The sequence below is a fragment of the Hemiscyllium ocellatum genome, chromosome 35 (assembly GCF_020745735.1).
Source record: "Hemiscyllium ocellatum isolate sHemOce1 chromosome 35, sHemOce1.pat.X.cur, whole genome shotgun sequence".
Classification (NCBI taxonomy): Eukaryota; Metazoa; Chordata; class Chondrichthyes; order Orectolobiformes; family Hemiscylliidae; genus Hemiscyllium; species Hemiscyllium ocellatum.
This window is the reverse complement of record NC_083435.1, coordinates 4294332-4358764: the sequence shown is the minus strand read 5'-3', so window position 1 is coordinate 4358764 and position 64433 is coordinate 4294332. Positions and strand designations below refer to the sequence as shown.

Genomic DNA, 64433 nt, shown 5'->3' with positions numbered 1-64433 from the left:
GGGAAAGGACAGTGTCTGACCCACTGTCCCAGTCAGTCCCAGAGGGAGGGGGGAGAGGACAGTATCTGACCCACTGTCCCAGCCAGTCCCAGAGGGAGGGGGGAAAGAACAGAGTCTGACCCACTGTCTCCCCCAGTCCCAGAGGGAGGGGGGAAAGGACAGTGTCTGACCCACTGTCCCAGAGTGGGGGTGGGGGGGAAAGGACAGTGTCTGACCCACTGCCCTGGCCAATTCCAGTGGGAGGGAGTTGGGTGAAGGACAGTGTGTGATCAGTAACAATAACCACCCATTCCCTTTGGACAGTTGCAGATGAGCTGGTCCCTCTGTTTGTGAAATGATGGCACAGTCGGTTCAGTGCTGGCTGGGCCCACTGAGGTAGACATGGACCAGGCTGTGTCTGACCAAGCTCACTGACCTTGCACTGTCACTGAGGAGTTTATTCCATCCCGAAATGGCCAGTGAGTGACGATGGCTACCCGACCCTCCACAAAATTCATCTGTTTTCGTAACTGGAGCCTTGTATTTGTGAGCTCATTCCTGTCAACCTGCCTGTACTCTTTCCGGTACGTTCTCACCTTCCTGTAAAGTGATGCCCAGAATTGTACCACAGCAACTGGAAATTCGGTCGGTAATATCAGCTGGAAAACCAGCTTACCTCGGTTCACCTTCCCACTGCCTCCTGCAGTGATGCCTTGACCACATCACTAGCGGATCTGAACCATAACTCCCACTCAGGGAACATCCATCTCCCTGATGGCAAGTCCAAAATTATCAGTGATTGTTGGAAAAAAAACACATGATAGAGGGTTTGTGTGCTGCTGTGGTCACCCAGTTATGGGAAGGACACCGTCATGCTGGAGGAGGGCATTTACCAGGATACTGCCGGGTTTGGAGGGTTTGAATTATTAAGAAAGGTGAGATAGGCTGGAGCTTTATTCACTGGAGCGTAGAAATTTACAAAATCACGAGGCGTGTAGCTCAGGTTCATGGCAGGATGGGGGAATCTCAAGACTAGGGGGCTCCTTTTTAAGGTGAGAGGAGAGAGATTTAAAAAGAGACGTAAGAGGCAATTTTTTACCCAGAGGGTGGTTTGCGTGAGGAATCACCTTCCTGAGGAAGTGGTGGACGGGGGGACAGTTAAAATGTTTAAAAGACATTTGGATAAGGACATGGATGGGAGAGGTTTGGAGGGATATGGGCCAGCAGCAGGCAGGTGGGACTAATTTAGTTTGGGATTATGGCTGGCATAGATTAGTTGGGCCGAAGGATCTATTTCCGTGCTGTATGACACCATGGCTCTGTCACTCACACCCTTTAATGAAACCTGCAGCTATAGGAAGAGATTGGATAGGCTGGGGCTGTTTCCCTTTGGAACAGAGGAGGGTGAAGGCGATGACTTAATTGAGGTATGCACGAAAATGAGGGCCGCGCACTGTTGATGGGCTGAATGGCGTCTTTCTGGGCTATAACTTCTGTATTCCTATCGTTTCTCTGCCGGGAAATCAGACAAGAAACTAAGTGCCTGCTTACTATCTCTGCTGGCCATGGAAAGGCCTACAGTGCTATTTCAAACTTCACCCACATACAACAGCCCAAAATTCATCATCTCGGTGTTGTGTGTGTTGGAGTTGGTTGCAAACTGACTGGCAAATTCCTCACAACCCATCAGTGACTGCTCTTCCAAAATAAAAGGACTCCATGAGCAATAAAGTGCTTGGAAACGGATGCAATTTGTTGTTCATTCATTCCCGGGATCCGGGCATCACTTCCTGGGCCCAGTATTTACTGCCCTGTCCCTAGTTGCCCCCTTGAGAAGGTGGGGGTGAGCCGCATTTCCTGCCCCTGTCCCTAGTTGCCCCCCCTTGAGAAGGTGGGGGTGAGCTGCCTTCTTGAACCGCTGCAGTCCATGTGCTGTGGGTAGACCCACAATGTCCCTTAGGGAGGGAATTCCAGGATTGGGACCCAGCCACACTGAAGGAACGGCCGATATATTTCCAAGTCGGGATGGGGAGGGGCTCGGAGGGGAACTTGCAGGGGGTGGGGTCCCCATGCATCTGCTGCCCCTTGTCCTTCTGGATGGAAGTGTCCATGAGTTTGGAAGGTGCTGCCTGAGGGTCTTTGGTGAGTTTCTGCAGGGTATCTTGTAGATGGTACACACTGCTGTTACTGAGGGTCAGGGGGTGGAGGGAGGGGATGTTTGGGGAGTTTCTGCAGGGTATCTTGTAGATGGTACACATTGCTGTTACTGAGTGTCGGGGGGTGGAGGGATGGGATGTTTGGGGAGTTTCTGCAGGGTATCTTGTAAATGGTACACACTGCTGTTACTGAGTGTCAGGGGGTGGAGGGAGGGGATGTTTGGTGAGTTTCTGCAGGGTATCTTGTAGATGGTACACACTGCTGTTACTGAGTGTTGGGGGGGTGGAGGGAGGGGATGTTTGGGGAGTTTCTGCAGGATATCTTGTAGATGGTACACACTGCTGTTACTGAGCGTCGGGGGGTGGAGGGAGGGGATGTTTGGGGAGTTTCTGCAGGGTATCTTGTACATGGTACACACTGCTGTTACTGAGTGTCGGGGGGTGGAGGGAGGGGATGTTTGGTGAGTTTCTGCAGGGTATCTTGTACATGGTACACACTGCTGTTACTGAGCGTTGGGGGGTGGAGGGAGGGGATGTTTGGGGAGTTTCTGCAGGGTATCTTGTAGATGGTACACACTGCTGTTACTGAGCGTCGGGGGGTGGAGGGAGGGGATGTTTGGTGAGTTTCTGCAGGGTATCTTGCAGATGGTACACACTGCTGTTACTGAGTGTCGGGGGGTGGAGGGAGGGGATGTTTGGGGAGTTTCTGCAGGGTATCTTGTAGATGGTACACACTGCTGTTACTGAGTGTCGGGGGGTGGAGGGAGGGATGTTTGTGGATGTGGTGTCAATCAAGTGAGGGCTGCTTTGTCCCTGGATGGTGTTGAGCTTCTTGAGTGTTGTTGGAGCTGCCCCCATCCAGGGGCAAGTGGGGAGTATTCCCTCACCTTCCTGACGTGTGCCTTGGTGACGGGCTTTATGGAGTCACAGCCATAGAGTCACGCAGCACAGAAACAAATCCTTTGGTCCAACTCATCCATGTCAAACAAATATCCTAAATTAAATCAAGTTCCATTTGCCAGCACTTAGCCCATATCCCTCTAAGTTGAGTGAGTGGTGTTGGAAAAGCACAGCAGGTCAGCCAGCATCTGAGGAGCAGGAGAATCCATGTTTCAGGCCAAAGCCCTTCGTCGGGAAGGAGATTTGTGAGCCAAGGTGGTGGAGACACAAATGGGAGGGGGTTGGAGCTGGTGTAGTGGGGGGGAAGGTAGCTGAGAGTGTGATAGGTGGATAAAGGTGGGGGTAAAGGTGATGGGTCGGGCAGGAGGTTGGAGCAAATAGGTGGGAAGGAAGGTGGACAGGTAGGACAGGTCACGTGGGAGGTACCCAGTTGGAAATTTGGAACTGGTGTAAGGTGGAGGGAGGGGAAATGAGGAAACTAGTGAAATCCACATTGATGCCCTGGGGTTGGAGGGACCCAAGGAGGAAGATGAAGCATTCTTCCTCCTGGCATGATTGGTTATAGAGTGGCGATGGAGGATGCCCAGGTTTTGCACTTCCTGCAGGTCCTGGGGCTCCTCTGTCACCACTCTCTCACCACCCCACCCTGGGAAAGGTGCCAGTCCGGGAGTGTGGGTTGGTGTGGGGTGTGGACCTGACAAGAGAATCGCAGAGAAATGGTCTTTCCGGAAAGCGGAGAGGAGTGGGGAGGGAAACATATCCCTGGTGGTGGGGTCTGGTTGCCAAAACACAACAAGACAGAACTCCCTTTGTCCTCACCTTCCACCCCACCAACCTCCATATACATCGCATCATCCTCTGCCATTTCCGCAAACTCCAGTCAGATCCCACCACCAGGGATATATTTCCTCTCCAGCCCTATCCACTTTCCATAAAGACCGTTCCCTCCGTGACTACCTGGTCAGGTCCACACCCCTCCCCAACAACCCATCCTCCCTACCTGGCCACCGCAGGAATTGCAAAACCTGTGCCCACACCTCCTCCCTCACCTCTATCCAAGGCCCTAATGGAGCCTTCCACATCCATCAAAGTTTGACCTGCACATCCACCAATGTCATTTATTGTATCCGCTGCTCCCGAGGCATTCTCCTCTACATTGGGGAGACTGGACGCCTCCTCACAGAGCGCTTCAGAGAACATCCCTGGGACACCCACACCAATCAACCCCACCACCCTGTGACCGAACACTTCAACTCCCCCCTCCCACTCCGCTGAGGACATGCAGGTCCTGGGCCTCCTACATCACCACTCCCTAACCACCCCATGCCAGCATGAAGAACACCTCATCGTCTGCCTTGGCACCCTCCAACCCCAGGGCATCAATGTGGATTTCACCAGTTTCCTCATTTCCCCTCCCCCCCGCCTTATCCCAGTCCCAACTCAGCACCTCCCTATGACCTGTCCTACCTGTCCATTACCCTTCCCACCTAACCACTCCACCCTCCTCTCCGACGTATCACCTTTACCCCACCTCCATCCACCTATTGCACTCTCAGCTGCCTTCCCCCAGCCCCATCCCCCTCCCATTTATCTCTCCAGCCCCAAGGCTCCCAGCCTCATTCCTGATGAAGGGCTTTCGCCCGAAACGTTGATTCTCCTGCTCCTCGGATGCTGCCTGACCTGTTGTGCTTTTCCAACACCACACACTTGACTCTAATCTCCAGCATCTGTTCTCGATATCCCTCCATATCCCTCTAACTCTCCCTAATCACATACCCATGCAGATGTCTTTTAAATATTGTTTGGGTAGTCAGGCGGTGAGTTGTGAGACACATTACAGCTGGAAATTTGCCTGTGTATAATATTACCAGTGTGGAACTAAAGTGAATGATTCAAAGCATATTTTTCCTTCAGCTTTCTATATTCAAATAAAATTGGAAATAAGAAAATCCTTTTAAAGCTCTGTTGACTTTAATTCTTTTCTCCCTGCAGTACTGTAGCGTGTTGAAGCTTCAGTTCCTGGAAACTCCTGACCCTTCTGGAGAATTGTTTAACTGTTCAGCAGACCACACTTTTACAATATTCGTTAAGATATAAAGACAAAAAAAAAAAGCAAACTAACATCCCTCTCCAACGCCATATCCTGTGGGTGGGGATAGTCCCATGGGGGAATTGTTGGGTGTGACAAAATGGGGACACACATAGAAAGCATTGGCAATAATTTATATAAATAGAGAAATAAATAATCGCAGCGATGAATAGACAGAAAGGATTATTGTATGACACGCTGGGGCGTCGCGCAGGGCAAAGTTGTGAGGTAACGTCAATGATCCATTGGCTCTCTCTCTCTCTGAAAGAGCAAAGTTACTTGGTTCAGCCCAATGGTTCAGTCCTTGATTAGAGCCTCCGTCTTTCACCCATTATCCTAACTGAATGTGCAGTGGAAACAGCAAACTCCTGGCCAGTTCCTCCTGGGATGCTGGAGTGTTGGAGCACCGTCCTCCGACTGGTGGCAGAGGTACCCTTGGGTGGTCCTGTCTGGAGGGGAGATTCATGGCTCCTCTTCGCTTCCTCAGTGTGGAAAAGAACAGGGTGGGGGGCTCCGTGACGTCCCTGTCCTCGGGGTCAGTTGGGCGTGGGCTCCTCGATCCTCCATCAGCCGTTTGACCAGAGAAGCTTTCTCCTGCTCTAAGGTAGTGACTCGTTCACGCTTCGATGACAGCTCCTGTAGGCCAGACACAGACATGAATGAACAGTGTGCTGTTTCACATTAGAACGGGAAGACAGTGGGGTGCTGTCAAGGGGCAGGGACTGCTGTCACGTGTTACAGTCAGAGAAAACACAGTGTCAGAAATCAGACGGGGTTTCAGCAATTGGACAACATTTGTTAACCAATCCTGACTGTGCTAAGATGGACCCTGGAAGACAGTTTGAGGTTATCACCTTCACAATTCTCATGTGTCCATGCATGGAACGCTACTCCCTGCAGCTCAACAGAATACGTTACACTTTTCTCAATGAGGAAAGGCCGATGGAGACAGCCAATCCCGCGGCAGTGCCCTGACCAATCAACGTGCCTGGTTTGAGCTAACAGTTCCTGCTGCATCGCCATGCCAACGTAGCCCAACCAATCAGCCCTCTCCCCTCATGTTGCAGGTGACACTGTTTCCTCTCTAATGCCCCCTTGTCCTGATTCAGTTCCTGGTGAGCTGGGGTCAGGGAGCTTCCTCCTTCTGCAATGTTTAAGATCGGTACTGCGAGCAATTCTTACAGCAAATGTGCAAGTGTCAGCCCAGCTTCAGCAGGTATTTGCCCAACCCCCTCCTGTAATGGTTTTGGGGATGGGGCAGGACAGTGGTCTGAGGGTGTGTGGGATCAGCCATGATCCTATTGAATGGTGGACCGTGCCCGAGGGGCCAAATGGCCTACTCCTGCTCCTAGTTCGTATGGTCTGACAGAGTCATAGAGCTATACAGCACAGAAACAGACCTTTCGGTCCAACTCGTCCATGCTGTCCTAAATTAATCTAGTCCCACCTGCCAGCACCCGGCCCATATCCCTCCAAATCCTTCCTATTCATATACCCATCCAAATGCCTCTTAAATGTTGTAATTGTACCAGCCTCCACCACTTCCTCTGGCAGCTCATTCCATACACGTACCACCCTCTGTGTGAAAAAGTTGCCCCTTAGGTCCCTTTCATATCTTTCCCCTCTCACCCTAAACCTATGCCCTCTAGTTCTGGACTCCCCCACCCCAGGGGGAAAAGACTTTGTCTATTTACCCTATCCATGCCCCTCATAATTTTGTAAACCTCTATAAGGTCACCCCTCAGCCTCCGACGCTCCAGGGAAAACAGCCCCAGCCTGTTCAGCCTCTACCTATAGCTCAAACCCTCCAACCCTAGCAACATCCTTGTAAATCTTTTCTGAACCTTTATACTAATAATAAAGAACAGTACAGCACAGGAACAGGCCCTTCGGCCCACCCAGATGACACCGATACGATGCGTTCCAAAATTAAAAACCTTTTGACTCTATGTAGTCCATAATTCCTCTAATCCCTGCCTAGTCATGTATCTGTCCAAATACCATTTAAACGTTGCTATTGTATCAGCCTCTCCCACCACCTTCTCTGGTAGCACATTCCAGTCACATACCACCCGCTGTGTAAAAAACCTCACCTCTCACATCTCCTTCAGACTTACCCCCTCTCACCTTAAACCTATGACCCCTACCCATTGTCATTTCTAAAAGACTCCAACTATCCATTCTATCATTCTATCCTGAGAAAAAGACCCCGACTATCCATTCTATCATTCTGTCCTCAGAAAAAGATCTCAATTATCCATTTTATCATTCTATCCTGGCAAAAAGACTCCGACTATCCATTCTATCATTTTATCCTGGGAAAAAGACCCCAACTATCCATTCTATAATTCTATCCTGGGAAAAAGACCCCAACTATCCATTCTATCATTCAATCCTGGGAAAAAAGACCCGACTATCCATTCTATCATTCTATCCTGGGAAAAAGACCCCGACTATCCATTCTATCATTCTATCCTGGGAAAAAGACTCCAACTATCCATTCTTACCCATGTCTCTCATAATTTTGGAAACGTCTATCAGACTGCCCCTCACCCTTCGACATTCAAGTGAAGACAAATCAAGTTTGCCCCATCTCTTCTCATAGCTAATCCCCTCCAAACCAGGCAACATTCTGGCAAACTGTTTCCATACATGTTCCAAAGCCTCCACATTCTTCTGGTCGTGTGGCAACCAGAACTGTACACAAAGTTCCCAAAGGTGGCCTGACTAAAGCCCTCCTAACAGCTGCAACATGACTTGCCAATCTTTATACTCCATGTCCTGACTGATGAAGACAAGCATGCCACACATCTTATGGACCACCTTATCTAATTGTGTTGCTACTTTCAGGGAACTGTGGACTGTAGGCTTAGATCCCTCTGTCTGTGTGAACCTCCCCTGTCCCTCTCTACACTCTTGCTCCTGAAATATGTATAAACCATCTTGAATTTACCTTAATCCTGTTTGCCAAAGACATTTCATGGACCCTTTTAGCATCCTAATTCCTTGTTCAAATTCTTTCCTGCTATCTTTGTCTTCATCAAGGGCTCTCTCTGTCTTCAGTTTCCTAAACCTGACATCTATCTTCTTTCCCTTTTTGACTAAGCTCTCAATTTTTCTTGTCATCCAAAGCTCCCAAATCTTACCATCCATATTCTTCATTTACACAGGAACATGCTAGTCCTGAACTCTAATCAACTGGCCTTTAAAATATTCCCACATGCCAGATATGGATTCATTCTCAAACAGCTGCCCCCAATCCATATTCCCCAGTTCCTGCCGAAAACCGTGATACTTAACCTTCCCCAATTTCATACTTTCACCCGAGGACTACTCTTATCCTCATCCATAAGCCACTTACAACTCACAGAATTATTTAAAATCTGATTGAAGATTTGCAGCTCGGGTATCCGTTGTTGTGGTTCTGCTCGCCGAGCTGGAAGTTTTTGCTGCAAACGTTTCGTTCCCTGGCTACGGAACATCATCAGTGCTGTTGGAGCCTCGTGTGAAGCGCTGCTTTGATGTTTCTTCCGGTATTTATATTGGTTTGTTCTTGCCGCTTCCGGGTGTCAGTTTCAGCTGCAGTGATTTGTATGTGGGGTCCAGGTCGATGTGTCTGTTGATGGATGTTCTTGCCGTTTCCGGGTGTCAGTTTCAGCTGTAGTGGTTTGTATATGGTGTCCAGGTCAATGTGTCTGTTGATGGAGTTTGGGGATGAATGCCATGCTTCTAGGAATTCTCTGGCTGTTCTCTGTCTGGCTTGTCCTATGATAGTGGTGTTTTCCCAGTCAAATTCATGTTGCTGGTTGTCTGAGTGTATGGCTACTAGAGATAGCTGGTCGTGTCGTTTTGTGGCTAGCTGATGTTCTTAAACTATGTCTTAAACTATGAAAGTAACCACCCCAACACACACAAACGAAGCTGCATCAGGACACTATTCAAAAGGGCCACAACACACTACAGTACACCAGAACTGCGAAAAGAGGAAGAGGAACATCTATACAAGGTATTCGCCAAAAACGGATACCCACGCAACTTTATCACCAGATGCCTAAGAGATAGACCGAGGAACGAGGACATGCCACAACCAAAAGGATTAGCCACTCTACCATACATCAGGAGCGTCTCAGAACTGACAGCCAGACTACTGCGACCCTTAGGACTCATAACAGCACACAAGCCAACATCCACGCTCAGACAACAACTCACTAGAACAAAGGACCCAATACCCAGCATGAGCCAAACTAACGTAGTCTACAAAATACCATGCAAGGACTGCACAAAACACTATATAGGACAAACAGGAAGACAGCTAACAATCCGCATCCATGAACATCAGCTAGCCACAAAACGACACGACCAGCTATCTCTAGTAGCCATACACTCAGACAACCAGCAACATGAATTTGACTGGGAAAACACCACTATCATAGGACAAGCCAGACAGAGAACAGCCAGAGAATTCCTAGAAGCATGGCATTCATCCCCAAACTCCATCAACAGACACATTGACCTGGACACCATATACAAACCACTATAGCTGAAACTGACACCCGGAAACGGCAAGAACATCCATCAACAGACACATCGACCTGGACACCACATACAAATCACTGCAGCTGAAACTGACACCCGGAAGCGGCAAGAACAAACCAATATAAATACCGGAAGAAACATCAAAGCAGCGCTTCACACGAGGCTCCAACAGCACTGATGATGTTCCGTAGCCAGGGAACGAAACGTTTGCAGCAAAAACTTCCAGCTCGGCAAGCAGAATCACAGAATTATGTTCGCTGCTCCCTAAGTGCTCCTCCACTTTGATAATTTGGCCTGGCTCATTCCCCCATACCAGGTGTAGTATTACCCCTTCCCTAGATGGACTATTTGCATATTGCTTCAAGAGCCCCTATTGGACACACACAGCAAACTCCACCCCCACCCATTCAAGCCCCTGGCACTGAGGGAGTCCCAGTCAATATCAGAGAAGTTAAAATCACCCAGAACACACGACATAGGAGCAGAGAATCAATGGCTGATAGCTTTCTCAACCCCATTCTCCCGCTTTCTCCCTGTAACCCTAGACTCCCTTAATACTCCGGAACCTATCTATCTCAGTCATAAATATACCCAATGCCCTAGCCCCCACAGCCTCCTGTGGCAGTGAATCCCATTGATTCCCCACTCTCTGACTGAAGAAGTTTCTCCTTATCTCTGTTCTAAAAGGCCTTCCCTTTACTCTAAGGCTGTGCCCTCGGGTCCTAGACTCTCCTACAATAGAAACACCTTCCCAACATCCACTCTGTCCAGGCCATTAAGTATTCTGTTAGTTTCAATTAGAATCCCCCTCATCCTCCTAAAGCCAGAGTCCTCAAACATTCCTCATACGTTAAGATTTTTATTCCTGGGATCATTCTCGTGTAACTCCTCTGAACGTACTCAAAGGGCAATATATCCTTCCTGAGATATGGGATCCAAAACTGCGTACAATACTCCAAATGTGGTGTGTAGAACCTCAGAAGTACACCCCTACTTTTATATTCAGAACAACACTGTTTTATCTTTTTCCACATACCCGCTCCTCCATTATCCTCCCTCAGTTATGGAGATCCAAACAGCACACCCAGTACTCCCAGGGTGGTCTCACTAAGGCCCTGTATAATTACAGCCCTGTACACGAACAGTCTCGCTGGGAAGGCAACGGCCCATTTCCCTTCTTCACCGCCTGCTGCTCCTGCAATGTTTAGCCTCAGTGACTGGTACAGGGACACCCAGGTGTCACTGCACATCCCCCCCTGCCCACCCACTCTTTCCCAGTGCCATTCAGATAATAACCCGCCATCTTGTTTTTGCTACCAACATGGATAACCCCACATTGATCCATATCTGTCAGGCATATCCATGAACACCAGCGGGTCTTACCTTGGTCAACAGGTAGTTCTGTTCTTTCAGCGAGCTGATTGGCTGTTGTTGGAATGATTCTGCTCCGAGGGGAGATCTGAAGCCATCGACCCGAGGGGCAGAGAATCGCACCTGCAAATGAGAAAGGGCGGAGGCTCTGAGCTCTCGACACTGGTGCAAGGGTCAGACCCCAGAAGGGTCACTGCGAAGGCTGGAGATGGAGACCTTTAGCGCGGGAGAGTCAGTCTGTCACACAGGGAGCTCCAGGTCAGCTCGGGCTGTCGGGTGTATGAACCCAGATCCCCAGACTGGGCCCGTTGAACATCTCCGAGTCAGATTTTTGACCAAGAAGGCTGTGAGGGATAAGGGTATCCGACAAAGCTGAATTAAAGCAGGGGTGAGCAGACATCCCAGTTTGACAGGGACGGTATAGGTGTCTCAGTAAGCATCCTGGGATCCCAGCAGGAAATTGATCAAAGGTCTGTTCTGAGGCTCCTCTCTTTGAACATCCTGCCAGGAGAGGACTTCAGGGCCAAGTCAGTTGGAATTCACCTGCCAGGCCTGTGAAAGGCAGTGGGGCGTGAGAAGGGCGTTGCAATCAACAGTATCCTTTGATGTTGCAGGATGCTGTGGCTCACTGGATTCATTCCAGAGATAAACTCCTGTTATATGAGGAGAGAAGGAGCAGCTTGGGAGAATGACAGGAGATCTCACTTCTTGAATTATTTGTTCATGGGATAGGGGTGTCACTGGCTGGGCCAGCATTTATTGCCCATCCCTAATTGCCCAGAGGGCAGTTACGAGTCAACCACATTGCAGTGGGTCTGGAGTCACATGTAGGCCAGACCAGCAGGCTTTCCTTCCCCAGAGAACACCAAGGAAACAGATGGGCTTTTCTGACCACCAGCAATGCCAATGAGGTTTATTAGATCCCTTCACTCCACCCTTCTATTGAATAATGTTTTTCATGCCATAGTGGGATTTGAACCCGGGTCCCTGGGTCTCTAGGTTAATAGCATAACGATAATTCCACTCGGCCATCACCTCCCCATGTCATGTGCAAAGGGGTTGACAAAGTCGAGGTACAGGAGATGTTTCCTCATGTGAGGCAATCTGGAATGAGAGGTCGGGGGTAACAGATTTAAAACCGGGACGAGAAGGAAGTACATCTCCCTGGGGGGTGGGGAAACTGTGCAATGCCTCCCCTCACAGAGTCCCACAGAACCGTCACAGCCTCAAAGTGGAAATAGACATGCGGACGGAAATTAATCATCCTCTTCCCCCAGTGTTGTTATTCCACACTGGCCCTTTCCACTGGAGGCTGTTCAGACCATGAGTCTGAACCCAACGCTTGCATCATTGCTGTTGGCTGAGAGCGATGACTTGGATCAAATTTTGCTCGCTGAGATGGAAGGTTCATTTTCAGACGTTTCGTCACCAAACTGGGTAACATCATCAGTGGGCCTCCAGATGAAGCACTGGTGATATGGCCCGCATTTCATTGATGTGTTTAGGTTTCTTTGGGTTGATGATGTCATTTCCTGTGGTGATGTCATTTCCTGTTCTTGGAACCCTACAGCGAGCAAACTTATGTCCAGAACCTCAACCTGAGCTGCAAATCTTTTCAAACCTCGCTAAGAGGTGACTCAGCCAGTCATTGAATGCAAGAGCCGACAAGTGGATAGGGAGGACCCTCAGGGATGGGGGTGTGGGGGTGGAGCTGGGGAATGGGTGAAAGACAGCAAGTGAATTCGCCGGTGGGACGTGGGCGTCAAAGGCTGGACCCGCCCATAGTTGCTCCTTAAGAAGAGAATGGTGAGCTACCTTCTTTAACAGCTGCAGTCCGTGGACAGAGAGAGGAAACCTTCCACTCCCCACTGTGATTTGGAAGGAGGAATTACCTGTGTGCCAGGAAGGTCTGGGCAGGATCTGGAGGGCACTAGCTCCTTGTGGGCCTGGCCATCGACAGATCCCAGCAGCAGGGATGGGGAGTGAGGAGGGAAGTGGGGAAGGGGGAATGATAGTTCCTAACCGCCTGCCTCTCTTCCACAGCGACTCTCACAGCCGGGTGTCCTTGGAGAGGGAGCACTCCATTTTTCATTTAGTTCCCTCCCTCCTTCCTCCCCTCCCCTCTCTTATATTTGCAATGTGGGGATCTTTGACGGCGAACACTGGCAAGGTGGTGACAGTTTTAAAAAAAATCCAGACGTGCAACAGAAACAAATAAAATGGGAAAAAAAAAATATTGGGTTTGTTTATTTTCTGGAGAGAGGGAAATCTGATCTTCTTACCCAGTCTGGCCTACATGTGACTCCAGACCTACAGCAATGGGGGTCGCCTCTTTCACACCCTCTGAGACATCTTTGCATTCCACCTGTTCACCTGGTAGTCAGGGCTGGGTAACAATTACTGGCCTTCCAGCCATCCCAGAAGAGAAAGAATAATTTAGATTGAAATGACTCGCTTTTAAAGATCGGGCCATCTGGCAGTAAAATATTCCGGCAAGGCTAGAGGTGGGTACCATGGGGTCTGGCTGGACATAATCTGGGAGCAGTCATCACACGACTTTCTACCTTCAAGGGCCTGCTCCCCCGAGCTCCTGCCAATGGTCGGCCAACACGTCAATCATCACAGAGACCCCCAACCGGACAGAGGGATACGGGCCAGGAGCAGGCAGGTGGGGACTTGTTCAGTTTGGAATTCAATGTGGTCAGGATGGACTGGTTGGGCTGAAGGGTCTGTTTCTGTGCTGTATGACAGTAAAACATTCTGCTGTCTAAACCCAGTAGCCCTAGGAGGGTCCACAATCCGGATGGTGTTGAATGGGAGAGCAGACGTGGTGCTGTGGGGGCGTGAGAGGAGGTAAATTTGTCAGGCTCTCGCTCCTGTTTCTAATTTTGGTTTTAAAAATAGGGGCAGATGGATTTTGGTTTCTAATCTGTGATTGTTAAGTTTATTTTCGCAATGAAAGGGTCAGAAGGTACATTTGGGAAAGTGACATAAAGGTGTCATTTCTGAAAGAACTTAAGAACCAGGAGAAGAAATAGGCCATTTGGCCCATCAAGGCTATTCCGCCATTCAACGAGATCATGGCTGATCTATTCATGGCCTCAGCTCCACTTATCCACCCTCTCACCATTATGCTTAAGTCCTTCACTGTTCCAAAATCCATCTAGCTTCGCCTTGTAAGAACATAAGAAATAGGAATATGTGACTCAGCGAGTGCCAAGCCATGATCAGCTGAGATGGTAACCGTGGTTACTGCCTGTAATCTCTTGTACCCTCAGTGAGGGTGAGACCTCTGAGGCGTGTTTCCATCCCTCCTACCAGCTGAGGTTGGCAGTGAATGTGGCAACATCCCCTCTTCCTCTCCCAGCTCCATGCCCCCTCCCCGCTCCCCCACCGAACCCACGCGCCATCCCGTCCCAATCTGAGGGAGGGTGGCCATTTCACACACCCTTGGCAGGGACTAACCTTTCCAGAGGAGCAAATCAGATCACTGAGGCAGGAGTTCACTTCCTCAATCTTGGCCAATAGGTGGCAGGCTCGGTCCTGGGCAGGCTCAGCGGGTTGGTCCTGGAACAGGAGGATAGCACAATGCAGCAAGCGGGGCAGGGCAGGCTCTGAGGAGACTGGTGGGCCGGAAGCCCTCAGAGACAGAACAATCCCACCCTCAACTCCCTGAAAGCTCAGGGCAATACCTTCACATCAGGGGGAGACCAATTCTGAATAAGCAAAGGTCTACTCGTGTGCACTTAGAGGATGGGGGCGTCTCTGGCTGGTCCTGGCGTTTATTGCCCGCATGCCTTGTTGCCCCTTGAGAAGGTGGGGGTGAGCTGCATTTCCTGCCCCTGACCCTAGTTGCCCCCCCTTGAGAAAGTGGGGATGAGCTGCATTTACTGCCCCTGTCCCTAGTTGTCCCCCCTTGAGAAGGTGGGGGTGAGCTGCATTTACTGCCCCTGTCCCTAGTTGCCCCCCCCTTGAGAAGGTGGGGGTGAGCTGCCTTCTTGAACCGCTGCAGTCCATGTGCTGTGGGTAGACCCACAATGTCCCTTAGGGAGGGAATTCCAGGATTGGGACCCAGCCACACTGAAGGAACGGCCGATATATTTTCAAGTCGGGGATGGGGAGGGGCTCGGAGGGGAACTTGCAGGGGGTGGGGTTCCCATGGATCTGCTGCCCCTTGTCCTTCTGGATGGAAGTGGCCGTGGGTTTGGAAGGGGCATTGTGTAATTGGATAAGTAGATGAATAGAATATTACCCAAATGGTAAGAGGTTGGGGGGTAAGGTGTTCGGAGGGAACTAGGTGGCTTTATCGATAAGTCACTGAGGATGAGCAGGTAGGTGCAGCAAGCTAATAGGAACATTGGTCTTTATAACAAGAGGGTATGTGTACAGGAGCAGTGAGGTCTTGCTTCCATTGGATTGGAGTTTGGTTTGAATACACCTGGAACACCCAGACCAGTTCGGACCTCCGTAGCTCAGTAAGGAACCTATTGCCGTGGAGGTTCTGGGACAGTGGGACTGTCCTGTGAAGGGCACTTAGACAAACAGGGCCTCTGGATCATTGAGGAACGGGAGATGATCTCACTGAAACTTACAAAATAGAAAGGGATGGGCAGGGACGATGCTGGCAAGATATGTCCCCCCTGCTCAGGGAGTCGAGAACCGGGGGAACCAATTAAAACGCGACCGGACTACCACCTAGGATCGCCAGGATGAGGATTTTATTTTCTTATGCCAGGGTTGGTGCATTTTTGGAATTCTGTACCCCCAGACACTCAGTCTTTTGAGTACAGTCAAAGCACAGGGCTAATCCATTGTCAGTGAGCAATGTCGATGTAAAGGGAACAAAGGCATTTGGTCAAAGGGGGCAGGTTGGATGGGCAGAATGGCCTACTTCTGTTCTAGCATTTCTATCTCTGTGAGGGGACCCAGTGGTGGAAGGGGGTGGGGGGGGAAGCTGGGAGGTAGACAGGGGAGCTACTGAGCACGAGGATCACAATGGGCTGGGAATTCCGAGCCGGAATTCCAGGCCTGGCTCCAACGTTGGGCTGGAATGCCGGGACACAGGCTAGATTTGCAAAAGCCAGCTAGGCTCAGTGCTGTGAGAGAGAGAGAGAGACAGAGAGTGACAAACAAACAGACAGAAAGAAGGAGAGACAGACAGAGAGAGAGAGAGAGAGAGAGAGAGAGAAAAAGAGAGAGGAGGCCGCTTGGCCCGGGTGGGACAGGAGTGGGGCATGGTTAGGGGTGCCCCTTCCCTCAGCTGCCCGGGCAGTCAGCCGTGCTAGGGGCTCACCTTCTTTCCGACAGCCCTCCTGATGTGCCCCTGCCTCTGGTGCAGGGTGCGGATCTGCTGACGGTACCAGTCCCGTGCCCACTCCACCACCTCCAGGCCGTGCAAGAGGGCATCCCGTTGGCATTCCAGCTCCTTCAGCTGCAAGGAGGCACAAAGGGGAGAGATAAGCACTCAGTGCCAACTCTTTCTCTATAAAGCTCCGTCCAGACGTCATCTGTGTGGGATTTAGAATTGGCAGGTTTGTTATCAAATCCCTCTGCTGCCTGACTCCTCCTTCTCTCTATGTACTTTTCCTGACCTTCAACCCCAAAGACTTTGTGGGCTCTCCCAGAGCAGCCCCCTGTGTGTCTCTGATTTTAATCACTCCTGCAGACCCTGCAACCCAAGCTCTGGAATCCCCACCCTAAACGTCCCCCCTTTTAGGATGCTCCACTGCAGCAGCTCAATTGGAAAAGGTGGGACCCACTTCTATACAAGTGAGGTCCGCGTACAGAGCGGTACTGGTGTGTGTGTGTGTGAGTATGTCTGTGTGTGTGTGTGTGTGTGTGTGTGTGTGTGTGTGTGTGTGTGTGTGTGTGTGTGTGTGTGTATGTCTGTGAGTTTGTGTGTGTGTCTGTGTGTGAGTGTGTGTGTCTGTGTGTATGTTTGTGTGTGTGTCTGTGTGTATGTTTGCGTTCGTGTTTGTGTGTGTGTTTGTGTTTGTGTGTGTGTCTGTTTGTGTTCGTGTGTGTGTCTGTGTGCGTGTTTGTGTGTGTGTGTGTATCTGTGTGTGTTTGTGTGTGTCTATGTGTCTGTCTGTGTGTGTCTGTGTTTGTGTGTGTCTGTGTGTCTGTATGGGTGTGTGTCTGTATGTGTGTGTGTCTGTGCGCGTGTGTGTATGTGTGTGTGTGTCTGTGCGTGTGTGTGTGTCTGTGCATGTGTGTATGTGTTTGTGTATCTGTGTGTGTGTGTGCATGTGTGTGTGTGTTTGTGTATCTGTGTGTGTGTCTGTGTGTGTGTCTGTGTGTTTCTGTGTGTGTCTGTGTGTGTGTCTGTGTGTCTGTGTGTCTGTGTGTGTCTGTGTGTGTGTGTCTGTGTGTGTGTGTCTGTATGTCTGTGTGTCTGTGTGTATCTGTGTGTGTTTGTGTGTGTCTATGTGTCTGTCTGTGTGTGTCTGTGTTTGTGTGTGTGTGTCTATGTGTGTGTGTGGCTGTGTGTGTGTGTGTGTGTGTGTGGCTGTGTGTGTCTGTGTGTGTGTATGTGTGTGTGTGTGTGTGTGTGTGTGTGTGTGTGTCTGTGTGTATGTGTCTGTGTGTGTGAGTGTCTGTGTGTGTGTCTGTCTGTGTGTGTGTGTGGCCGTGTGTGTGTCTGTGTGTGTGGGAGTGTGTGTGTGTGTCTGTCTGTGTGTGTGTGTCTGTGTGTGTGTGTGTGTGTGTCTATGTGTGTGTGTGGCTGTGTGTGTGTGTGTCTGTGTGTCTGTGTGTCTGTGTGGTTGTGTGTGTGTGTGTGTCTCCTGCAAAGACAGCTCTCAAAAGCAGAAGTGGGAGGTCGGGAGTTCTTCACTGCATTTCCAAAGGAAGTGACACCAACATACATTGCCCATCCCTACCTGCTCTGGAGTCAGTTGAGCTGCCTTCTTGAACCGCTGCAGTCCATGTGCTGCAGGTAGACCCACAACGTCCCTTAGGGAGGGAATCCCACAATACCTACAAGATACCCTGCAGAAACTCACCAAACATCCCCTCCCTGCAGCCCCCAACACTCAGTAACAGCAGTGTGTACCATCTACAAGATACCCTGCAGAAACTCCCCAAACATCCCCTCCCTCCACCCCTGACACTCATTAACAGCAGTGTGTACCATCTACAAGATACCCTGCAGAAACTCCCCAAACATCCCCTCCCTCCACCCCCCGACACTCAGTAACAGCAGTGTGTACCATCTACAAGATACCCTGCAGAAACTCACCAAACATCCCCTCCCTCCACCCCCCGACACTCAGTAACAGCAGTGTGTACCATCTGCAAGACACCCTGCAGAAACTCCCCAAACATCCCCTCCCTCCACCCCCCGACACTCAGTAACAGCAGTGTGTACCATCTACAAGACACCCTGCAGAAACTCCCCAAACATCCCCTCCCTCCACCCCCCGACACTCAGTAACAGCAGTGTGTACCATCTACAAGATACCCTGCAGAAACTCCCCAAACATCCCCTCCCTCCACCCCCCGACGCTCAGTAACAGCAGTGTGTACCAGCTACAAGATACCCTGCAGAAACTCCCCAAACATCCCCTCCCTCCACCCCCCGACACTCAGTAACAGCAGTGTGTACCAGCTACAAGATACCCTGCAGAAACTCCCCAAACATCCCCTCCCTCCACCCCCTGACACTCAGTAACAGCAGTGTGTACCATCTACAAGATACCCTGCAGAAACTCACCAAACATCCCCTCCCTCCACCCCCCGACCCTCAGTAACAGCAGTGTGTACCATCTACAAGATACCCTGCAGAAACTCACCAAACATCCCCTCCCTCCACCCCCCGACACTCAGTAACAGCAGTGTGTACCATCTGCAAGATACCCTGCAGAAACTCCCCAAACATCCCCTCCCTTCACCCCCTGACACTCAGTAACAGCAGTGTGTACCATCTACAAGATACCCTGCAGGAATTCACCAAACATCCCCTCCCTCCACCCCCCGACACTCAGTAACAGCAGTGTGTACCATCTACAAGATACCCTGCAGAAACTCACCAAACATCCCCTCCCTCCACCCCCCGACACTCAGTAACAGCAGTGTGTACCAGCTACAAGGTACCCTGCAGAAACTCACCAAAGACCCTCAGACAGCACCTTCCAAACCCACAGCCACTTCCATCCAGAAGGACAAGGGGCAGCAGATCCATGGGAACCCCACCCCCTGCAAGTTCTCCTCCGAGCCCCTCCCCATCCCGACTTGGAAATATATCGGCCATTCCTTCAGTGTGGCTGGGTCCCAATCCTGGAATTCCCTCCCTAAGGGACATTGTGGGTCTACCCACAGCACATGGACTGCAGCGGTTCAAGAAGGCAGCTCACCCCCACCTTCTCAAGGGGGGGGCAACTAGGGACAGGGGCAGGAAATGCAGCTCACCCCCACCTTCTCAAGGGGGGCAACTAGGGACAGGGGCAGTAAATGCAGCTCACCCCCACCTTCTCAAGAGGGCAACTAGGGACAGGGGCAGTAAATGCAGCTCACCCCCACCTTCTCAAGAGGGCAACTAGGGACAGGGGCAGTAAATGCAGCTCACCCCCACCTTCTCAAGAGGGCAACTAGGGACAGGGGCAGTAAATGCTGGGCCCAGCCAATGACTCCACATTCCATTATTAAATAAAGATTTCGATAGGATAGATAAGGAAATGGTATTTCCTTCTGATAAGAAACAAACTGAAGGTCACAACCCTAAAATTAGGTGAATCAAGAACAAACTTTCACACTAATCTGTAAGGAATTAATCTCAGAAAACCTTTCTGGTTGAGAGTGTAGGCTGGGTGATCTCCTGGAGTGGTCAGAGTGGGGATGGACCATGTTATAATCAGCCCTGTGTACAGGAGGGTATGGGGAGGAGGTAAACCTGCTGGGAGTTGAAAGACGGTGAATGTTAGCGTGAAGATAGCAAGTGAATTAACCCACTCGCTCCCCCCATTCACAGCGCTGGCTCGCTTGAAACAAATTTGAACGGATTTTCTGGAGAGGCCGGTAGCCACCTCACCGTTCATCACCATGACAACCGCAGTCCTTGACAATCACCATGAATTGCGAGGCCTCCCGTACCCTCATCAGGCCCGGCCTCGAGTTGGTGGCCAGTGCCTCATGCTCTATCGGCATCGTTTCCCAAGGCCAGCCCTTCTCCAGGCTGACACATTGTGTTGCGCTTCTCCCCCCCCCACAACCCACCAATACGTCGGCAACGTGAAATTCATGCACATGGTTCCAGCCCCACCTCACCCACCCCGCATCTCTCGGGAGCTGTGCGTCATAGCCATTGGGCAAAAGGCAAGTGGGTCTGTATGTAGGTTTGCTCGCTGAGCTGGAAGGTTCATTTTCAGACGTTTCGTCACCGTACTAGGTAATATCTTCAGTGGGCCACCAGGTGAAGCACTGCTGCTAATTCCTGCTTTCTATTCATACACACACACATATAAATATATTTTTAAATATAAATATATATATACACACACACACACACATACACACACGCACGCGCACACACACACACATATAAATAGAAAGCAGAAACAGCAGCAGTGGTTCACCTGGAGGCTCACTGATGATGTTACCTAGCTGGGTGACGAAACGTCTGGAAATTAACCTTCCAGCTCAGTGAGCAAACTTACATCCAGAACCTCAACCTGAGCTACAAATCTTCTCCAAACTCGCTAAGGCAAGTGAGTGGACTGATGGTGGCAGGTCAGCAGGGGACACGATGGCCTAGTGGTATTATCGCTGGAGACCCAGAGACCCAGGAATGTTCTGGGGACCTGGGTTCGAATCCCCGCCACATGAATTCAATTAAAAATAACCTCTGGAATTGAGATTCTAATGATGAGCATGGATCCAATGTCAATTATTGGAAAACCCCATGTGGTTTCCTTTAGAGAGGAAACTGCCCAACTATGCCTGGTCTGGCCTATAGGAGACTCCGAACCCACAGCGATGGGGGGGGACTGTCCTCTGGATAATTAGGGATGGACAATAAATGCTGGCCTGGCCAGAGGCACTCTCATCCTGTGACTGAATAAAACAATGCCCTGATCCCATTGATTGGTGGAACAGGCTGAGGGAGCTCAGCATCTCCTCGTGCTGATTGGATGGTTACTATCCCCAAACCCCCCCAAGCCGAGACCAGGCTTGGTCACACTCACCATGTTATCATGGTTGCCATTGGAAATGGGGGGCTGCCTGAGTCCGTTGTCTTCCTGGTCGCTACACCTCAAGGTTCCCAGGACCATGGAGGCACCAACGTTCTGGGAGCAGCCAATTCCCGGGCCCTTGTGATCTAAATTGGAAGAGGAAAGAGGAGAGTTAACAAGGAATAAAGGTGCTCCATCTTTATTGTTGATGAAGAGCATGGGGAAAGAGCTCCCAATGATGATCTCCCAATTTCCGAACTCTGGCATTTTGTTCATCCATGCCACGCTCCTCCCTTGTGTGTTGGGGGGAGGTGTGCCATCAGCTGCCTAGATGCTCACAACCCACCCCCAAGCCCCCACCCCTCCCTTTCTTCAGATGCCAATTCCGCTCCCCCACCCCGGGCGGGCATCACCCAGTCCCAGACCTCTCTGGATTGGCCCATGCTCATAGGCAAAGGGCTATAATGGTTTTGAGAGAGGTTTGGGGTTTTCCTCTGTGGGGTGTTTGATTTGGAGAGTCTCTCGGTATGGAAAATAAGGAACGTGAAAGCATGGGAAGGGTTAAAACATGAAGCCCACTGACAATCTGTGGTCTGGGGATGGGATAACCATCGTGGAATCCTTACACCAATTACCAGAGTAAGGTTAAGGCTCAAAGGTCACTACGGCCAGATGGGATAACACAGTAATACAGCAAGTTTCTTTGTTAAGTGTTATTATGACGGGATTGGGACAATAAATATTTGGGACATGACATTAAAATATCTAATGAATAGTTAGTAGAGTCAGCTTGAGAGGTTTAAAACATGTAAAACAGATTTAGGGAGATTTTTGTTTTCTTTCAGTCTGTGGAAACCCCTTCCTGGATAGGAGGCAGGAGCAGAGTCCCTGAAAGTGGGGCTGGGCAAATGCTGTGCCAAGGAAGGAGGGGAGAGTGATCAGATCAGCCACGCCGTTACTGAATCAAGGGGCCGAATGGCCTACTCCTGTTCTGAAATCATCTGCTTCCGCTGGCGGAATAGCCAGCTCATAATCACAGCACTGACGCATTCACCTCCTAGTGAGAAATCAGCACCAGAGCGCACACGGGGTTAAACTAAAAGAGACGTTTCATCCTAAAGGAAAGAAACCAAACAGGATTTTCCAGATTTCCACGTTTTTTGGAGCCAGGTCCCCAGGGAGCTGCCTACTGTGGCCCATGGGCCATCAACGGGGTCCACTCTCATCCAGCTCAAGATTCCTGTTCAATCAGCCCACCACCCTGGGTGGCACGGTGGCTCAGTGGTCAGCACTGCTGCCTCACAGCACCAGGGATCCCAGTTCGATTCCAGCCTCGGGTGACTGACTTTGTGGAGATTGCACGTTCTCCCTGTGTCTGCATGGGCTTCCTCCAGGTGCTCTGGTTTCCTCCCACAGTCCAAAGATGTGCAGGTCAGATGAATTGGCCATGGGAAACTGCCCATATTGTTAGGTGCATTAGTCAGAGGGGAATGGGTCTGGGTGGATTACTCTTCGGAGGGTCGGTGTGGACTTGTTGGGCTGAAGGGCCTGATCCATACTGTGGGGAATCTAATCTAATCACACCCCGGGCCTTCTGCGGTTACATGTGAGGTGGGGTGGGTGAATAAATTATCGCACCCAGAAAACCTGCCCACTTCCTTTCAAATCAAACCCACCTTTTCCAAGAATCCTCATGGTGCAAGTGATCTCTTGACAAAGAAGCCTCCATCCATCGGGAAAGCGACCCTGAATCACAGGTTTGGGACAGCACTGGAGGCCAATCTCCTGCCCTTCCCATCCCTATCCCTGCCCCCCATTTCCATCCTCTGTCCCTCAGGAATGCCTCAGTTGAACCTGCCCCCTCCCCCTCCATTCCCAGGCAGTACATTCCCCACCCTCACTACCCGCTGGGTGAGAAACTCTCTCCCTCACTTCACCCTCCCTCCATTTGTACATCCCTTTAAATCTAACCCCCCTCTTGTTCCTGTTCCTTTTCCGAGTGGGAACAGCTTCTCCCTCCCTCCTCTGTCCAGCCCCCCCCCCTCGGGATTATGAAAACCTCTCTCAGATCTCCCTCTCCCAGCCCCATTCTCTCCCAGAGAGAACACTCCCACCCTCTTCCATCTCTCCTCATCGCTGACCTTTCCCCATCCCTGGATCCGTCCTTGTAAATCGCTCCTTCCCTCTCTCTCCGACGTGTTCCCCATCTTTCCGATAATGTGGGGCCCACACCTGGACACAATCCTCCAGCTGGGGTCTAACAAGGGGCTGGGACAGGTTCAGCATCAGCCCCTTGCTCTTGTACTCTGTGCCCCTGTTAATAAACCCGAGGGCACTGTGTGCTTTATTCACTGCCCCCTCTCCCTGTCCCCCCACCTTCAATGATCTGTGCACATTTACCCCAGCTCCTGCCCCACCCTCTCCATAATTGCCCCCCCCGCACATTTTATATTGTCTCCCAATGTCCTTCCCACCGAAGTGCATCCCCTCCCACTTCCCTGCACTGACTGACCTCTCCGCCTGCACCAGCAAATCAATGGAGTGCTTTTATTCAACATTAATGGCCTGTTCAAACTCAATCTTCATTCATGCTCTAGCCTGATCCCATCCTCAATCTAAATCCACCGTTGTAGTCGGGGTCGGGGGAGGGGTTGAGGAGGGGATTTGGGAAATCTATTGGGGGGGGGGTTACGGGGGAAGGTATGGGGAGAGTTGGGCAATTTTAACAGAAACATGGCCTTCTGTTGAAAACGCCTGTGGGATCTGATGAGAGGCACTCTGCCCAACCTCCTGACTTTACTGTCCTCCAAATGGCTGATCACACTGGATAGGTCCACAGGCTATTTGGCCAGGGGAGGCCTCTCAGATGAGGCTGAGCAGGAGCTGTCTCATCTTCCCTGGGTCTGAAAGTCTGCAGCTATCAGCTGGGGGGCAGCAGGGGAGGGCAGAGGAGAGGAAATAAAATGGCAGCTCAAGTCTCAGGTGGGCACAGCTCCCAACCTCCGCAAAGCTGCCCTCACTCTGTGGGCATCGTCAGGCTTCAAAGATTTCGGCTCTGGGAGTGCAGGATAACAGCGACAGCTGTGGCTCAATGGGCAGCCCTCACCCTCTCCCAACGTCGTGGGTTCAAACCCCACTCTGGGAGCAGGGCACCCCTCTGGGTAAGAAATGTGACTCAGACCCACAGCCCAGGAAAGATACAGCAAACCAATCAGGGGGGCCAAGAGGGTAAACAGAGGGACAAACCATTTGTGCTGGTTTAAGAATAAAAGTCTGAAAGGGTTTGTGTTTCAAACAAAGAACTGCGGGTGCTGGAAGTCAGAAGTTGCTGGAAAAGCTCAGCAGGTCTGGCAGGATCTGGGGAGAGAGATCGAAGTCAAGTGGCCTTCATCAAACAATCTGCAGTCGATGCTGTGGCAACTCCTGCAGGACAATTCGGGACAGATTTATTTGCGAGGCCTCCCTTGGCCAAATAGCCTGTGGACAGATCCAACCCGGATAGCCATGAGCAAACGAGAAGCCCTGGTGTGGCCAGTGAAGCCCATATCCTGTAACACAGGCTAAATGACACTAGGCCACTTAAAGCCAGAGATGAATCAATTTCTGTCAAAAGAGGATGTGCAGCAAAAGCAGGAATACCGAGTTCAATGAAGGGGCAGAACTAGCAAAAGGGGCTGAGTGGCCTTCTCCTGACCCGTTTCACAGTCATTGGCACAGGCAAAATCGCCCAGCTGTGTAAAAGTGAAACGGACCTGTGGGCCGGGAAGTACGTGATCCTGGACAAGAGTGGATTATCGTTGTACTGGGCTCAAACCCGAAATTCCGGCTAAGCAGATATATAGAGGATTGCTCAGGATGATGTCTGTGAGCAATTCTCCGGGTTAGGGCCATCATCCTTCGATGGGGTCTTAGAGTCATAGAGATGTACACACAGAAACAGACCCTTCGGCCCAACCCATCCATGCCGAACAGATCTCCCAACCCAATCTAGTCCCACCTGCCAGCACCCGGCCCATATCCCTCCAAACCCTTCCTATCCATATACCCATCCAGATGCCTTTTAAATGTTATAATTGGACCAGCCTCCACCACTTCGTTTGACAGCTCAGTCCATACACGTACCACCCTCTGTGTGAAATAGTTGGCCCGTAGGTCTCTTTCATGTCTTTACCCTCTCACCCTAAACCTATGCCCTCTAGTTCTGGACTCCCTGACCTCAGGGAAAAGACTTTGTCTATTTACCCTATCCATGCCCCTCATAATTTTGTAAACCTCTATAAGGTCACCCCTCAGCCTCCGACGCTCCAGGGAAAACAGTCCTAGCCTATTCAACCTCTCCCTATCGCTCAAATCCTCCAACCCTGACAACATCCTCGTAAATCTTTTCTGAACCCTTTCAAGTTTCACAATATCTTTTCAATAGGAAGGAGACCAGAATTGCACGCAATATTCCAACAGTGGCCTAACCAATGTCCTGTACAGCTGCAGCATGACCTCCCAACTCCTGTACTCAATACTCTGACCAATGAAGGAAAGCATACCAAACACCTTCTTCACTATCCTATCTACCTGCAACTCCACTTTCAAGGAGCTATGAACCTGCACTCCAAGGTCTCTTTGTTCAGCAGTACTCCCTAGGACCTTACCATTAAGTGTATAAGTCCTGCTAAGATTTGCTTTCCCAAAATGCAGCACCTCACATTTATCTGAATTAAACTCCATCTGCCACTTCTCAGCCCATTGGCCCATCTGGTCCAGATCCTGTTGTAATCTGAGGTAGCCCTCTTCGCTGTCCACTACATCTCCAATTTTGGTGTCATCTGCAAACTTACTAACTGTACCTCTTATGCTCACATATAAATCATTTGCCAACCCAGGCTCTGTGAAGAGCCCCCATGTCACTGAGTCAGAAGCCAGTGGGTCTAATCGATGGATTCCACAGTGGATTAGCTGCTTCTGGTCACGACCCTGTTGTTGTGAGCTCTGCTGTATGAGATACAAAGAGGGAGTGCCTTTGAGATCATTGGCTGCAGGACAATTTGACCCCTCCTTTAGTATAAAAGGAGCTATAGAAATGAAATTCTGAAGAATGACCATCCTGAAATGATAACTCTGATGAAGATTCACAGGACCCGAAACGTTAACTCTGATTTCTCTCCACAGATGCTGAGAACGCGTTGAGTTTCTCCGGCAATTACTGTTTCTGATTCTGATTTCCAGCACCTGCGGTTCTTTGAGCGTTTCTTTGTTATAGAAGTGAAATTCTCTCAATTCAAGTATTACAGAGAACTTACCATGTAGAAGCAGGCCATTCAGCCCTGTTAGTCCAGGCTACCCCCAGCTTCTATTCCCTGCCCAACCGGTAGGAATACTATCCCATTGCTTTGTGCGAACACAGTCAATGAATTAACAGCTCTGAGCCATTCCCTACAACTGCTCCAAAATCCGTACATACCTCTTGATATGTTCGAATTAATGTGTTCAGGGATGTTTTGACATGCTCACAGAGCAGGTGGGACTTGAGCATGGGCAGTCTGGCTCACAGGTAAGGGCAATACCACCAAACCATTAGAAGGCCATCCATCAGTAATTTACTCCTGAAATAAACTGTGCAATTGCTGTCACTTTCTGATGTTGATCAGGGATTGACTAACTCTGTGGGTTGGTTTACTTAAAATGGCAAAGTATATTACAGGTTATGAGGCAAACTGCTTTTTTTGACTCCCTACAGTATGGAAACAGGCCCTACAGCTCAAAAGGCTCACACCGACCCTCCAAAGATTAACCCAGCCAGACCCATTGCCCTACCCGAGATTTACCCCTGACTAATGCAACTTGTACGATGGGTGATTTAGCACTGCAAATTCACAAAACCAACACATCTATGGATACACACTGTCAGGCAGGGATACAGCACTGTATACACACTGTCAGGCAGGGACATGCGCTGTATACACACTGTCAGACAGGGACACGGCACTATATACACACTGTCAGGCAGGGGCACAGCACTGTATACACACTGTCAGGCTGGGACACAGTGCTGTATACACGCTGTCAGGCAGGGACACGGCACTGTGTACACACTGTCAGGCAGGATCACAGCACTGTATACACACTGTCAGGCAGGGGCACAGCGCTGTATGCACACTGTCAGGCAGGGACACAGCACTGTATACACACTGTCGGACAGGGACACGGCGCTGTATACACACTGTCAGGCAGGGACACGGCGCTGTATACACACTGTCAGGCAGAGGCACAGTGCTGTATACACACTGTCAGGCAGGGCACAGCACTGTATACACACTGTCAGGCAGGGACACAGCACTGTATACACACTGTCAGGCAGGGACACGGCACTGTGTACACACTGTCAGGCAGGGACACAGCACTGTATACACACTGTCAGGCAGGGACGGCGCTGTATACACACTGTCAGGCAGGGACACACCATTGTATACACGCTGTCAGGCAGGGACACAGCACTGTATACACACTGCACACGATGTCATACACTGTCAGGCGGGGACACAGCACTGTATACACACTGTACACAGTATAACACACTGTCAGGCAGGGACAGCGCTGTATACACACTGTCAGGCAGGGACACACCATTGTATACACGCTGTCAGGCAGGGGCACAGCACTGTGTACACACTGTCAGGCAGGGACACTGCACTGTATACACACTGCACACAGTGTAACACACTGTCAGGCAGAGACGCGACACTGTATGCACACTGTCAGGCAGGGACACGGCACTGTATACACACTGTCAGGCAGAGACGCGGCACTGTATACACACTGTCAGGCAGGGGCACAGCATTGTATACACACTGTCAGGCAGGGACACAGCACTGTATACACACTGCATACAGAGTCACCCACTGTCAGGCTGGGACACAGCCCTGTATACACACCGCACACAGTGTCACAGACTGTCAGGCAGGGACACAGCACTGTATACACACACTGCACACGGTGTCACACACTGTCAGGCAGGGTCACAGCACTGTATACACACTGTCAGGCAGGGACACAGCACTGTATACACACTGTCAGGCTGGGACACGGCACTGTGTACACACTGTCAGGCTGGGACACGGCACTGTGTACACACTGTCAGGCAGGGACACAGCGCTGTATACACACTGTCAGGCAGGGACACAGCACTGTATACACACTGTCAGGCCGGGACACGGCACTGTGTACACACTGTCAGGCTGGGACACGGCACAGTGTACACACTGTCAGGCTGGGACACGGCACTGTGTACACACTGTCAGGCAGGGACACAGCGCTGTATACACACTGTCAGGCAGGGACACAGCACTGTCTACACACTGTCAGGCTGGGACACGGCACTGTCTACAAACTGTCAGGCTGGGACACGGCACTGTCTACAAACTGTCAGGCTGGGACACGGCACTGTATACACACTGTCAGGCGGGGACACGGCGCTGTATACACACTGTCAGGCAGGGACACAGCACTGTATACACACTGTCAGGCAGGGACACGGCGCTGTATACACACTGTCAGGCAGGGACACGGCGCTGTATACACACTGTCAGGCAGGGACACGGCGCTGTATACACGCTGTCAGGCAGGGACACGGCACTGTATACACACTGTCAGGCAGGGACACAGCACTGTATACACACTGCACACAGTGTCACACACTGTCAGGCAGGGACACGGTACTGTATACAAACTGTCAGGCTGGGACACAGCACTGTATACACACTGTCAGGCAGGGACACAGCACTGTATACACACTGTCAGGCAGGGACACGGCGCTGTATACAAACTGTCAGGCAGGGACACGACACTGTATACGCACTGTCAGGCAGGGACACGGCGCTGTATACACACTGCACACAGTGTCACACACTGTCAGGCAGGGACACAGCACTGTATACAAACTGTCAGGCAGGGACACGGCACTGTATACACACTGCACGGTGAGGGCACTGCTTATCACTGGCCTCCTTTCTTCCTGGTGGTGGAAATTAAATAAAGATTTGTACACCTTGTGTCTCTCACTGTGTCTCACACCTGCACACACACAACATGGGGACTGGGGAAAATTTCAGCACTACCGCAGTTAGGCAGGATTTTAAAAAAATAACGCACAAGGATCATGGAGATGAAATCTTGCAAAGATCAAATGTGACAAGGGGTTCTCCTATTTCATTACATTCTACCACAGAGCATCAGGGGAGAAGGTGATGGCCTAGTGGCATTATTGCTGGATGACTAACCCAGAAACTCAGCTGATGAGCTGGGGACTCCGGTTCAAATCCTACCATGGGCAGAGAGCAGAGTCTGAGTTCAGTAAAAAGAGCCAGGAGTGAAGTTGACCATCTACCGATTTCAGACCGGACTCCCTCACCCAGACGGTTGTGAATCTGTGGGATTCCCCTCCCAGTGAGGCTACTGCGCTGAAGGTTTTTAAGGCAAAGATAGATCTTTGGAACAGTAAAGGAATGAAGGGTATGGGTGAGCGAGTGCATAAGTGGAGCTGAGGCCATGGAAAGGTCAGCCATGATCTTATTGAAAGACTGAGCAAGCTCGATGGGTCACATGGCCTCAGCCTTTACCTTATGAATCCATTATCGATTGCCAGGAAAAACCCATCTGGTTCACTCATGTCCTTTAGGGAGAGAAATGGGTCATCCTTCCCTGGCCTGGCCTACACGTGAGCCCAGGCCCACTGCAAAGTGCTTCACTCTTAACTGTTGCAGTTAGTGCTGGGCTATAAATATTGGCCTGGCCAGTGTCACTAACACCCCGTGAGTAAATGGCAAAAATGAGTCCCTTCTGTCAGAGATTTGACTGAATCTTTCACTGTGGCTGAAGAGCTGAGAGGGCTGGTTGCTGTCGAGGGGGCTGTGTAGGTGTGGCAGCGAAGGAGTGGAGATTAGGTTTCACAGCTCCCTTCGAACAGCCCCAGTCCGCTCAGTCCACCCTGCCATCTGTCTCCCTGAGTTCAGCAACAGCCTTACCACCAGCTACAGACAGCCATTTCCCTTTTAGCCATCAGCTGTCTGGAGGCAGCTGCAGTGCACAGCCTCCCGAAGTGCTGGGACCTCACCAGGAAGTGTACCCGAAAAACATTCAAAGGTGCACAAGCCTTCGGTGGGACTTAAAGGTGTTGGGCGGAAATCTGTGTGTTCGCTCTGGCACACGGCCATGGCTGGGAAAGGTGCCAGTTTCAACAGAAACCCTTCCTTAAAAAAAACACTTCATTCCGACTTTGGGATGGGCAAGGACAGATAAAAGTCAGTTGACACACTGACTGCAGTTCTAACACCACGCTATCTGCAAAGTTAATGACAGGGTTCTCCGCTCTACCTGCTGACAAGGTGGAAGGGAGGAGGTAACACATTCTGGCAATGTCCTTCCATCCCCCACCTCCCTGCTTGACCCAGGACTGGGGGACACAGTGGGTCACACACTGTCCTTTCCCCCCTCCCTCTGGGACTGACTGGGACAGTGGGTCAGACACTGTCCTTTCCCCCCTCCCTCTGGGACTGACTGGGACAGTGGGTCAGACACTGTCCTTTCCCCCCTCCCTCTGGGACTGGCTGGGACAGTGGGTCAGACATTGCCCTTTCCCCCCCCTCCCTCTGGGACTGGGGGAGACAGTGGGTTACACTCTGTCCTTTCCCCCCTCCCTCTGGGACTGACTGGGACAGTGGGTCAGACACTGTCCTTTCCCCCCTCCCTCTGGGACAGTGGGATCAGACACTGTCCTTTCCCCCCTCCCTCTGGGACTGGCTGGGACAGTGGGTCAGATACTGTCCTTTCTCCCCTCCCTCTGGGACTGGGGGAGACAGTGGGTCAGACACTGTCCTTTCCCCCCTCCCTCTGGGACTGACTGGGAAAGTGGGTCAGACACTGTCCTTTCCCCCCTCCCTCTGGGACAGTGGGTCAGACACTGTCCTTTCCCCCCCCCCTCCCTCTAGGACTGGGGGAGACAGTGGGTCAGACACTGTCCTTTCTCCCCTCCCTCTGGGACTGGCTGGGACAGTGGGTCAGACACTGTCCTTTCCCCCCTCCCTCTGGGACAGTGGGTCAGACACTGTCCTTTAACCATTCCCCTGGGGGTACGTGGCGATCCACACTCTGAAACGATGTTGGGAAAGTGACCTTTTCTGTTGCTTGTGAAGATTTCAAAAAGCAAAGTTTGTTTGAGTGTTTTTCGATCCAGTTTCTTTTGGGTGTGGATCCACCCCAGTAAACAGACGTTACCTGGCACCGATTCAGTTTTTGGCTGATATTTTCATTCAGCGAGCCCACGGGCGCTGTGGGAGGGGAGACAGAGAGTACTTCTCTATTTGTGCATCAGCAGGAAGTATTGAGCTGGATTGTTAATGCAAAAGATGAACAGCATAGTCACAGAGATAAAAAGCACGGAAACAGACCCTACAGTCCAACTCGTCTATGATGGCCAGATATCGGAAATTAATCTGGCCCCATTTGCCAGCACTTGGCCCATGACCATTCCTATTGATGTACCCATCCTGATGCCTTTTAAATATGGCCAATGAGCAGTTGTTTGCTCATGTCTGACTAATGCAAGATCTCTCTGCATAAACCTGACCCTGTCCCGTACCTTGCAATGGCATTGGCTCACTCCAATTAACAACAGACCGAGCATCAATCACCGTCTGTGGGACAGATTTCCAAACTTCCAGAGGTGTGTAAGCGTAGCCCCGGGTGTCCAGGAATGTGCCGATGGGGTGGATTAACCATGGGAGATAAGAGGTAATGAGGTGGGATGCCCTTTGGAGGGTCAGTGCTGTATCGATGAGCTGAACAGCTTCAGTCTGCAGTGTAGGGGTTCTATGATTCCCAGAGGCACTCCCGCTGTGACTGGCTCCAATCTCTACACAGAGAGTAGTAAGGGTATGGAATGCTTTGCCTGCAACGGTAGTAGATTCGCCAAGTTTAAGTGCATTTAAGTTGTCATTGGACAGGCATATGGACGTAGATGGAATAGTGTAGGTGGGATGGGCTTCAGATTGGTGTGACAGGGCGGCGTAACATCGAGGGCCGAAGGGCCTGTACTGCGCTGTAATGTTCTATGTTCTATATTGCTCCCTCCTCCCAGACAACAGGAGCACTGCAGTTTCGCACATCGATCTATCTTGATGCTTGGAAACTCTGGCCAGATCACAGCATTAACCGTCTCAGGATCCCAGAATGTCCTTGCATCATCGCCACCTCACTCTGAGATGTCCATGGTTCCACAGTCAATACCTCCACCTTCATGGTGGGTGATTTAAGTCCTGTTTTGCTTAGTTTAGATTACTAGATTCCCTACAGTGTGGAAACAGGCCCTTCGGCCCAACTAGTCCACACTGACCCACCGAAGAGTAACCCACCCAGTCCTATATCCCTCTAACTAATGCACCAAACATTGTGGGCAATTTAGCATGGCCAATTCACCCGACCTGCACATCTTTGGACTGTGGGAGGAAACCGGAGCACCCAGAGGTAACCCACGCAGACACGGGGAGAATGTGCAAACTCCACACAGACAGTCGCCCAAGAGTGGGATCGAACCTGGGACCCTAGTGCTGAGAGACAGCAGTGCTAACCACTGTGCCGCCCCCTTAGTTGAAGGGTGAGGGTTAGGCTGAACCTGCCCTAACTGATGAAGCACTGTGCCCTCACTTCATTCCCTGACTCTGACAAGCAACTCTTCAGCAAGGCACACCAACAACTTTCAATCGCAAGGTCCAATGGTCTTGCACAGAATTGTTACCGAATGTGGCCGTTCAGCCCATCACACCTGAGCTGCTTCTATCACCTCGTGCCTTTTGTCCCCATATCCCTGCTCATCATTTCTATCTACATAATCCAATGGCCACCCCCCACCCCGCCCAAACGGCTCGATTGGACCAGTCTCCACCGTGTTTCCAGGCAGCTGGGAGCAATGGGTAATGTCTTGAGAAGTGAGGAGGTCACCAACATCTGACCTTGCCTCAGGGAAACCTGTTGAACAGTGGGGTAGACATGGGGGCGAGGGCAGCAATGGATTGGCTGAGGCATGGATGGCTCACTCAGCGCAGCACCTCAGCATCCAGTTTCAGGTCCTCCATCACTCTGAGGGAGAGGTGAACTTCCAACCTTGGAGCAGAGCAGGACAGAGGGAGCCCTGACCTAGCACAGCTGCTCAGGCCAAGCTTCAAGAAAAAAAACCCAGAAACCGCTGGAGAAATGTAACAGGTCTGAAGGGAGAGAGAGAAAGCAGAGTTAACATTTCAGGTCCTAGACCCTTCTTTCCTGGTATTTTGACCATGAGACAGAAGACATAGGAGTAGAAATTAGGCCATTCAGCCCATCACATCTGCTCCACCATTCAATCATGGCTGATAAGGTTCTCAACCCCATTTTCCCGCTTTCTCCCTGTAACCCTTGATCCTCTTGATACCCAAAGAACCTATCTATCTCCATCTTAAATACACTCATGAGCTGCCTTCACAGCCTTCCTTGGCAATGAATTCCATAGATTCACCATAGAGTCATAGAAATGTACAGCACGGAAACAGACCATTCGGTCCAACCCGTCCATGCCGACCAGATATCCCAACCCAATCTAGTCCCATCTGCCAGCACCCGGCCCATATCCCTCCAAACCCTTCCTATTCATATACCCATCCAAATGCCTCTTAAATGTTGTAATTGTACCAGCCTCCACCACATCCTCTGGCAGCTCATTCCACCCTCTGCATGAAAATGTTGCTCCTTAGGTCTCTTTTATATCTTTCCCCTCTCACCCTAAACCTATGCCCTCTAGACTGGACTCCCCTACCCCAGGGAAAAGACTTTGCCTATTTATCTTATCCATGCCCCTCATAATTTTATAAACCTCTATAAGGTCACCCCTCAGCCTCCAACGCTCCAGGGAAAACAGCCCCAGCCTGTTCAGCCTCTCCCTGTAGCTCAGATCCTCCAACCCTGGCAACATCCTTGTAAATCTTTTCTGAACCCCTTCAAGTTTCACAACATCTTTCCGTTAGGAAGGAGACCAGGATTGCATGGAAACCACTCTCTGGCTGCAGATGTTTCTCCTTATCTCCACTTTAGAAGACCTTCCCTTTACTCTAAGGCTGTTCCCTTGGGTCCTAGTCTCTCCTACAATGGAAACATCTCCCCAACATCGACTCTGTCCAGGCCATTCAGTATTCTGTATGTTACATCCCCCCTCATCCTTCTCAACCCCATTGAGTATAGACCCAGAGTCCTCAAACATTTCTCACTTGGGACCATTCTCGTGAACATCCTCTGAACCCCGCTCGAGGGCCAGCACATCCTTCCTGAGATATCGGGTCCAAAACTGTGCACAATACTCCAAATGTGGTCTGCCTGCCTGTAAACCCAGGAATGAAAGCCATCTGGCCCATGTTCCAGTCTCCCTCCACCTGCAGCTGCTGGCATCGTGGTCTGACAGAGGTCATTTGCCCAGCCAGAGGGTCGCAACATCGCAATGGTGAGGGGGTCCAACAGTTGGTTGGGACTAGGCCCAGAGAAGAGGGAAGTGGGAAACTTTGTACCCCATCCGACCCATCTGCTGGAAATATCCAGGGTGGTGGGCAGAGAAATCAGCTCTTATTAACAAGGCCGAACAGCTGCGCCCATTGTCCATGCCTATTGCTAATTGAGCCTGGACGTCTGTAGTACTGACAGACTCAGTGCTGCGCACTCAGAGATGCTCTCATTCAGCTCAGACCTTAAACTGATGCTATCTACAGCAGAGGGACAAATTCCCACATCAAAGAGTTCATGCTGGTCAATGTCTATCTCTCAATTTGTTGATAGTCTCATTGGTATTTGTCTGCTAATGGGATACCATGTTTCCAACAGCAATAAGTGCATAATCCAAAGAACCTCATTGGCTGTACGTTGCGTTAAGATGGTCCTGGTGTCCCACCAGGCAGACACATCGGTGCAAGTTACTTCTACAAAGACCATAAGCTCGTCACAAACTATCTGGAAACAGTGTGGGGGCTATCAACTGCTTCCAGTCAATATCATGGTCTCTTTATCTGTAACACCAGCCCAGATCAGGGTCAAACCAGTTCAGAAACACAGGCTCACGATCGGTATCATTGGAAGTTAAATGGAATAACAATATCAAGTGGTACTCTGACTATGATTACTGAGCAGTGTGGACAGACAGGGAACAGTTGCTGCTGGGGTGCCCAGGTTCGAGGATGGTGCGTGTCAGCCTGGATGGGCCTTCAGCAGAGTCAGGGTGCTCAGTGTTAGCTCCATACATTCTCCAAGATGTGGGGACAAGTTATCACACAGGCAAATGGAATGGGCAGTTCCACCCTCTGCTGTCACCACTCTCCCTCATGGTTGAGCTGCTGAGCCTTGAAGTGTCTTGGTTCGAGAGGGAGGCCACGCTGAACGCTCAGCAATTTTCTCCTCCCAGTCAGGGATAGCAACACTGCCACGCTTTCTGTCAACATTGAGCACAAACCTTCCCCTTGCTGTTTGGCTGCACTTTCCTGCTGGGAGAGGAGGAACCTGCTGGGACAGGGGAAACATGCTTGGAGAGAAGGAGCCTGCTGGGATGGGAGGAGCCTGCTGGGAGAGGAAAAACCCGCTGGGAGAGTAGGAACCTACTGGGAGAGAAGGAGCCTGCTGGGACAGGAGGAGCCTGCCAGGAGAGGAAAAACCTGCTGGGAGAGGAGGAACCTGCTGGAAGAGGAGACCTTGCTGGGAGAGACCCTCCTGATGGAGATGGGTTTCAGGCCTACAGATGCAATGGCCTGTCCATTGATTCCAGATGAGCAGGGCTTTGATACAGACAGATGCAACTTTCTGGGGATGGTCACGTTGGTCTGGCAATCTCTCCATCTGATGAGGTTTCAACTCAGCCCTCAGCAGTGGGAAGCTCTCCAGGATCTGAATGGGTTGTGAGCGGACAGACCAGGTTTCACTACAGTCGAGGAACATGGATCAGCACATGGCCCTTTGCTGATTTCCAGGGGTCCCTGTTGTCTGAAGAAGCCAGAGCAGGCACAGTGCTGCTCCTCTTCATCCATGGTCATCCCTTGGGAAAGCCGGTTGCTAAGACACAGAAAGTTCTGCATGTGGTCAGAAGTCACTGTTTCCAGCCGGACCATGGAACGTTCCTGGAGGATCCCGGCCAAGGTAGCGTTTCCTCAAGGTTGTGATTGAAGGTCCTAGTTGTCCATGGTGGGGTGGGGGGGAGGAGAGTGGGGTGGGGGGTGGGGAGGGGGGGATGATGAAAGGTTTTGCTTTTGTGTGAAGTCAAAGAGTTTCCAGTAGATCTGGGCCCCTGACACTGGGCAGTCAGTGACGGGCGGATGGGGGGACAAGGTGGGGGTAACTCACAGCCGTGCGTGACCCTGGTCTGCCTGTGAAAGATCTCAGCTCAGGAAACTGGAAAACAAATTAAAGAGGATCTCCCTGGGGTTTGTTACTTCCCGAATCACAGTTTTATTCAAGTAACACAGCTCACGGGTTTTCAGGTTCAGCCCCATCACATTCACTTTGAGAGTTCAAAACCACCCATTGACTTTATTCCTGTCATAAGATGAGCTCATCACGGTTTGGCCCAGCATTTCCTGCCCCTGTCCCTAGTTGCCCCCCTTGAGAAGGTGGGGGTGAGCTGCATTTCCTGCCCCTGTCCCTAGTTGCCCCCCTTGAGAAGGTGAGGGTGAGCTGCATTTACTGCCCCTGTCCCTAGTTGCCCTCCCCCTTGAGAAGGTGGGGGTGAGCTGCATTTATTGCCCCTGTCCCTAGTTGCCCTCCCCCTTGAGAAGGTGGGGGTGAGCTGCCTTCTTGAACCGCTGCAGTCCATGTGCTGTGGGTAGACCCACAATGTCCCTTAGGGAGGGAATTCCAGGATTGGGACCCAGCCACACTGAAGGAACGGCCGATATATTTCCAAGTCGGGATGGGGAGGGGCTCGGAGGGGAACTTGCAGGGGGTGGGGTTCCCATGGATCTGCTGCCCCTTGTCCTTCTGGATGGAAGTGGCCTTGGGTTTGGAAGGTGCTGCCTGAGGGTCTTGGTGAGTTTCTGCAGGGTATCTTGTAGATGGTACACACTGCTGTTACTGAGCATCGGGGGTGGAGGGAGGGGATGTTTGGTGAGTTTCTGCAGGGTATCTTGAAGATGATACACACTGTTCCACACATCGGGTGGTGGAGGAAGTGAATGCTTTGTCCCTGGATGGTATCGAGCTTCTTGAGTGTTTTTGGAACTGCCCCCATCCGGGGAAAGTAGGGAGTATTCTGCTCCTGAGTTGTGCTTTGTCGATGTGGGACAAGCATGAGGAGACAGGAGATGAGTTACACAATGCTGGATTCCCAGTCTCTGACCTAATCTTGCAGCAACAGTATTTATATTTAGATTACTGACAGTGTGGAAACAAGTCCACACCGACCCACTGAAGCACAACCCACCCAGACCCATTCCCCTACATTTACCCCTTCACCTAACAATACGGGCAATTCAGCATGGCCAATTCACCTAACCTGCACATTTTTGGATGGCGGGAGGAAGCCAGAGCACTGGGAGGAAACCCACGCAGACATGGGGAGAATGTGCAAACTCCACACCATCCACTTCGATATGAATTGAACCCGGGTCTCTGGCGCAGTGAAGCAGCAGTGCTAACCACTGTGCCACCGTGTCACCCACGGGTGTACAAGATGTCCAGTTCATTCACTGTTCCAGAGTGATAGAGCCATGGAGTCCTTCAGCATGGAAACAGGCCCTTTAGTCTCAACTGGCCCATGCTGACCAAAATGTCCATGCACAAAAATCTATTTCCTTGCTCATATCCTTCTAAACCTCTCCTGTCCATGTGTCTGTCCAAATGCCAAATAAATGTTGTTCAGATACCCACCTCAACCACTTCCACTGGCAGCTCATTCCATATGTGTATCACCCTTGGTGTAAAAATGTTGCACTCAAGTTCCCTTTTATTCTTTCCCCTCTAACCTTAACCTGATGCCCTCTAATCCTTGATTCCCCAACCCTGGGAAAAAGACTGAGTGCATTCACTCTATCCATACCTCACATGATCTTATACACCTCGATAAGGTCCCCCCTCAGTCTCCTCAAGAGCAAAGTACTATCTTGTCCAACCTCACCTAGTAACACAGTCCCTTCAGTCCTGGCAATATCCTTGTAAATTTCTTCTGCACTCTTTCTAGTTTAATAACATCCTTCCTATAGCAAGGTGACCAAAACTGAACACAATCCTCCCAAGTGTGGCTTCACCAACATCCTGTACAACTGCAGCATGACTTCCCAACTTCTGGGTGACACAGTGGCGCAGCGGTTAGCACTTCTGCCTCACAGCGCCAGAGACCCGGGTTCAATTCCCGCTTCAGGCAACTGTCTGTGTGGAGTTTGCACATTTTCCCCATGTCTGCGTGGGTGCTCCAGTTCTCTCCCGCAATCCAAACATGTGCAGGTTAGGTGAATTGGCCATGGGAAATTGCCCAGTAGTGTTAGGTGAAGGGGTAAATGTAGGGAATGGGTCTGGGTGGATTGCTCTTCAGAGGGTCAGTGACTTGTTGGGCCGAAGGGCCTGTTTCCATACTGTGAGTAATCTATACTCAATGCCCTGACTGATGAAGACCAGTGTGCCAAAAGCCTTCTTCAGTGGCCTATCTTTGACCAAGCTCTCTGTATCCTTGCTAACCAGCGGAGAGGTCCGGGAGGACTGGCAAATAGCTAATGTTGTTGCTCTGTCCAAGAAGGAAATAGGGATAATCCAGGAAACCACAAACCGACGAGTCTCACATCAGTGATTGGGAAGCTATTGGAGAGAGTTCTTCAGGGTAGGGTTTATACACACTTGGAGAAGCATGGCCCCATTAGAAACAGTCAGCATAGCTTTGTGCAGGACACATCATGTCATACTAACTTGACTGAATGTTTTGAGGAGCTGACTAAGGATAGAGCGATGGGTGTTGTTTAATTGTTCAAGGATTTTAGTAAGGCTTTCAACAAGGTCCCTTATAGTAGGCTCAGCTAGAAGATGCATGGGATCCATACTGACTTGGTCACGTGGATTCAGATTTGGCTTGGCCATAGATGGCAGAGGGTAATGGTGAAAGGGTGTTTTTAAGGTTGGAAATCTGTGACTAGTGGTGTTCCACACGGATCCATATTCGAACCTCTGCTGCTTCCGTCATTTATAAGTGACTTGGATGAAAATGTAGATGAGTGGGTTAGTAAGATTGCAGATGATACAAAGATGGTGGAGTTGCGGATAGTGTAGAAGGTTGTCAAAGGATCGAGTGGGATATAGATCAAATGCAATTATGGGCAGAGAAATGGCAAATGGCGTTTAATCTGGGTAAGTGTGAGGTGCTGCACTTTGAAAGATCAAAAGTTAAAAACAAGTATACAGTTAAAGGCAGGACCCAGGACAGCACTGATGTACTGAAGGATCTTGGGGTTCAAGCCCATAGTTCTCCAATCTTGGGTAGGGTGGTAAAGACGGCAGATGGCATGCTCGCTTTCATTGCGAGTGAGACAAGGGGAAATGTCTTTGCTGCCTGGGAGATGGTGGGAAGGAGTCTCCATAGGAGGTTTTAAAAAAGAGCTGGAGATATATTCGAAAGTAATGAATTTAGAGGGCTACGGAGATAGGGCTGGAGAATGGGACAAGCTGGCTTGCTCTTTCAGGAGCGAGTGCAGACACAATGGGTCAAATGCACCTTTTGTATTGTCAAATTCCATGACTTAATACTGAAGCAGTACATTAACACATAGCAGTCTGAACATCAGATTATTTCATATATTTAACAGCAAAACAGCCCTATGACAGACTGCAGTCACTGGGCACGAACTGTCTAAATGTCAGATTTTAATAATTTAAAAACTCTTTAATTTATTGAGCTAAGTCTGACGGAAGGAACGTGCTGGAGAGTGAATGAAAATAAGAGGGCGAATGCATTCAGCGCTGAAACAGTTTGGTAAAGATACAGCCAGGATTTTAATAAAGACTTTTAAATTAATAGACCTAAGGCAGACAAGAGGAATTTGACACAGTGTGAGTGAAAACCACTTTATGAATAATAAAGGTCCCCTGGTCTGACAGAGTGAGAACGCAAAATGAATGTTTCATGCTGGATTAAAACAGCCAGAGAACAGGGGGTTGGCATTTTGTTCACTTTTTTTTCCATAATGCCCTATCCACCTGTGACTCACTCACTCATTCTCACTTCCTTTCTCCATTAGCTCTCAGATTAGCTTTTCCTGTTCACTTTATTGGCCTCTTTCTTTCTCTTTATCTGTAGTGTTTTTTTGTCTTTCTTTCTCCCACTCTATCTCCCAAACTCTCTCTTTGTTTCTCTCTCTCTCTCTCTCTCTCTCCCCCCACACACACATTGCTCCTGTTCTCTCCCTCCCTTCCTTCCTGTCTTGCTCTCTGTTCCTTTCTGCCTAATCTCTCTGACTAGCACACAGACAGATGCGAATGGTTCACACCGAATGACTTCAGTCCCTGGGGGAGGTGGAGAGAGAGCTGTCCCTGCTGTGGAGGAGCCGAGTGTCAGAGTCATTCACCAGTAGCCCAGAAGCTTTGACATACATTGTTCACCCGTGCACAGGCGCACAGCTCCACCTTGGCCCTGGTCCAATTCCAAACAGCAGCTGTCTCCTGTTTTTTCTTCCAGCAGAGAGCAGGGAGTTACGGTGCAGTTGATCAATCCAAGAATGGCCTGAGGTTGTTCCAGGCCTCTGTGAGCAATGGGGAGTCATAAAACCCAGGGTCAGAGAGACAGAAGGAACTTGGTGTACAGTGTGTATATGTTAGTTGAAACTCAGAATGGGATGACAGGAGGGAAATAGCAAAACCTCAAAGGACAGCTAATGATTCAACTCATCCAGGGGGACACACGGATAAGAACAGGTGTAATCTGGTTTTGCATCAAATCCAGTTTCTAACCTGGAAGGAAGAGGGATTTATAAAGGAAATTGAATGGGCACTTGAGCCAAATAAATCTGTAGGGCTATGGGGAAGGGAAAGAGGAAGGTGATGGATTGGACTGTTCTGGGGAGAGGCTAACATGGGCTGGGAGTCATACAGCATGGAGGCCTTTGGTCCAATTCATTGATATCGACCAGATCTCCAAACCTAATCTAGTCCCATTTGCCTGCATTTGGCTCATATCGCTCTAAACCCTTCCTATTCATATATCCATCCAAATGCCTTTTAAAGGGTTTGGAGGGACATGGGCCAGGTGTGGCAGGCGGGACTAGATTGGGTTGGGATATCTGGTCGGTATGGATGAGTTGGACCGAACGGTTTGTTTCCGTGCTGTACATCTCGATGACTCTATGACTAATGTTGTAATTGTACCAGCCTCCACCACTTCCTCTGGCAGCTCATTCCAAATACGCACCATCCTCACCATGAGAAAGGACCTCAGGTCGTTTTTATATCTTTCCCCTCTCAACTTGAACCTATGCCCTCCAGTTCTGGACTCCCCGACCCTGGGGAAAAGATCAGATTTTAAACCTTGTCTATTTATCCTATCCATGCATCTCATGATTTTATAAACTTCCATAAGGTCACTCCCCAGCCTCAGACGCTCCAAGAAAAACAGCCCCAGCCTATTCAGCCTCTCTCTGTATCTCAGACCCTCCAACCCTGGCAACTCCTTCCTGAGCCCTTTCCAGTTTAGCAACATCCTTCCTTCAGCAGGGACACCAGAATTGAACGCAATATTCCAAAAGTGATGGGCTGAGTGGCCACTGTCCGTGCTGTAATGATTCTGCAGCTTAGATTTTCACCATTGGGCTGGAGAAAGGTCAGCTGCTGTGGTAGTGCACCTTCTGAGGGTGACCCAGGGCAGCTGTCTAAGATTGCCATTTCACACTGTGGGGGTCAGGTACACGGGTGAGACTGATGTGAGACTGGGGGGGGGTGCGGAGACCCTGGGAATGCCCAGATCGATTCTCTAACACAGCAGCCGAGCAAACAGCATTAAGCTACACGCTCCTTAAATCTCAGTCCAAAAACCCAGCATTCCACCTGCTCCTGTCGTATCCTTAACTGGAATGTTGGGTTATTCCCTTTCAAGGAAATGTGGGAATCTGAGCTGAACTGGGAGCTGGCTGTTTTAGTGATTGAGTCTCAAGTGTGCTGGCACAGCCAGGAATGAAGGAGGCTCATGGGATACTGAGCTTAATTACAAGAGGAATTCAGTGGGTAGATGCTTGGTTTCGACCAGGACAGACTCGATGGGCCGAAGTGCCCTTTTCTGTGCTGTGGAATTCTAGGATGGGGTGGCATGGTGGCTCAGTGGTTAGCACTGCTGCCTCACAGCACCAGGGATCTGGGTTCGATTCCCACCTTGGGTGACTATCCGTGTGGAGATTGCACATTCTTCCCGTGTCTGCGTGGGTTTCCTCCAGGTGCTCCAGTTTCCTCCCACAGTCCAAAGATGGCCATGCTAAATAGCCCATAGTGTTAGGTGCATTAGTCAGGGGTAAATATAGGGTAGGGGAATAGGTCTGGGTGAGTTACTCTTAAGAGGGTCGATGTGGACGTGTTGGGCCGAAAGGCCTGTTTCCATACTGCACAGAATCTAATCTCTAAAAGTCAAGATGTTGTGTTACAGTTCCACGGGTAAGACCACGTCTCGAACCCTCTGTGCTGTTTTGGTCTCCTTGTATAAGGAGGTGGTCCACAGGAGGTTTCTCAGATTGGATCGAGTAGGACAGACTGGGCTCTTGTCCCCTGGAGTGTAGAGAGTGAGGGGTGATTGGATTGAAGTGTATAAGATCCTGGGCTGGGTGGGGATTTGGAAAAAGGGATGATTTCCTCTTGGGGGTCAGTCCAGAACTGGGGGCTGGAGGGGGCGCCACTGGTACAAAAGTAGGGGTCAGCCCCCCTTTCCCCCCCTCCCCCCACCCCCCAGGACAGGGACAAGGAGAATGGCGTTCTCTCAGATGGTTGTGTGATGGTTGTGTGTGTGGAGCTCTCTGTCTCAGAGGGTGGGGGTGTGTGTCGGGACATTGAATATCTTTCAGATGGAGATGGGTTGGTCTGTGTGAGGGAGGGGGCGGGGGTACTCGGTGGGGGGGGGGGGCAAGCAGGAACATGCAACTCGGAACACAGACAGCTCAGGCTCAAAGGGCAGAATGGCCCCAGTCCTACTCCTATCACTGATATGTTTGTATGGCCCCAGGAGAAGATGGGGGGGTAGTGAGCAGATGCTTTGAACGTTTGCATAGTGTTTGGTGCAGGAACCGTGCTGTGGGGAAGGGAGTATCACATACACACATGGCAACGAACGAGATTTGGATCAAGAATAAAGTAAAACAAGATAAAATCCTCAACTCTGGCTAGGACGATTGAGATCATGCTGAAAAAATCTATCCCAGCTGCCAATGTTGTCTGCAGGTTATTACTGAGTGTGGTCTCTGTCTTTCTTTCCTGCTGTCAGTTTAACTCAAAGATTTGTTTTCGATCTCCAGCACACGTTGATAAAGTGCAGTGACATCAAGAGAAAGCAGATTTCTAACAAGGCAGACAAACCCGGGGTGCATAAAGTTAAAAAAATCACACAACACCAGGTTATAGTCCAACAGGTTTACTTGGAAGCACACTAGCTTTCGGAGCGATGCTCCTTCTTCAAGTGTTTGATGAGGTGGTTTGGAGCGACGCTCCGAAAGCTGGTGCTTCCAAATAACCCTGTTGGACTATAACCTGGTGTTGTGGGATTTTTAACTTGATACACCCCAGTCCAACACCGGCATCTCCAAATCATGAAACCCAGGGGTTACTGCTAAAGGCCGGGTGGTGAGCTCTGAATCAGGTTGGGGGCACCACTGAGAAGGTGGCATTTAGTGCCCATCAATAATTTAGTGCCCTGAAGAGGATGCTGGGCAAGGTGTTGAATTGATGTGGGTCATTGCTTATGCCTGAAACATTGACTCTCCTGCTCCTCAAATGCTGCCTGACCTGCTGTGCTTTTCCAGTGCCACACTTTTTGAGTCTGACATATACACGCTGTATATCAAGTTCCTTCTCACTGCCTCAGATGTATGAATGAAAAAGTGTTAAATATATTGATACACACACACACACACACACACACCTGAATACTTTCTCCTTGACTCAGCTCAATAAATTAAAAAGTGTTAAGAATATTGATAGACTGACATACATACAAGGTACACCAAGTTCCTTTTCTCTATCTCAGGTTTATAAATATATTGATAGACTGACTTGAACACACTGCACCAAATTCCTTTTCCTTGCCTCAGATAGACTCATAGATTCATTAAGATGAACAGCATGGAAACAGACCCTTCAGTCCATCTCATCCATGCCAACCAGATATCCCAACCCAATCTATTCCCACTTGACAGCACCCGGCCCATATCCCTCCAAACCCTTCCTATTCATATATCCACCCAGATGTTGTAATTGTACCAGCCTCCACCACTTCCTCTGGCAGCTCATTCCATACACGTACCACCCTCTGTGTGAAAATGTTGCTCCTAAGGTCTCTTTTATATCTTTCCCCTGTCACCCTAAACTCTATGAATTAAGGAGATTACAATGTGGTGTTGCAGACTGTGCTGTCCACTGTATATTCAGTCCTTTCCTTCTCCTTGTCTCAACTGTCCGAATTAAAAACTACTAAATATATTGATGAACTGATACGTGTACACTGCCAGCAAAACTCCTTCACCCTTCTCGGGTTTATGAACTAAAAAGTTCATTCACTTTGGAAGTTGGATTTGAATGCAGAATACAAGGTTAAAGGCAGGATTCTTGGCAGTGTGGAGGAACAGAGGGATTTTGGTGTCCATGTCCATAGATCCCTCAAAGTTGCCGCCCAAGTTGATCAGGTTGTTAAGAAGGCGTATGGTGTGGTGGCTTTCATTCACAGGGGGATTGAGTTTAAGAGCTGCGAGGTTATGCTGCAGCTCTATACAGCCCTGGTTAGACCATACTTGGAATATTGTGTTCCCCCATTCTGATCGACCTCATTATAGGGAAAACGTGGAAGTTTTAGAGAGGGTGCAGAGGAGGTTGACCAGGATGCTGCCTGGACTGGAGGGCATGTCTTATGAAGAAAGCTTGAGGGAGCTAGGGCTTTTCTCCTTAGAGTGAAGGCGGCTAAGAGGTGACTTGATCAAGGTGTACAAGATGGTGAGAGGCATAGATAGAGTGGATGGCCAGAGACTTCTTCACCCAGGGCAGAAATGTCCATCACAAGGGGGAGTAATTTTAAGGTAACTGGGGGAAGGTTTCGGGGAGATGGCAGAGGAAGGTTCTTTACGCAGAGAGTGGTGGGTGTGTAGAATGCTCTACCAGCAGTGGTAGTAGAGTGGGATACATTAGGAACATTTCAGCGACTCTTAAATAGGCACTTGGATGATATCATTCCTGACGAAGGGCTTGTGTCCGAAACGTCGAATTTCCTGTTCCTTGGATGCTGCCTGACCTGCTGCGCTTTAACCAGCAACACATTTTCAGCTCTGACCTCCAGCATCTGCAGACCTCACTTTTTACTTGGATGATATTGCGATGAGAGGTGTGTGGGTTGGTCTGATCTTAGAGTAGGATAAAAGGTCAGCACAACAGTGAGGGCTGAAGGGCCTGTACTGTGCTGTGCTGTACTATTCTATGTATATATAGATGAATTAGTGCACAGACAGACAGTACACCAAACATCTTATTGACTCAGATCTGTAAATTAAAACATGTTAAGACATATACAGGCTGTAAACAAGATTTCTCCTTGGCTCAGATTGATGTATTGAATATATAGATAAACTGACACATCAACACTGCACCGAGTGCCTTCTCCCTGTCCCAGCTTTATGAATGAAGGCGATTCCAGCCTGATGTTGTGGTCTGTGCTATCTAGTGGTTGAAGGGACTGGAGTTGCTGAGTTTTAGTGAAGAGGCACTGACCTGCTGCTGCTGCTGCCCAGCTCCTGTGACCTCCCGCGGGGGTATCTCTCCGGCTCTTCCCGGGTTGTTGGTACCGGGAGCAGCCCGGGGCACTGTCCGGCTCCGGGCTGCCGGCTTCCTGCTGCAGGGCCGCCCTGATCCCGGCCAGGAGCCGGGGGAAGGTGAGCCTCCCGCTCGGCGCTGCTGCTCTCCGGAGGCAGCCCATCAGTCCGGCAGGCAGCGCCGGCTCCCTCCGGCCCTCCCCCGGCCAGCGGCTCTCTATCTCCCGCAGCTCGACCCAGCCCCGACCCTCCTGGTCCAGGATGTCGAACAGGGTCCGCAGGCTGTGCAGGAACGAGCGGGGCTCCGGGTCCCGGGGGCTGAGGTCCTGGGGAAGGGGGTCCCTGGGGTGGGGGTCCCTGGGATGGGAGTCTATGGGATAGGGGTCCCTGGGGTCGGGGTCCCTGGGATGGGGATCCCTGGGATAGGGGTCCCTGGGATGGGAGTCTATGGGATGGGGGTCCCTGGGGTCGGGGTCCCTGGGATAGGGGTCTCTGGGATGGGAGTCTATGGGATAGGGGTCCCTGGGGTCGGGGTCCCTGGGATGGGGGTCTATGGGATGGGGATCCCTGGGATAGGGGTCTCTGGGATGGGGGTCTATGGGATGGGGATCCCTGGGATAGGGGTCTCTGGGATGGGGATCCCTGGGGTGGGGATCCCTGGGATAGGGGTCTCTGGGATGGGGATCCCTGGGATGGGGATCCCTGGGATGGGGGTCCCTGGGATGGGGGTCTCTGGGATGGGGATCCCTGGGATGGGGATCCCTGGGATGGGGGTCTATGGGATGGGGATCCCTGGGGTGGGAGTCTATGGGTTGGGGGTCCCTGGGATGGGGGTCCCTGGGATAGGGGTCCCTGGGTTGGGAGTCTATGGGATAGGGGTCTCTGGGATGGGGGTCCCTGGGGCGGGAGTGGGGCTGGAGCTCCCGGGACAGCGGGTCCCGGTGCAGTCTCGGCCGGTTCTCCCGGTGGTGCAGCTCCTCGGACCGGCTCATTGCTGCAGCTGCCCTCCCGGGGACCAGGCAGGGAGACTCTGCCTCACCCCCTGGGGCTCTCCATGTAGACAGCACTGCAGTCCCTCACTCAGCTCACCCTGCTCCCCGGCTCTGAGAGCTGCAGGACCAGCCCTGGGCGGAGAGCTGAGCTTTGGACAGAGCCAGCGGGTGGGGGCTGGGGGTGGGGGATGTTTCTCTGAGAGAGAGAGTGTGTGTGTGTCTGTGTGCGCGTTTTAACTTCGGTCCTGGGTGTGTTCCTCTGCCTGTGCATGTGTGTGTATGTGTGAGGAGCAAATTATTATTTACTTTCAACACATGCAGGCGTCTTTGTAAAATCCCGGGGTTTCAAAACACTTCTTTCTCATTTCACTGCACAGTTTTAAAAGCTCAGAAATATAAAAACAATGTGTGTGTGGTTTTGTATGCGTCTGCGTTTGTGTACACTTATGAGTCATAGAGATGTACAGCACAGACACTGATGGTCCAACCCGTCCATGCCGACCAGATATCCTACATTAACCTAGTCCCACCTGCCAGCACCCGGCCCATATCCCTCCAAACCCTTCCTATTCATATACCCATCCAAATGCCTCTTAAATGTTGTAATTGTAGCAGCCTCCACCACATCCTCTGGCAGCTCATTCCATACACGTACCACCCTCTGTGTGAAAAAGTTGCCCCTTAGGTCTCTTTTATATCCTCCCCTCTCACCCTCTAGTTCTGGACTCCCCCACCCCAGGGAAAAGGTTTTGTCTATTTACCTTATCCACGTCCCTCATGGTTTTATAAACCTCTATAAGGTCACTCCTCGGCCTCCCAAGTGACTAAAATAGAGTAGTCATTTATTGTGACTTACATTTTTTAAATAAAACATTGAAAAATGTTTAAGTCACCATACCACAGCTCCTCGATCAATAACAGAAAGCCTAAGTATGAAAATAAAATTAAGACGAAGTCCACAAAATGGCATGGATGACAGAGGGATAGGGACTGGAACAAAAACAGAAATTGCTGGAGAAACTCAGCAGGTCTGGCAGCATCCATGGAAAGAGCAACAGAGTTAACGTTTTGGGTCAAGTGACCCTGCTTCCTTATTTTACTTTAGTGAGGGTGTGGGATGTACTGCCTGGGAATGGAGGGGAGGGGGCAGGTACGACGGAGGCATTCCTGAGGGACAGAGGATGGAAATGGGGGGGGGAGGGGTCAGGGATAGTTGGGGAAAAGGCAGTAGATTGGGCCCTGGGGGATAGAACCGATGCAGGGATGATGGGCTGAATGGCCTGCTGTGCTGTAAAAATCCTGTGACTGTGTGGTTACAGGAGGAGGAATCGAGTACCTGAGAACTACCCGTCATGGGTCAGTGACACCAGGGTCAACGCTGATGACATTGTGGAATGTATTATCCAGACTCAGGACTTCACCAACTGCAGTGATTCCGAAGGTAAGGAAAGCCTTGCAGCTATCGGAACTCCGAGCGGGAACATTCCACAGCTCAGGAATCCTCGGGCCATACCTCCTCTGGACAAGGTTAGATAGAGCCATCTCAGTGCAGAAGGAGACTGTTCAGCTTACTGAGCCGTACTAGCCCCTTGGAGCAGTACCCGGTCAGTCCCATTACTTTCCCCACTGGGTACCTCCTCCAGGTTATTCCCATTCCAATCTCTGATTGAAATTGTTTACTGTCGCTCCTTCCACCCTCCTTTCCCGCAGACAGTGCATTACCCACTCACTGGATCATCAAGTTCCTTCCACCCCCTCCCTCCCCATCCCCATTACACCATCCTCCCCACCCTTACATCATGCCTCATGTCCCCCAAACCTGAAAGCTGTGTACCCCTCACCCACACCCACCAGCCAGTGAGATCAGCTCCCTCTGCCTACCCTCAACTAAACCTGTCACTACCCTGCCCAGCTCGACCAAACCTCCCCTCCACCCTCCCTGCTCCAAACAGAGGCATTTAGACGAGGAATCCAAACAGACTATCGCCAGGTTCGTAAATGACCCAGGAATAAACAGAAAGGCAAGAGGTGACCCAGAGTCTGTAGAGGGAAGGGCAGGTTAAACAAGTGAGCCAAGACTTGGCTGATCAAAAATAATGTTGAGAAATGTGAGGTTTGGCAGGAAGAATAGAGGTGCTGAATATTATTTAAATGGAGAAAGACTGCAGAAAGCCAAACGATTTGGGAGTCCTTGTCTATGAATCTCATAATGGGCAGTTTGCAACTGTCAACAGTTTCGGGGCCCTGTATCTCAGGAAAGATAGACTGGTAATGGAGGCAGACCAGAGATGGTTCACTCAGCCGCTCCGAAATCTAGTGCTTCCAGTTAAACCTGTCGGACTATAACCTGGTGTCGTATGACGTTTAACTTTGTACACCCCAGTCCAACACCGACATCTCCAAATCATGTCTGTACATATGTGTTTATCATTGTCTGCGTGTGTAGGTTTTGTTGATGTTTGCACAGGTTTTGAATGACAGTCTGTGTTTTTGTATGTCTATGTGTTTTTCTGTGTGTGTTTGAGACTGTGTGTGTCTCTGTGTGTTTTTGTGTATTTGTCTGTGTGTCTGTGTGTCTGTGCATCTGTGTGCCTGTACGTCTTTGCGTCTGTGTGGCTGTGCATTTCGTTTTTGTGTTTGCCTGAGTCTGAATGTGTGTTTTTGTCTGTCTGTTTGTGCGTTTTTGTGTTTATCTGTCTGTGTGTGTATCTGTGTATGTTTTTGTGTTTGTCTGTGAGTCTGTGTGTGCATGTCTGTGTATGTTTGTGTGTGGGTGTGTGTGTGTGTGTGTCTGTTTATATTTTTGTGTGTGTCTGTGTGTGTGTCTGTTTATGTTTTGTGTCTGTGTGTGTCTGTGTATGTTTTTGTGTGTGGGTGTGTCTGTCTGTGTGTGTTTTTGTGTGTGGGTGTGTTTGTCTGTTTATGTTTGTGTGTGTGTCTGTGTGTGCATGTTTGTGTATGCTTTTGTGTGTGTGGATGTATGTGTCTGTGTATGTTTTTGTGTGCGTCTGTGTGTGCATGTCTGTGTGTGTTTTTGTGTGTGGGTGTGTGTGTCTGTGTGTGCATGTTTGTGTATGCTTTTGTGTGTGTGGGTGTGTGTGTGTCTGTGTATGTTTTTGTGTGTGTCTGTGTGTGCATGTCGTGTATGTTTTTGTGTGTGGGTGTGTGTGTCTGTGTATGTTTTTGTATGTGGGTGTGTGTGTGTGTCTGTTTATGTCTGTGTTTGTGTGCGTGTCTGTGTATGCTTTTGTGTGTGTCTGTGTATGTTTTTGTATGTGTGTGTGTGGGTGTGTATGTTTTTGTGTGTGGGTGTGTATGTGTCTGTTTATGTTTTTGTGTGCCTGTGTGTGTGTGTCTCTGTATGTTTGTGTGTGTGTGTGTCTGTGTGTGTTTTTGTGTGTGGGTGTGTGTGTCTGTTTATGTTGTGTGTATGTGTCTGTGTGTGCATGTTTGTGTATGCTTTTGTGTGTGTGGGTGTGTGTGTGTCTGTGTATGCTTTTGTGTGTGCATGTCATGTATGTTTTTGTGTGTGTGTGTGTCTGTGCGTGTGTGTGTCTGTGCGTGTGTGTGTGCATGTCTGTGTGTGTGTGTGTGTGTGCGCATGTCTATGTATGTGTGTGTCTGTCTGTGCGTGTGTGTGTCTGTGCGTGTGTGTGTGCATGTCTCTGTGTGTGTGTGTGTGCATGTCTATGTATGTGTGTGTGTCTGTGTGTGTGTGTGTGTCTGTGTGTGTGTGTCTGTGTCTGTGTGTGTCTGTGTGTGTGTGTCTGTGTGTGCATGTCTGTTTTTGCGTGATCCTCCAACAAACAGGTGCTGAAAGTGCTGCGAATGAGGATGATTCCATCAGATTATCGGGACAGAGAGATGCATCAATGAACACAGAGCTGAAAATAGCAAGCAATCATTAGGAAGGGACAGAAGGACATTCCAAATGGGCAGACCCAAAACCACTGACAGAAAAACATAGTTTGTATTTACATTTCACTCTTCACATCACGGAACAATTTCCAAACACCCCAAACCCAGTGTATTACTTTCCTTTGAGGCAGCAGCAGTATCCGCTGTGGGGACAGCTAACTTTGATCCCACAAACAGCCCTGTGTTAATGTGATTACCTGGTCCTTTGTGAAGTTGAATTGGGGTAATATTGGTCAGGACGTGAAGGGGAATTCCCCAAAAGAGTGGCCAAAGGAAGTTTTTCATCACCCAGGCCCTCAGGTTAACATCTCACCGTTAAGGTGGGCCCTCCTGCAGTCCAGCATTCCTCCGGTATTCCAGTTAGAATGTAAACACTCATGGCTCAACGACAGTGTAGCTAACTGAGCCACGCCACTCGCTCAGAGATGCACAGCTTAGAGAGAGTTCATGGACAGCAGCAATTGCAAAAAGCAGCTCATTGCCACCTTCTCCAGGAGCAATAGGAGATGGGCGATAAATCCTGTGTTGTCTAACGTCCCCCATAACCCCTAGATGAATAATCCAGAAAAACAAATGCTAGAGGGGAAAAATGGAATGATTGAAGTGGTGAAAACATTTCCATTAAAACGTCACAGCCTGGAAGGTTCACTCTGTTTCCCCCCACCAAGATGCTGCCTAACCTGCTGAGCATTTCCCCAGCACATCTCTGCCTTTTTAAAAAAAAATTCTGATCTATTTTGTGTCCGGTGTTCTTTCTTGACCTTTTCTTTTGCTGTGCTGAACGGTCCAAATGTTTCTGGTGTTCAGACATCAGCAGCAATGTGCACAGAACGTGCCAGATCACTTGACAGAATTGAATGTGATTTGAAGCCAAAGCACACAAGGTCACATTGAAACACATGACCGCGTTTGAGCCCATCCCTGAAGCCATGATATGTCACTGTGATCGACTGTGGCCACCATCTACTCGTGACACTTCTGTTAGGCCCCCATAACATAAGGGCAAGATGTGGGTCAGGCAACCAGCCTTTATTACAACACCAGGCAAATTACATGTGTGCATGGCAATCACAGGCACTTGTGTGGGCTGAGACTGAGCAATTCCGATGGACTGTCGCGCACTCCTCCCAGAGTCTCATGCTGCAGGGGCCAGAGCTCAGTAAGATGATGACCAAGAGCCTTATGCTATTTGATCACATTTCAAGACGCGGCCATGATTATGTCCTCTAAGGTATATTGCACATCTGCAAAGAGACATAACACAAAAGAAGAGATTCGGTTTAAAGGAGAAAAGGGAGAGAGAGAAATGCACAGAGATTTGGAGATTGCACTCCACAGTATAAGGTCTTGGTAGTAGCTGCCAAGATTGGGCTGAATAAAAGACAGAATGCTCAAGAGAGTAAGCCAGAGGAGCTGAGAATCGGAGGAACACAGGACTTCGGGACACCATTCAAGATCCTGGCTGCTCTGGTTGTATCCTTAGCCACACTGACCCCCATAACCCTCGGCTCCCTCCTTGTAAAACACTTATTCAAATTTAAAGGAAGAGATAATCTCCACTAATCCACTGGGGAAGAGAATTCCACACTCCAAAGACCCTCTGAGGTCAAACAAAACTCCCCATCTCCATCTTTTAAAAAAGAAATTCTAATTCTTAAACTGTGTCCCCTTGCTTCAATCTCCTCCACAGCAGGAGGCATCGTAACACCCTCAGCAGGTTATACCACTCGATAAGATCAGCTCTCATTCTGCTAAGCTCTAACAGATGCGGGTCCAACCTGTTCAACCTTTCCTCATTAGTCTTTCATCCCAGGAATGAGTCAAGTGAACTTTCCCTGAACTGTTTCCAGGGCAATTATTCTGACCCAGCATCAATATCCTGGAGAGCGGGAGGAAGTTCACGAGAAAATGACAGGGTGAAGGTACATCAGCAAATTTAATGACTAGTCTTAAACTGAGAAACAAAACAGCTGGTAGAGGGGAGTGGTGATTTCAACTGTAACATTCTCATATTTTGCATTGTTTTCCATATAAAGTGGGGGGGGATGATAAAAGTACTGAATAAACATGTAACTCTATCCAAAAGTGCGGAATTGTCCTTCAAGGGAATGCAGAATAGAGGGAATGGTTTTGGGAAAGTGATTCCATTGTCTTTGGGAGCCTCTGCAGAATATTGTTTCCTCTTTCATTGCCACCTTTGTCCAAAATGGCTTCAGCTGGCAATGATCAAAGAATCACAGCAAATTATGCCCCAGAAGGAGACCTTTCGGCCCATTGTGCTTGCACTGGCCCTTTGAAACAACTGCCATCACCCCCTGCCAATCTCTCTCATCGCCCTATTCCTGTGCCCCATCGCTATCCAAATAACCACACATTACATTCTGGATTGTCTCAATTTAACCTGCTTCCATTGCACATGCATTGCAGACCCGAGCTACTGACTGTGGGAGAATGTTTGTTTTTACTTGGCACTCAGTTGCAGAAGTGAAGCCACCATTTAGCTACAATAGCAGTGATTGTCATTGGCAGTGATACAGGTTTATTTGGAAGCACTACCTTTCAGAATGCTGCTCCTTCATCAGATGGTTGATGAAGGAGCGGCACTCTGAAAGCTAGTGCTTCCAAATAAAGCTGTTGGACCATAACCTGGTGTTGTGTGATTTTTAACTTTGTCCACCCCAGTCCAACACCAGCTCCTCCAAACCATTGACACTGATGTTCATGTTCCTAATTCACTTCTCTAGGAAGGACAATGCCCCCCTCTGCTGGCTGCAGTGTAGCATTACATGGACTGCCAAGTCAACCCATTGGTGACCCTTACAGTGACAAGGGAGGGTTTATTTGTTTGACATCCTTGCAACGTTACCTGAAGCGCCCTGCGGCCATTCGGGCCGTTTGGCAGTGAGGTTGCTATTCCAAATCTGCATGGCCTCCCAGATTTGACCCTCCCTTAACTAGGGCTCTGAGGGATTAGCTCAACTAATGGAGTGCTCGTTTTGCATGTGTGGGATCAGTGCCCCTATTTTTCACTCTCTTGGGCGGCACAGTGGCCCACCACCAGGGAGTCGGGTTCGATTCCCACCTCGGGTGCTTCGGTTTCCTCCCATAGTCCACAGATGTGCAGATCAGGTGAATTGGCCTTGCTAAATTGCCCATAGTGATAGATGCATTCATCAGCGGTAAATATAGGGTAGTGGAATGGGTCTGGATGGATCAGTGTGGACTTGTTGGGCTGAAGAGCCTGTTTCTATAATGCAGGGAATCTAATCTAGGGCTCATCGAAAAGTCTGTGTCCCAACAAGTCCCGTCCCGCTGTCACCGATAACCTAGACTGCCTTCCAGTAAGGGCATGTCTTCATTAGAAAGTTCTCATACTCGTTTTTAAATCCCTTCATGTCCCTCAGCCCTCTCTAACCTCCTCCACCACCCCCAAGCCTGCACTCTACGGATTCAGGCTTCTTGCTATCCATGATTGTAACCCGTCCAAAGTAGCTGGCTATGTTCTACATGACCTGAGCCCAAAGGTCTGGAGGTGAATTAATTATAAAGTACATTTGAAAAATACAAATGTACATTTCACATGATAAGGTTTTGTTGGGTAAGGGTTATCTGTGGTCAGAAAGTGAAAGAATGCGTTGGATACACATCAACCGTGGTCTACCTCAGGGGCAGTACTAGCTCAGGGGGCTGAGTGGCCTGTTCCTGTTGAACACTTAGGACTTAACAGGAAGGATTGTAAAGTTAGACACCTCATTTTTCTGCTTTTATATTCTTTGTTTTGGTTTATTTTTCCATGTTTTAAGATGGCACCAGAGAATGGTGAGACTATACCACACTTTTTCATTGTATTTTGTAACAGGATATATGTGACAATAAATAAATCAAGCTACATCAACTTTACAAATGAGGCCTTTTTTTTCAAAATGTAACTTATGGAAATGTGTGAAATATAGGATAACCCCACCTCAATTTGAATTCCTGTGAATAATAATTTGTAATATGTTCCCTTAAATTCTACAACACTTTGTTCATCATGAAAGTCTGGTCTCTTTGGGAGAGCTATTACATTTTTCCAAATCCGCTGTCTTCGACACAAATGTTTTAGGATCCCACAGAAAAAAGCGAACACTGTTTTTGCAGGCAAACTGGGTCAAAATGTTTATTGGTGGTTAAATATGTTTTAACAATTCCGTAGAACAGATTTATAAATAAACCATGATGGGGTAAAAGCACCATGATAATGAAGCCAGATTAGCAATTCCTCAGGGAATCCTTCAGCACTAAAGAGAAAGGACAAGGGAAATGGGGAATGTGGGGAGGGGAGTCCACCTCAGAGTGGACTAACTTTGAAATGACGCTCAGCTCTCAGCAATGATCTCAGAGTTGTTCAAAATCTAAATCTCTGTCCCCTCAAAATCCTGGCATCAATCACTCCATCAATAAGGTGGACAGAAAGCAATACATATCAACTGTGGTCTACCCCAATGACAGAACTAGTTGGAGGGGCTGAATGGCCTCCTCCTGTTGAACATCCTTGTGGTTTTGAACAACATTGGCCAGGCATTCTGCATATCAGAGTCAAGATTAGAGTGGTGCTGGAAAAGCACAGCAGGTCAGGCAGCATCTGAGGAGCAGGAAAAATCAATGTTTCGGGCAATAGCTCTTCATCAGGAATGATCGCGAAACGTCGATTTTTCCTGCTCCTCGGATGCTGGCTGACCTGCTGTGCTTTTCCAGCACCACTCTAATCTTGACTCTAATCTCCAGTATCTGCAGTACCCACTTCTGCCTTCTGCTGGTCCGGGTTGGGCTGGAAATCTGCCTATTGTACGAAGGTTAACTTATAACTCTGACTCAACCTGGGGAGAGAGAGTGCAGTGTGTCAAAGGGAAATCATGTTTAACCAATTTGCTGGCGTCCTTTGAAGCTGTACCATGTGCCTGGATGAAGGGCGACCCATAGATGTACTGTATTTGGATTTCTAGCAGGCATTTGAGAAGGTGTCGCATGGAAAGTCGTGGGAAATGGAAGCTCAAGGTGTAGCACGAATAGAAGACTGGTCGGCCGTAGGAAATGGAGAGTACGTCTAAATGGGTCTTTGTCTGATTGGACAGGTGTGACATGTGGGGTCTGTGCTTTATGTTTCCAGATGACAATGTTTTGCAACTTACATCAGTACCTTAGGTGAGGGAGAGCAAAGGTGTGCTAGTGAAATTCACAGGTGACACCAAGATAGGTCAGAAAGTATCTTGTTGTGGGTGGTGGGGGTGGAGGCATGGGTGGGGGATGATGTGTTAACTTGGGATTATTCCTCCGTCAGTGACTGATCAGGCAACAAGTGGGTGGCGTGGACATAGTCCACCAGTCCCAAGAACTTAAGGGAGGGGAAGGTGGAGGGAAGTAAGGAGGTTTTAGATGGAGGAACAGCTTCTGTGAGGATGAAGTAGGCCAGGAGCAGAGAGGAAAGGCCGGGCACTTCGGGCCTAAACATGCAGAAGTGATTGTCGTGTCCTCAGTAGAAGGAGGGGCTTCTCTCTCGCCATGGCTCATGTGTTTTAGGGTCAGACCATTCAGGAGAGAGGTCAGGAAGCACTCCCACTCACAAAGTGGGATAGAGATTTATTACCCTCTCCCACAATGGGCAGTGGGTGCTGGATCAGTTGTTAATCTCAAATCTGAGACCGTTAAATCTCTGTTAAGCAAAGATTTTAGGGGGATATAGGCAAACGCAGGTAGATGGAGTTAGGCCACAGATTGACCATGGATGGCAGAACAGGCTCAAGGGGCTGAATGGCCTCCTCCTGGGTTTCTTTATGTCTATTCGGTTACTTGGTGTCTGAACAAACCACCTGGAGATTGATTTTAACAACTCAGACGTCTTTCAAGTTGATGCATGACCGAACTTTCCGATGGGGTTTGTGGTTTGGAGGAGCTGGACCACATCAGCTGCACGTGGTTTCCTGCCCGTCAACTCCTCGTGGGGCTGATGAAGGAGCTGTGCTGAGTTTGACCTCCCCCACACAGCACCCCCCAACACCCCACACCCCCACCACCCCCACCCTGTGGGGACATGTCTATGTTGTCTCTACCCAGTAGCGTTACCACACGCAACTGAGTGACCTGTCCACCACCAGAATCACCCAGACCTTCCCTTTTAGGATTTTTTTTTCCCCGCCATTAACTGCTGCCAGTGACCACCCAGGCAGCCAATCAAGTATTTCCAAGCGAAGCCCATGTTGGGGGAAAAGCGAATGTGAGGAGGAGGTGGGCTAAATCGAAATGGAGTTGGAGAGGGGAGAAAAAGCACTGTATCCCCTACGATGTCCACTTCTTTCTCTCTCTCTCTCTCTCTCTCTCTCTCTCTCTCTCACTCTCGGTCTCTCTCTCTCTAAAGGCATCCTTTGAGACACAAACTGCCCTCAGAAGGCATGTCCCTCCTGCCAACAAGCAATGGTCATTCCCAGGTCCCAGATTATAACCTGGCTGAGGACCCCCCCCCCCTTCCCTCTGCAGGTCAAGAAAATGCTGGTGGAAGTTACAAACGGTTTCAGAGTTATATGTGACAGGACCAGTGATACAAAATGAGATTGATGTGTGTTTGTAGGATCCACTGTGACCCACAGTCATGCAGACTCCCTACTCCCACTTACATCCATACTCCCAGGATACTTCATTGCTTGTCACAGCTTTAAGACATCAAGAGCTATTATGTGATGACACCTGTCTGAATAAATGTCTTTTTTTTAATTCACATCTGCATTGTAACGTTGCCTAATTCTCAGCTGCTCAAGTCTTCATCCGTGTCTTTGTTACTGAGAGATGGAACTGGTCGTGCCACCTACTGCCTACATCCCTGTCTCAGACAGACCCATCAGCCCCTCTCCCCTGTTCTTGTTGACAGACATTGCTGCCGCACTTTGTCCAGCTACGCCTCCACCGCAATGTTTTCCACTCTCGCTCCCGAATCCCTCCATGGCCTCACCCCTCCCAAACTCAGGCGTCTCCTCCAGTCTCCAAGCCCTCTGTAACCCCCTGATTCTGACCTTGTCAGCGGCCCACCCCATCCCTGCCAGCTTAAACTGCTGCGCCCAAGGTAGCCGTGCAGTCAGCCCTCTCGACCCTCAGCTCCAAACTCTCCTCCCTACACCTCGGGCCCTATCTCCCCCAAACCCCCTTCCTCCTGGAAACACGTTCCCTCCACTCAGCTTTCAGTTACCCTTCCTGACCAGGGTAAAGTATCAGACTTTGCTCGATAGCTGCGCAGGGGACAAAAACACTTTGAAATATCCTGCTGCACTGAATGTGCTATATAAATGCAGAGTTGTTGTTAGAGTGCAGATTCTGACTATGTCAAGCATCGCTCTTTCCAATGAACCGGGGTGGGGGGAGGTCATCATGTGACTTTGATCCCCAGGGAAGGGCTTTGTTAATTAAGTACTCAGAACACTTATTAAGGGAGACTGCGGATTCGGTTTTGATTTAATTCCTACTCTCCCCCTTCCCTTTTCTGTTTCACATGGGCACTCCCCCCCCCCATGGGGCTCAGCTTGTCACGGGTTCCTTGCATGTTTCTCCTGGGGATGGAGTATTAATAAAGTTATTTATATCTGGTGTTCATGTTGTGTCTTACACCTACATCTATACACAGACACACACACAACATGGATGCTGTATGGCAGTAGTGTAGGGGTATAACACATAATGTATAAATAGGGGAATTAGAAAAAAATGAATAACCAGAAGATTAGAATTTCCCCAGTTGAGAAAAAGAAGATTAAGTATTTAGAGCACATATAAAGAGAGACCGCTGATTTTATTTTGATTGAATCCCTATCCACCCCTTCCATTTCTTTCTCATGTAAGCATTGCTCCGATCAGGCCTTTCTTGTTACTGGGTCAATGACCAGATGGGAGGTGGTCCAACCCTGATTGACCAGAGGGCAGTTAGGAGTCAACCCCATGTCGGCCAGACCAGGTAAGGATGGCAGTTTCATTCCCAAAAGGGCATCAGTGAAGCAGATGGGGTTTTCATCTGACAATCGGAAATGAGTCCATGGTTATCATCAGACACTTATTTTCAGATTACTGTTGATTCCAAAGTCCACAGCAGGATTTGAACACAGGTTCACAGAACATTACCTGAGTCTCTGCATTAATAGCCTAGCAATAATACCATTAAGTTAGCACAGCCCCATAGGCAATATGGGTTATAAGCAAATCACAGCATACAGAGGGACATGGTGTTGTAGACGGGAGGGAAGCAGATGTAATGCTGCATTCTATAAGAAATAGAGTCTTCTCCACACGCTTGTGCTTATTTGGCATGTTGCTTGGGATCCGTTTAACCACCTCAAGTCAATGTGTTGTTCAGAAATGGTAGTCAAAAGGAAGCAAAACGTAAACAGATGTAGGGGTGTTGAGGAGGGAGCCCGAGGAGCTGGAATTCAGCGGTGACCTTTCCAATGGGCTAGCAGAGGTACAACGGGTCAAACAGTCTACAATCACCGTGGTATCGTTCCAATACTCCACGATTTATGGCCACGTGAAAGTGAATTCAGTGAGTGGTTAAGTCCTCTATCGATCAGACATGCCCTTCGATACACCATCATGATTCCCAGGAAAGCCAAGATCTTCCCACAGAGAAGTGAGACCGCAGAATAGACAATAAATGCTGGCATCTTGTTGGGAGACCATTGACTGGGATGAGGGTTATCTTCTATATTCTCGTCGTCAAAGCCCGATCCCAACTCAGAAAAGTCAGCGCTCAGCTCTGAATCCGCGTTGTTGGCCATTAATCCGGGAAATGATAATCCTGAAGATGGATCTTCAAACTCCGTGGACCAGGAGCACGCCCCTTTAAAGGTAGAGGGTTTTGAGAGTGAATTTCAGACTTAAATCTCACAGAGTAGTGGACTGTTCACTTCAGAACTCCCATTGACAATCTCCACAGCCTAACTCCAGCCACGTTCAGTTGTCCAAAACAGAAGACAACCATGGAACAACAGTGAGGAATTTCCTCAGTCACACTCCCTATTGTCATAACAATGGATCATATCCCCGGATTACTGGTGGGTGAATTGAACTTTTAATTGCAACATGGGTTTTTTTTAGTAGAGACCACAGTATAACCGTTGATGTAACTGCAGTGACCTTCGAGCAAAGCCTTGGGAAGAACCATAGAATATCACACCAGAAGGAGCCAAGGCACCTTCAAGAGGAGAAATGTAATTCAAAACAAATTAGGTATGATCTCCAGCGAGTTCCTCTTCAGAAACATGATCAGCCCCTCATTCTCTCTGTAGCCATCTTCTGTGGCTTATGTCCCCATCTATAATCATAAAATTTCCAGCAATATGCAACGAAAAGGGTTAAAATCCAACGGTATCTTGTGGTTTGGGAATATTAGAGGGCTGATCAGACAGTATAGGCTAGTGCCCTGTGACAATCACAACTTGAGTACAGCCAGGGGACACGCCTCCACTGTAAATAAAGGGTCATAGAGCTGGACAACACAGAAACAGACCCTTTGGTCCAACTCGTCCATGCAACCAGATATCTTAAATACATCTAGTTCAATTTACCAGCATTTGGCTATTCATATACCCATTCAGATGCCTTTTAAATATTATAATTGTGTTATAATAATAATTACAATACTCTTGCGTACACGCATCACACTCTCCATGATAAAATTGCCCCTGGCTTGCCTCTTAAGTCCCTAATTTTGGGTTCCCCTATCCTCGGGAAACGATCTTGTCTATTTATTTTATCCATGCCCCTTCTGATTTTATAAACCTCTACAAGGTTACCCCTAGTTTCCAAGGAAAATAGCCCCAGCCGATTCAGCCTCTCCTTATAGCTCAAACTCTCCAACCATAGCAAACTCTCTAACCCTTTTCAATTTCAACAACATGTCTCCAACAGCAAGGAGACCAGAATTGAATAAAGCATTCTAAAGTGACCCACACAATGTCCGGTATGGCTACAATGTGACTTCCCAAATTCTATACTCAACACACTGACCAAGTGTACCAAACACCTTCTTCATTATCCTATCTACCTGCGGCTCCACTTCCAAGGAACTATGAACCTGCACTCAAATGTCTCTTTGTTCAGCAACCGACCCCGGGACCTTGCCATTAAATCCTGCCCTGATTTGCTTTTCCAAAATGTAACGCCTCACATTTATCTAAATTAACCTCCACCTGTCAGTCTCTCGTTTTAAGTGCTGCAGGTTAGACCAGGTGGTTAAAAACAACTTGGAAACAGGAACAGAACTAACTTAAAAACCTATGAACACCTTTAAGACCGACATCAGGGTTAATAGTATTGTATGTTCTGCCATCTACTCTTCCAAGTAATAATCCGTTTGTCTTTTCTAACTCAGTACCAGTTTCTAATCCATCTGTATGCAGGACACGTTTTGTAAAATCATTTTTTTTTTCGTGATTAGCAGTTAACAAACTCATTCTTTTTAAACTCAACAATTCCTGCCTGGATAATTTAGATCCTTTTAAAAACGCCAGTGCCTTTGGAGTCAGGAAGTTAATCACAAGAGAATAAATCCTTTCTAAACTAATCCTGTTGAAAATGACTGAGAGGCAGAGTGAATAAACAAGGGGGGGTGAGTTATCATTCCTCACTTGGCAGCATCATGGTTTCGGGGTACCCTGAAGAGTGAATGGGGCACGATGTCAGGGGGTTAGCTTGGGACAACAGTACCAAGGTCTACCCTGGAGATTCCGAAAAGTGATAACCCTCACTCAGACATGCAGTGAAACATTTCAAATAACATCAGCAGCGTTCTTTCAACAAAGGGAAATACTTACCGAAAACGTAAAGTGACAGAATGGCTGTGAAATGGATGTTGAGTTTCCCAGTCATTCTCTCCAAGCTCCGGTTTCAGCTGTAGTTTGAAGGATTCTCAGCTAACCCCCTCAAGCTTGCAGTTTGAGGAACACATTCGTCATCTTCACACAGTTATTTTACCAGAGAAAGGAAACAGATGGAGGGGCAGAAATTGCACACGAAATGCCACAATGTTCCTGATGGTTAGAATGCTAATGCGTCCTTTTCCATGCAACAGCTGAAAAAGAACACTTGGGTAAGGTTTTCAACAGGAGGTACCTCCACTCACCCAGTCTCACATACCTCTCCCCCCCCCCCCACCCCCCACCCCCTCACACACACACACTCTCAGACAGTACACCCCAGAACCTAACCCCTTGAGTGACCCTCCCCTCCCCCCCACACTCTCAGACATTACGCTCCAGACCCTAACCCTTTGAGTGACCCTCCCCCATACTCTCAGACAGTACACCCCAGACCCTAACCCCTCGAGTGAACCTCCCTCCCCCCACTCTCTTAGACAGTCCATTGTTTTCACTGGATGTGTCACTGACCAGACCAGCATTTATTGCCCTCGAACTCCATGTCTTGCTTATGCATTTCAGGAGCGTGTGAGGTGGTAGTGAAGTGTCTACCCTACTGCTCTGGGTCTGGAGTTAGTGTAGGCCGCACTCAGCAAGGATGAAATTTGGACCAACACCCTCTCCCACCCTCCCCTCAGAAGATTAGCCTTAGCCTTTGGATTTCTGCTTTGCCAATATTCCCACCTTGCAATCTCCTGTCTCTGCAACCCAACCCAGCTCAAACCCACCCCCCATCCCACCCCACCCCCCAAATCCTTCCTAGAGTGTGGTACTATATTGCAGCTGATGCCAGACCTGTGTTTTATTCGATTCATAGAATCATACAGCATTGAAACAGACCCTTCGGTCCAACTCATCCATGCCGACCCAATTTTCCCAAACAGAACTAGTCCCATTTGCCTGCATTTGGCCCATGAACCTTTCCTAGTCATGTACCTGTCCAAATGTCTTTTAAATATTGTAACTATACCAGCAACCATCACTTCATCTGGCAGTTCATTCCAAACGCGCACCACCTTCTGCATGGAAAAGTTGCCCCTGAGATCCCTTTTAAATATGCTTCCTCTCAGTTTAAACCATACCCTCTAGTTTTGGACTTCCAACCCTAGGGAAAATGTCATTTTGATTCACTTTATCTATGCCCCTCATGATTTTTTTATAAACCTCTATAAGGTCACCAACTCAGCTTCCAACACTCCAGGGGGAAAAAAGTTCCAGCCTATTCAGCTTCTGCTTATAACTCAAATCCTCCCAACTGCAGTAACATCTCGGGAAATCTTTTCAGGTTCAATGTCACCTGTTGCTCTTGTCCTCTCACACCCTCTCAATGAAGCTTCGTGCCTGACTGAGATTGGAGAGGTGGCACAACTCTCTCCGAATCCCACTGCTCGTAATCAATTTCAAATTCAGTCCGAGTCATCCCTCCGGTCGGTTACGTACTGTAGATGTTAGGCTGCATCCGGTTTCACAGTTAAAACAATTTGGGCAGATTTCTGTCATCAACCAGCATGACCGATTTATTCCAAATCAATCTCACACAGAACAGACATGGGCCAAGTTTATTGACAAAAAGAAGGAGGGGTTAGACTGTGCAAAGATCAATCTGAATTGTATTCCAATATTACAGGTATTTACACAGAGCCCAAGTTGGGGTAACAGCCATACGATGGTCAGGTACCCCACAGGACAGAGCAAATCCCACAGCAATCACCTCCAACTTCCCCGATGCTGTGTGTCTTCAAATCTCATTAAAAGTTCACAAAGGATTCCACCCATCTGGTAGCCTGGCTATAAAATGTGAAGAAGACTTTGGAACAGAATGGGTGCGGGCACGATGGGCTGAAGGGTCTCCCTCTCCGTGGTAACAGTTGTGTGAATCTGTGATGTCCTTCAGGGTTCCTCGATAGCAGCTGACACTCGCCTTCCCCGGTCTATGCTCCCCTGGATATTTCACTGGGTGGTGGAAAGCACAGATTTGGGATTTACGGGCTCCTGGGAAATGATCAATCACACCTCCCCCCCCCACCCCCCCCCTCCACCTCCCCCCCCCCCCACTCCTCACCCTTGCAAATTTCGTCATTTTGATTCACATCTCATGAGTATTTGGACACACCCTCCCATTGGCAATCTATCTCAGAGGATTTGTCATAGCTAGGATGAGATCAATTGAATTGCTTACAATGTTCCGCTCCTCTGCCCAAAGCAGAAGTGATTCTCCAAGTCTTGTTACTTCTCGTTCCCCTTTTGGGGAGGTGTGGGGGATGGGGAAGTTGGGGGGGAGGAGCGAAGCAACAGCGCTCATTCGGGGAAATTCCACATCCAGTTCTTGAATCAGACTCAAAATCACCATTGTATCGAGATGTGTTGAGAGTGTGGTGTTGGAAAAGCACA

At 49.5% G+C, this 64433-nt stretch overlaps 1 protein-coding gene across 2 annotated transcripts; it reads right to left on the bottom strand.

Annotated features, from left to right (window-relative positions):
* Window positions 1-4984: 4984 nt before the first annotated feature.
* Window positions 4985-47449, bottom strand: LOC132832872 (suppressor APC domain-containing protein 2-like). 2 transcript variants are annotated; one of them, XM_060851070.1, is made up of 6 exons: window positions 46161-47449; window positions 21213-21346; window positions 16325-16462; window positions 14497-14598; window positions 11044-11154; window positions 4985-5760 (listed from the first exon to the last, which is right to left on the bottom strand). In XM_060851070.1, the coding sequence occupies exons 1-6, from the start codon at window positions 47191-47193 to the stop codon at window positions 5608-5610; spliced, it is 1671 nt and encodes a 556-aa protein (XP_060707053.1). In that variant the 5' UTR covers window positions 47194-47449; the 3' UTR covers window positions 4985-5607. The 2 variants fall into 2 exon arrangements, with proteins under 2 accessions (XP_060707053.1, XP_060707054.1); XM_060851071.1 differs by lacking the exon at window positions 14497-14598.
* Between the last annotated feature and the right edge of the window lie 16984 nt (window positions 47450-64433).

Bases quoted from the DNA above. Each gene is read 5' to 3' on its own strand.
- LOC132832872 (XM_060851070.1), bottom strand. From the start codon at position 47,193: ATGAGCCGGTCCGAGGAGCTGCACCACCGGGAGAACCGGCCGAGACTG. The intron at 21,347-46,160 runs GTCAGTGCCTCT...CTTCCAATTTAG, and splicing joins CTGGGCAGCAGCAGCAGCAG to ATCACAAGGGCCCGGGAATT. The intron at 14,599-16,324 runs GTGAGCCCCTAG...CTCCTGTTCCAG, and splicing joins GGAGGGCTGTCGGAAAGAAG to GACCAACCCGCTGAGCCTGC.